This window comes from Phyllostomus hastatus, unplaced genomic scaffold (genome assembly GCF_019186645.2).
Source record: "Phyllostomus hastatus isolate PE091 unplaced genomic scaffold, TTU_PhHast_1.1 phas_contig_80, whole genome shotgun sequence".
Taxonomy (NCBI): Eukaryota; Metazoa; Chordata; class Mammalia; order Chiroptera; family Phyllostomidae; genus Phyllostomus; species Phyllostomus hastatus.
Window position 1 is genome coordinate 18,974,777 of NW_025333960.1, and position 71,916 is coordinate 19,046,692.

At 42.6% G+C, this 71,916-nt stretch overlaps 1 protein-coding gene across 4 annotated transcripts; it reads left to right on the forward strand.

The window, feature by feature from the left end:
* The first annotated feature begins 21,555 nt into the window (after positions 1-21,555).
* GATA6 (GATA binding protein 6) lies at positions 21,556-52,310 on the forward strand. Of its 4 annotated transcripts, none has more exons than XM_045849871.1 (7): positions 21,556-21,646; positions 23,190-24,349; positions 28,715-28,881; positions 32,444-32,569; positions 33,531-33,618; positions 33,714-33,817; positions 50,850-52,310. In XM_045849871.1, exons 2-7 carry the CDS (start codon positions 23,227-23,229, stop codon positions 51,018-51,020), a joined length of 1,779 nt encoding a protein of 592 aa, XP_045705827.1. In that variant the 5' UTR covers positions 21,556-21,646; positions 23,190-23,226; the 3' UTR covers positions 51,021-52,310. The 4 variants fall into 4 exon arrangements, with proteins under 4 accessions (XP_045705827.1, XP_045705826.1, XP_045705828.1 ...); XM_045849870.1 differs by lacking the exon at positions 21,556-21,646 and adding an exon at positions 21,656-21,838; XM_045849872.1 differs by lacking the exon at positions 21,556-21,646 and adding an exon at positions 22,376-22,475.
* The last annotated feature ends 19,606 nt before the right edge of the window (positions 52,311-71,916 follow it).

Genomic DNA, 71,916 nt, shown 5'->3' on the forward strand with positions numbered 1-71,916 from the left:
GAGACTATATAAAAATCTTGTTTCTTATACTTTCACTGGTAATTTTGTTGATGATTCTTTCCTGAACCAGTTATTACTGTGCTGTTTTCTAGAGGATAGTTTTCTATTTTCATTAGTCCTATGGTTATTAGTTATAATTTACTTTGGATACACTTTATAGATTTCCTTGACCTATACAGACCATGATCATCCTTACTTAAAACAAAAGAACAGAATGTTTGACTACTATTTATTGTGTGTTCTTGAGATCAGAACACATGGAGACACCAAAGGTGGAGGTACCCTGACAATGGCTTGGAGATGAGGGAGCATGTTCATGTATCTGCACTGACTTGGTTTTCTGAGTCTACCTCAGCTAATTACAGCTCATTCTGACAAGGAATAGAGGAACTTTTCAATATGTCACTTATCCTTAAAAACTTAATGTTCATTCTATAGATGAGAAAAATGAAACCGAGGAATGTAGATACAGTGCCCCAAATCAGACAGTGGCCTGACTGGGACTGGTTTCTAGTGTCTGCAGGTTTTTAGTTCCTATCTAGGATTACTCTAAAAATTATACTATTTCTATTTGTGTATGGATAATATGATATTTCTTCATGAAAAGATGTTGCATTTGAATAAAATCATTATCAACAGGACTATCCTTTTGACTAATTATGTACTTTTCACCCATTACCCAATTATTTTCACCCAATTATTTGCAAACAAGTGATAGTTATTAAAACAGTAGCTTCTTTTTTTTAAAAGAAAATTACTTTATTTAAACAACTGCAATAAGAAAACATTTATTAATGAGGAACCCTCAAAGAAAGGGGAGCGACCTGTAATTTTATAGAGGCAGATAAATAATGAAGTCACAGCCATAGGAGAGTTATGAGGAAGGATGGAGGGAGGCCTCTTGGAATGTGGAAAGGCCAGAGCAGTCTAGAGCTACATGAGGGGAGTCTGACACTGGTGGCTCTGGAGAGAGAGCTGAAGGGTCAGCTGCCAGGATCCCTGTTCTGAGTCACTCTCCATACTGCAGACGCCATCTTTCTCAGGCAGAGCACTCCCCGTTGGGGGGAAGCAACATCTCACCGTCAGGAATCCCTCTTGCCCTGCCCTGTGGAGGAGCTTAAGCCCACCTGCTAAGTAGTTAACAGAAGCTTCTTGAAGTCATAAATTGCTTTTTTCTTTTTTTTTTACCTGAATTCTAGATGACATTCTTAAATTCTAAATATGGAATCTTCCATTCATCAGAATGGTTAAGAATGGCTGGTTAACTGAACATTACCATATGTAGCAGGGTCACTCCTCCTCAATGAATCCATAAGATAAAGCAGAAGCAGTTGCATCTTTAAAATCGCACAATATTTCACATTAGGATGAACAGCAACTCTCATTACCTAGTACCATGACAAAAGGGAAGGAGGTGAGCTGATTTTTTAAAGAAAATAATTTCTTTTGTTACCTTGGTTTTTTGTTACCTAACTTTTTCTCCTAAAAATAGCACATTGGAGAAAGAAATTTTAGATTAGGTGGACTTTCTGGTGAGGGTATCTTGAATTTTAAAAAGTTAATCAATATATCTGTCATTTAACTTCTTTTCCTTAAGTTACCAATAGGTATATTCCACTACTAGGAGAGCAAACATCTGCACTTACACACAGAATCAAGACCCACTGTGAACTCCGAGTGCCTCAGCATAGGCACTCCTCTTGGTTGTTGTTTTATTTTATTTGTAACATTTGTGTCCCCTATGCGTTTGTCCCCATACCTGGCACAAAGTAGGCACTGGATAAATATTTGCTAGCTGATGTACTGACCCACTGACAGCCAGAATTTACACCCAGGGGGAGACCCAGCCTAGGTCTTCCTGAATTCCTGGAATTTTTTTCTTACTTCAAAAAACAATACATGCTCATTATAGAAATTTGTAAAATAAACAAATACACACATACAAAAGAGAAAATGAAGCTCTCTTTATCTTACCAGCCATAGAGATGATTATGCCATATGATGAACATTTTCCTATTTATGAAATATTCTTCAAAAACATGTTTTTAATGACAATAAAATGATCCATTGTGTGGATGTACCGTATCTAATCATTTCCTTCTTGTGGGTCATATAAATTCTTTATAGTTCGCCACTATTGGAGATGACATTGTAATGTTATACATTAAACTCTCTATTACAGCTGATTATCAAGTTACTTTCAAAAGGATTATATCCATTTAAGACCCCAAGCCTCAGATACTTTAAATGCTGACAGTTAAGAAATAAGGGTCTTGAGGCAAGTCCTTTCCTTTTAAAACAGCCTCCAGTATGAGAGTGAACTAACATTTTCCACCAGACCTAACTCTGGGCCCCTATGAAGAGTATAGTAAACCACAGGGGAATGACTAATTTGAAAAACATGCCTGAAAACCTCAACCTAAATTGAGGAGAGAATATTAGCCTTTCAAAAAAAGTTTGTGAGATAAAGTAAAGGAGAAGTGATCCCCAAATCGTGTGATTAGTCACACAAAACAACTACTATCATTATGCTGATGTCACTTTATTCATGGCCTCAGATTAAAAACTATTTTCTCTTTACAAAGATAAAATCATACTAATTAAAAGGGGGAAATATTGGGGAAGGGAATTAGTCAAAGGGGAGAGAACTTTAAAAAAAATTAATATTTACCTCTAAGGAATATGTAACATTTGTTTCATTCTGAAACAAAAATATTATTTTCAAAAATAATATACAGTGAAAGCCAAAACTTTCCCAAATTATTTGCCATTACCATTAAGAAAATTCCATTCTGGTGCTTGTTTTTTCTGCTGGTGCATATTCCACCTCAGACTGGTAGACCAGTTGTTGGACCAAAAGCTTTGCTCAGCGCCTACAGTGGGTATCCATCAGCTCCTAACTACAGCACGTACACATCTCTTTATTAATTCAGTGTTCAAAATGACTGTGAGCCATTATTAACATCTAAAGTATTATTATTATTATTATTATTGCAACAGACTAGCTTAACTATTTTAAATTTAACCCTTAATAGGACAGTTTATTTCCAGGTTTCCAGTGAAGCAAAGGCTACACTACTTGGAATTCTGTGGAAAGCTCTAGAGATAGAGTCCTGGGCTTTGAGCCAGTCGTTCATTGGAAAACCACCATTTTAGAAAGTGGGATATTTGGAGTATGTGGGAGTGAGATGGAAATCAATCCTTATGTGGGACAGTTTTGATGAAAAGCCTGAGTAATTGACCCATTCTTTATTTTACTTTTGTGTTTTCATTGATTGTCATGAATCCAATTCCAGCTTACTTTCCAATCATAAGCCTATTTATTATATTTTACTGCTTGATGGCTCATGAATGAACCATTAGTAAAAACAAAGATATTCTGTAGAGGTACATAAATGTACTTTTATTAATATGAGGGTAGTTGGGAAAGAAGCATTGCTCCCATTTTCTTTGTACATTTCTTTAGATAGGCTCATAGTTAACCTTGCAATTCTTAGTGTGTGATTAAAGACAGACCATCAAAAGTGGATTTGAAGCCACCATAGTTTCATCCCAAAGCATACTGGGAAGACAGTGGTACCAAAGCCCTGTTGTCAGGGGATAAGGAATGAGTCGTATTTCTAGGGCCCTTATTCTTCCCATTGACAAGGAAATGAGATGGAGAAGAAGATGTAAGATGTGTAGCCACTTCTAAATGATGCAAAGATGTATTTTTTCTATTGATATTTTCCTTTCTAGTAGTGGTAGTAGATCTGAAAGTCCTAATCTGGAGTAAAGATCTAAGTAGCTGGGATTTGAGACAGAGACTAGAGATCTATAGTCTGGGGCTTCTAGAAGATACTTTAGTGTACTCTAGAATGGAGAAAACAGAAGGAGTATATTTTCATTTTCTTCTTCTGATCCCCACACTTGTGTGCCTGGCCAGGCCATTCTAGCTTCCTTAGTTTCACTGTGTCAGTGGCTGGGGCTGGGGTTAATGGGAAGAGATGATTTAGAGAAGACTGTTGGTTACTTATCCATTTATCCCCTTCCCCCTCTCAGTAGACCTTCCCCCTCTCAGTAGACCCACATTTTCATTTCCATTTACATCATCACCCATGTACATTGAAGGGAGACTATCTCAACCACAACTCTTGGTTGGCTTAACCCAATCAGCCCATTCCCTTCCTAGGCTAAGGTCATTTTGTTCAGGCATGGGCATGTGATTTACTAACCAAGGTCAATTTCAGGACTCCTGCTTGGAATCCTGTGACTGGCGTTTTCTCCTTCTTCTTCTGGATACCAGGATATATAGGAATCACCATGGTCCTTTTGCCACCTGAGAAAAATTACGTAAAGATGAAGTTAAATGGGACAAACACATGCAAAGGAGTGGCAGAGAAATAAGCAGGAGCTCATGGGTTCAAATAACTGTGAACTTCTAGTTACATGTACACATGAACATCTTCATTGTTCAGTTCAGTGAGAGAAGAGTTTCTGTGTCTTGGAACCAAAAATAAAGCAACCTTTAGAGAAGGTTGGGAGTCTAATTTTGAGGCATCATAGGCCTCATCTCTAGGGTCTGTTTCTTTCTTCTGACTTGTTATGAGTTGTCGATGAGTCACATTAACCTAGAATATAGATTAAATGTTGCACACCCACAGTGAATGGTACTTAAAAACAAAACTGTTTAAAATATTTGCCATCTTTAGATGGTTTCAATACAAAGATGTAGCAAAGAGAGGAAAGGCTGTATTTTGGAATCTACCCATTATTTATCACTTATTTCTCTAAGAAAATCTGCTCCAACTTCTAAACAAACAATTTATAAATGACTTTGGGGGCCCTCTAGGTCTTAGGATTCTTATGAGGGTATAATACTAATTAGACAAAGTTTAAGGCATCTTCTAGCTTTAACATTCTATAATTCTATGTTACTAATTCATTTTAAGTAAGTACAAATGAATCCCAGCAATAAGGCAGCATTCTTGAATAATATTACATTGAAGATTGTTCATTTCTTGTTCAGCAAGCTGTATCTTGTTTGTTTTCATAGCAGTTGAGAATTTGTCATCATTTTAGCCATTTTTGAAATTCTAGCATAGTGCTCACATCTTGCCTCTAAATATTTATACACAGAATACCTTGTTTCCTATAGCAAACTCAGTTTTTTGATTTGTCATTTTTATGGAAACCTGAGAGATCCACATGGGTTCATATTTCCAAGCAAAAGTAAATAGTAATTTCCTTCTTCTCCACACATGGGTTAGTCAAAGCAGAGACTTTTTATAAAAGAGTTGAGATATTTGCCATCTTTAGATGGTTTCAATGCAAAGATGTAATGGCTTATAATACTTGTGGTTCAACACCTAAGTTACAGATTGAAAAGCAAATGATCAACTATTCCAGTCAAGATGGAGGCATAGGAAGACACACTTTGCCTCCTTACACAACCAAAAGAAGGACAAAAACAAATTTAAAAACAAAAATAACCAGAACTGCCAGAAAATCAAACTGTAAAGAAGTCCAACAACCAAGGAGTTAAAGAAGAAACATTCATCCAGACCAGTAGGAGAAGTGGAGATGGGCAGCAGGGGTGGAGAGGACTCATGGCAAGGTGGTGGCTAGAGGACCAGGGTGGGTAAGACAGCAACTGGTGGATCTGGGGGTTCCAAATTTGCATGTGGATAAACTGTGAAGAACAACTGGGGAGTGAGACAGACCACGCAACCCAGGGATCCAGTGCAGGGAAATAAAGCCTTACAACCTCTGACTGAGAAAACCTGTGGGGGTTGCAGTGGTGGGAGAAACTCCCAGCCTCACAGAAGAGTTTGTTGGAGAGACCCATAGGGTCCTAGGATGTACACAAACCCATCCACCAGGGAATCAGCACCAGAAGGGCCCAATTCGCTTGTAGGTAGTGGGGGAAGTGACTGAAAGCCAGCCAAGAGCTGAGCAAGTGACATTGTTCCCTCTCTGACCCCTACCCCCGCAAGACAGTGCCACAGTGCAACAGCATGGGTTGCCCCACCCTGGTGAATACCTAAGGCTCTGCTCCTTACTGTGTAATAGCTGTGCCAAGACAAAATAATATGGCCCAAATGAAAGAACAGGTCAAAGCTCCAAAAACAGAACTAAGTGATAAAGAGCTAGCCAACCTATCAGATGCACAGTTCAAAACACTGGTAATCAGGAGGCTCACAGAAATGGTTGAGTATGGTTGCAAAATAAAGGAAGAAGTGAAGGCTATGCAAAGTGAATAAAGGAAAATGTACAGGGAACCAACAGTGACAGGAAGGAGACTGGGACTCAAATCAATGGTTTGGAGCAGAAGGAAGAAATAAACATTCAACCAGAACATAATGAAGAAATAAGAATTCAAAAAAACAAAGAGAGGCTTAGGAACTTCCAGGACAACTTTAAACATTCCAACAGCCAAATAATAGAGGTACCAGAAGGAGAAGAGAAAGAGCAAGAAATTGAAAACTTAGTTGAAAACATAATGATGGAAAACTTCCCCAATCTAGTGAAGGAAATAGACTTCTGGGAAGTCCAGGAAGTTCAGAGAGCCCCAAAGAAGCTGGACCCAGGGAAGCACATACCAAGGCACATCATAATCACATCACCCAAGATTAAAAAGAAGGAGAGAATGTTAAAAGCAGCAAGAGGAAAGAAGACAGTAACCTACAAAGGAGTTCCCATAAGACTGTCAGCTGATTTCTCAAAAGAGACCTTATAGGCAAGAAGGGGCTGGAAAGAAATATCCCAAGTCATGAAAGGCAAGGACCTACATCCAAGATTACTCTATCCAGAAAAGCTTTCATTTAGAATGGAAGGGCAGATAAAGTGCTTCCCAGATAAGGTCAAGTTAAAGGAGTTCATCATCACCAAGCCCTTATTTGAAATGTTACAGGGACTTATCTAAAAAGAAGAAGATGATCAAAACTATGAACAGTAAAATGACAACAAACTCACAACTATCACAACTGAACCTAAAAAAAAAGAAAAAAGGAAAACAAATTAAGGAAACAACTAGAACAGAATCAGAATCACAGAAATGGAGATCACATGGAGGATTATCAGTAGGGAGGGGTGTGGGGAGGGGTGAGAATGGGGGAAAAGGTACAAGCATAAATGGTAGGTACAAAATAGAGAGGGTTAAGTTAAGAATAGTACAGGAAATAGAGAAGCCAAAGAACTTATATGTACAACCCAAGGACATGAACTAAGGTGGGGGAATACTGGCAGGAGGGGGTCGCAGGGTAGGGGGGAATAAAGGGGAGAATAAAACAGGATGACTTTAAAAGCATAATCAATAAGTTATATTAAAAAAATGATCAAGTCAGCACAAAGAGTGCCTTGAGAAAAAGATCCACGCTTAGAATCATGACAAGGCAAAACCTGCCTTACCTATAGGTGTGGCAGGTAATCTACTTGGTAGGAATTAAATGTTCCTTGGAGACTTCCCCTATTCCCTCTTGCCAAATCTCTCCCACTAGGCTGCTAAGGAGTCTGAAATTCCACCAGTTGCTCCTCTGAGAAACTATACTACACAAAGTCCCCAGTGAAACAGTAATATATTACCCTGAAGGGCTGGTTATTAGTCCATTAACTCCCAGCAGCACACTAGTTTAGATCAGTCCCTGTGGCCACCTATTTGGGGTGGGTTGCTGGGAAAGGAGAGAAGGGAAGGACTGAGTGTGGGGTAGCCTGATAAGAGTGCCTGTTGGTTACACATCATTGGGTATGGGAACAAGGGACCAAAGATGATTTGTTGCCTTGGGCTTTCTCTACATATCTTGATTCAAAAGAAGTCAGCAGATCTCATTTCTTGTTATCGAGTCTCAGAGGGTACCAATTGAAATAGATATTCCTTACATATCACTTCCATTCTCTGCCCTGTTTTTCTTCATTGCATGGTCACCTACAAAGAAGTCTCCTTGGGACACTTGTGATATGGCCAGGTGGTTGCTTTGTAAGTAAAAGAACAGCTGTTTGGGTGTTGCTTGTCTCTGCTGAAGGATTTACTTAGGGTTATATCCAGAAATAATGACTTTTCTGTGAGTCCGAGTTGGTACATGGAGGAAGGAAATGACAGACAGTTATTTTACCTCTTCCTCATCTGTGGCCCAAAGTCCCTGTATCAGTGTGAGAGATGAAGCAATCAAGAGAAAATGTAATAGGCATCTGCTCTTGGTGTTGTGGAGCAGAAGGAGTGCAGTTGAACTGATACGGGTCTGGGACTTTGCTATGAATCTGTTTGAGGTGCATTTAATTAGGTAGGATATTTTATGGTTGCTATCCATTAGAAAAGGATTCTGTAGGGCAGAAACTTTATATACAGTATTCTTGTATGGTATTGTGTTAGAGTGTTTAAACTTAATTTCCTTAGCAGTTCTCACCCTTTTTCTCTTATATTTGAGGGCTTCCAGGGAGGGTGGACCCGTGGAGTGAAGGATGGCTGGTTATCTTCAGATAGGATACCATTTTTCATATGAGGCATGTCCCCACCAATAAAAATCAATTTGAACTATCCTGAACAACTCAATGGAAATGATAGTATTCTCAATGAAGTGATAGTATTCTTAAATTGAGCTCAGTAAAAATGAAGGGAATTTGACATTTTATTTGAATGACTCCTTCAGAAGTGATGCTCTTTCTCTCATTTGGTATGACCTATCCTATTTTATTTTATTTTTGGTAGGTGACAGTGATAAATCTATTCTTTTGCCATAATTAATGGCAAAAGGCAGTTGCTCTGAAGACTGAAATCTGTTCCTTAATGTTAGAATGATGGAAATAAAAGAGGTTCATGCATCCAGCACTGAAAATGGAAGTTACCCCTGTTCTTCTTGTTCATGGTGCTGGAGATGATGTTGATATTTAATAAATTCTTGCTGATTTGTACTTTTAGCTATTCTTCTTTTAAAGTGCTATTTCCAGTACATTTAAAAAGTATTCTCTAAAACAGAATTCTGAATACATATAATATAATATTCTTAAGTGGCTGAATTAGGAGAAAAAATGTAGAAAGCATTTTGAAGTTGGAGGTAGTAGAACTCAGTGAAATATATAAAGTCCATAAAAAAATGAGACAAAGTCTGGGAATTAAAGAAACAATGCCTGCTGCAACAATAGCCTCACGATATCTCCTTTAAGGAGTAAGGATACAAGGACCACAAGCTACCATCTGTATTTTTTTTTGTATTAGGATTATTGATTACAAAATCCCTTATAAAGATATTATTTCATTACTAGCTCTGTTCAATATACAGGGTCTGGCCAAAGTAAGGCTTGTTTGAACATGGTTGGTAGGGTAATAATATGGGTGTAATAATTTTATAGTTTTAATTTAAACATTTCACCTAAAATAGTGGGACTCATATGGTACGCTTGAGTGTGCTATTGTTATATTTAGAATTATGTGCTTATGCTTTTGCAATAAAAAGTTTTGTGATTAAATGAGGCATTATTTGTGTCAGACCCTGTAGAATCCCCACCTCCAAAGTTGATGTTTAAACCTTCTGGTTGACAAGATGGAGGCATAGGTAAACATGGCTTGCCTCCTTGCACAACCACAGCAGAAATTACAACTAGACTACAAAACAAATATAACCCAGGATTGTCAGAAAATTGAGCTGTATGGAAGTCTGACAAAAAGGAATTAAAGAAGCCATATTCATCCAGACAGATGGGTAGGAGGGATGGAGATGCAGAGAGATGTGGAGAGGCATGCAGAGTCCCAGAGATGTGGAATGGGTGGTCCCATGCCCATGTTTGGTGGATAAAATCTGGAGGGATACTTTGGGAGCAAGGGACCCTAGCCCCACACCAGACCAGCAAGCCCAGGGTCCCAGCATGAGGAAGATAAGTCCCCATAACTTCTGGCTATAAAAACCAGTGGTGGTTGGGGTGGCAGAAGAAACTGTGGGATTCTCAGGTGTCTCTTCTTAAAGGTTCCTCAATAGACTTAGGACTTACATAGACTCACTGTGATTCAGCACCAGGACAACAGCTGGAAGGACACCAGTGGCATATGGGGAGAAATTGAAGTGACTGGCATCAGGGTGAATGCTGAGAGACAACTTTCCCTGAATAAAACCCCAGAGGCCAGGAAGCAGTATTATCCCCTCTCTGTGCCCCCGCCCCCGCCACACAGAGCAACAGAGTGGTAACTCTAGTTGTCCCACCCTCACAATTACCTAAAATTCTGCCCCATCTAACTTAGTGGTGCCCTTTTCCACAATAGACCATGCTACTAAGACAGGGAGTCAAAGCAGCTCTACCTAATACACAGAAACAAACACAGAGAGACTGCCAAAATGAGGAGACAAAGAAATATGGTCCAAGTGAAGGAACAGAAGAAAACTCCAGAAAAAAAGAACTAAAAAAAAATGGAGATAAGCAATATATCAGATGCAGAGTTCAAAATACTGTTGATCAGGATGCTCAAGGAATTCACTTGGTACTTCAACAGCATAAAAAAGATTCAGGCAGAAATGAAGGTTACACTAAATGAAATAAAGAAAAATTTATAGAGAACCAACAGTTGAGGGGATGAAGCTGAGAATCAAATCAATGATCTGAAACATAAGAAAGGAAAAAACATTCAATCAGAACAGCAAGAAGAAAAAAGAATCCAAAAATATGGGGATTGGCTGAGGAGCCTCTGAGACATCATCAAAAGTACCAACATTCAAATCATAGGGGTGCCAGAAGGGGAATAGAAAGAGCAATAAATTGAAAATGTATCTGAAAAAAATAATGAAAGAAAACGTCTCTAATTTGATGGAGGAAATAGACATACAAGTCCAGGAGACACAGAGAGTCCCAAACAAGATGGCCCCAAAGAGAACCAAACAAAGACACATCATAATTAAAATGCCAAAGGTCAAATCTTAAAATCTTAAAAGTAGCAAGAGGAAAGCAGATAGTTACCTACAAAGGAGTTCCCAAAAGACTGTCAGCTGATTTCTAGAAACTTTGCAGGCTAGGAGGATATTTGAATACTAGCAAGAAGTATTCAAAGCAATGAAAAGCAAGGACCTACAGCCTAGGTTACTTGATCCAGCAAAGCTATCATTTAGAATGGAAGGAGAGATAAAGTACTTACCAGACAAAGTAAAGCTAAAGGAGTTCATTATCAGCAAGCCATTATTATATGAAATGTTAAAGGGACTTTTTTAAGAAAAAGAAGATCAACACTATGAACATTAAAAAGGCAATAAATTTACAACTATCAACAACTGAATCTAAAAAAACAAGCTAAGCAAAGAAGCAGAACAAGAACAGAATCGTAGATATGGAGATCATTTGGAGGGTTATCAGTTAGGAGGAGCAAAGGGGAGAATGAGGGAAAAGGACAAGGGATTAAGAAGTATAAATTGGTAGTCACAAAATAGGCAAGAGGATGTTCATAACAGTATAGGAAATGGAGAAGCCAAAGAAATGATCTGCATGCCTCATGATGTGAACTAAGGGGGGCCTTGCTGGAGGGAGTGTGGATTACCAGATGGTGGAGGCAAAGGGGAACAAATTGAGACAACTGTAATAGCATAATCAATAAGATATATTAAAACATCTGGTTGAGTATTCTATTGAGGAGAATGTAGAAGAATTTTGATTTTAAAAAGTAGATATAAGGAGATCATTGTCTTTAATGTAGAATGGTGTGATATTGATGGAATTCATGCTTCAGGCTGGGTGCATTGTATCTTAAAAATTTTAATATTATCACACTCAACAAGCATTTGGTGTATGCTATATGCTAGACATGGTATGTATCAATGGGGACCCAAAGATGAATGAGATCAGAAGGACACAGTAAAGATGAGTCATCTGTGATTCACCACATGTCACAATGACAACAATGCTACATGAGCATAAAGAGGGCAGCTGTAATTGTGCTAGTGTGGTGCAATGGGTGGAGAAAGAAGGCCATTAAGGCCATCGTGTGATAGAGACACATATGACAGCCTTCACTAATTACATGATGGGTTTCATTGTCATTAGAGTCACACAGTTGTGACTGTGGATGCAACTTGGGGTGCTCATGAGGACAATTCTGTGTCACAACCCCAGGTCAAGTTCTAGCCATCATATTGTGCCTCCTCAAGGGAGAAGTTGTGCCAGTTCTGTCAGGAAGAACCTTTTATATTTATTAGACATTAAAATATCTGTGCCCTGAAAGTGTTTTATTGCCTCTGCAACCTCCACTTTTACCTCTATGTAAACATGATATGCTGGGTGAAAGCCCACAATTCTACTCACAGATCAAATTATTGGCACATTTGTCATTATGAAGACAGCACATTGGAAGGTGCTATATTCAGAAAGGGTGCGTTTATGTTGATAAATAGTTCCCAGTAGGAAATGTCTTATATCCTCAAAGGTTTTTTCCTGTATCATTTTTTTAATGCCTTTGATCACTTCCTACCTAACTTTTTTGGGGCTGTGGTATATTCTCTCTTCCCTCTCATCTCTCTTCCCCTTAGGATGTAGACCTAAGTAGAAGTTCATGTTTTTATTTATCAAACAGTTCAAATAGCTTGTTTTTTGAGGTAGGCATTCTTCTAAGTACTTTGTAAATATTAACTTGCTTAGTTTTTATAACTATTCTTTGAGGTGTCTACTGTTATTATTAGTTCCTTTTTACAGATGAGGAAATGGCAAGTAGAGATAGTAAGAAACTTGCATAAGGACACACAGCCAGAGAGACAGCAAGCTGCAGAGCTTAGATTTGAACCCCAACCCCCATGCGCTTAATCTCACTGCAGTGTTGAGGTATAGACAGATCCTACTATGGGCCTACCAGCTCAAACCTTGGTAGGCTTTTCCCCATTCACTTAGCCTTTTTCACTTCTGCCCAAAGTATGCTGAGCTCTTGAAATGCAAGGTTGATGGCTTTAATTGTGGATCCACACTGTGGTTTTTGGCTAGAGTCTGCTGGTCACTGGCTTTGTGGTAGTCAGTCTTTAAAAGTGGTTTTTGTTAGATAATTGCATGTCTTTAATTTGTGGTATTATAAACAGAGCAGTAATCTGGCTCAGGAGTAGCTAAATAAAATTATTTGATATCCATTAAGTCAAGTTTCTATTTTTATTCACCTCTATTAGAATTGAATATAGCTATGGTCAGGAAAAAGCAACATCATGGACTATCTTGTAGTGGGTATCTCCTGACTGAATAGATTTTTTAAAAAATGCCTTCTGAAGAAGGTAGTCTTCCTTCTGCTTCCTTCCTTCCCTAACAGAACAGATAACTACAATTTTCCTCTTAGTTATTGCCTTTAGGTATTATGACAGTTTAGCTTTCTTTAGAAGATGAATTTTAGAGGGGAAAATAGAAGCACACTTTTTGAAATTTAAAGACTTGGAACATGACTATTTTTTAAGGCCTATTTAAACCTTTCCTACCTAAAATATTTTCCTTACTCAGAAAATTCTTGATAGTTCAAGATAAATAAAAATATTAAATCACATAAAGTAATTACTTATTTAGTAAATATGAAGTCCCCAGATAGTAACTATATTTGAAATAAGGGCATCCATTGTCAGTGACTGCTTTTCATTGGTGTTTTGTGATTTAGTTGACTAATTATGTATTTATAGGTAAAGAATAGATTATTTCAATAGCATTTTCTATCAGAAGTTTTCAGGTTTGAAAACTGGAGCCTAAGCTAACTATTCAGTCTTTGGAGATAAATCATTCCTTTTGGTTAGCCCATTGGTGCATATTTCTGTTCAACCTGACAGAGTCCAAAGAGCCAGATGAGACACATTTGAGTGGTCTTCCTGGGGCCCTGACAGAGCCACACACAAGTCAGTAGTCTGTGATTAATGTAGAAAGTAATACTTTTACCATTTTACAGATGGGGAAACTGAGGCACTGAGAGGTTAAGTGGCTTGCCCCCCATCACAAGGCTGTTTAGTAGATCCAGGAAACCAGGCACTCATGCCAGCTAACCATGCTTTTGCATCCAATTCTCACCAATTCTAAACTTTGCAAGTTACAGTTCTTGTACCTGTCCATAGGTAGGTTACAAACTGGAAGTTGGATTTAATGTTGCCATTCACTTTCTAGCAGAAGGAAGCTACCAAGGTTGCTTTGGCTAAAAGAGCCGGTTCCCCATGGACACGACCCTCTTAGACCAGCTGCCTCTCTGCTGATCCCCCAAGGCTTCAGTCCATGAGGATTCAATCAGGCCCAGACCGCTGGCTGGGATGGGGGGCAGGAGGACTGTAAATCTGGGAAAGCTACAAGTATTCAGGGTCTTGAACTTTATCAGGTTTAAATGTGTGATTGTGAAAGTAAAGAGCAAAGAAATGACAGCACTCAGTAAATCAAATGTAGAGAAGATCAGGACTGTCAGAGACCAGAGAAAAACAGGCTCTGGGCGCAAGCACTGCTGAAAACCTGCAGGGAGGGGACGACTTTTATGTTCTCTCCAGACTTTGCCTTTTGAAAAGCAAATCTCTTTCCCTGTCATTTTATCTAGAGAACAGTATTCTTTGTTAGGTCCCATGGATTTCTTCTTTTTTTTTTTTAAGTTTTCCTGATTGAGGTTTAGATCTTGTTAGAGAAGACAGGACACTGTAAGAAAAAAAAATCGGGTGGAAAATGTCTGGAATGGCCTAGATTTTCCTCTGTCAGTAATGGGTTCCATTTTCAGTAAAACTGGGCAAAAAATAGTGTGTTCCATAGCTCCTCAGAGATATATTTTTATTCAATAACAAAAATATAATTAAAGTAAAATAAGTCTCCTAATATATTTTGATAACAAATTGAAAGGCAAAAAGCATGAAAGAAGTGTAGTTAGCTGACCAGGTCAGTTTAATTAATTCTTTTTTTCTCCCTGATACCCAGTGCCAGTCCTCACAGCTGCCCTCCTTCGTGGCCCCATCTGTTAATTCACTGCTATCTACTGCCAAAAAGGAGTTCCAGGGAGAGGGTGCTGCTAAGATTGGGATTCTTTTCCTGGAGCAGAGGACAAGCCTTAAGATTACTATCTTTGTCCTGTAGAAGATACTGGTCTGTTGGCGGCATTTGCAAGGGGAACAAGGAACTGCTTCCTCTTCAAAGGAATCAAAAGTAAGTAAAGGACCTTTTCGTCTCAACTCCCTCCTCCCCCCTTTCTTACCACAATGCAATAAATAAAGTCCTCACTGCTGGTGCATAGGAAAAGCTTGAGATCTCTGGTGAATGGCAGTCTCAGAGAAGCTCTTTCCTGAGAATTAATTTAGCTTCAGAGGACAGTTAAGTCACCCAAGGAATTAAAATTTGGTGTAGTATATGTGAATTTATTACAATATAGATATTGGTAATAACAGTTCACACATATACAGTGCTTACTATGTGCCAGGTACTACCAGTATTAGCACTTTACATATCATCCTCATTTTATAGATGAGGAAAATGAGGCACAGAGAAGTTAGACAATTTGTCCTGCTCACATAGCTAGTAAGTGGTTGCGACAGGATCCAAACCCAAGCAGGCTGGCCCAGGATTTGGGCTTCCAGAAAGTCCTTGGTTTGTGAGCTAGAGCAACTCCCTTTTTTTCAAATTAATCATGAAGCCTAGAGGAAAATCTGAGCCTAGGTATTCACTAGAGAAGAAAAAAGGCTGTCATCTCCCTCTGTCTTGAAAGGTATCTGTGGTTCTTTGCCTGACCAGCTCTACAGAAGTGCCAACTTTGTAGACTGTAAACACTTCAAAACTAGAGGCCAGCTTTTCTAGTTCTTTTTGTGCAGTGGTACTCAGTACTGCTGGGTAAGTACAGGGCACTGGAGGATTGCATGTGGGTAGACAACCCTTTGGTTCTAATTCTCTGCATATTTGCAACATAGCTAAATGGAAAGGTCATGTTTCTTGGTAGCAAATGCAGTAATTTTTTATTTCTTGGGCACTTTTTAAAAATTGATTCAAGGAGGAACATTTAGTTATTTAGCAAATCCCCAAAAGCCTATCACCTCCTTTTTCTGCTGCCTCTTTACACCCTCCCCACAGGGGGAAAAAACCCAGTCAGAAAGGCCTCTGATCTGTGATGGCCCTGGGGCAGTGGCGTCTGGACCCTGACCCTAGAACTGGCATTGCCTGCACACTTAAGGATACAAGTAAAATTCAAGGAAAGCCTAGGATTTTGGTCTTTAGAACTTCCTGCATCTCTTTGACCTTCTTGGGTGTGGAAATGATCCCTTATTCTCTGATGATCTGTTTTTTCCCTTTCCAGGAGCTGGGTGAGGAGAAAGGATTGTTTTGGAGTTCACCTTATTTGGATGAGGAGAGGAGAAAAGAGAGGCATCTTTAACTTCTGAGGCCCAGCGTGAGGTGACAGACAGAAGCTAAAGATACTGGATTGACTTTTGGAATTCAGAGCAGTCTCCAACTTTGACAGAGAAGAACAGATAGTGGAAGGCAGAAGATGTGAGAAGAAGCCCCACTGCGGGGAAGCCAAGAGAGTCTCATATGCCAGCCCAGCTTTTCATCCTGCCATAGTCAAAGTGGTAGAAAAGGCTTATTTGGGCCTTGGGGGAAACTCCAAAAGATAGCATCATACTCCCCAAACCCACTTTACAGTCCTGGATCAGGAAACTGAATACTCCTCTGTTCACCTTTGGTGAAAGGGAAGGGATCACCCCGGGGGCAGGGCCCGGGCCCAGCTGGCAGCCCTAGGCTTTATGTAGTGATGCCAGTAGTAATTAATAATGATAATAAATACCACACTTCATAACCAAACCCAACCTGAGGATGACTGAATGATTGGACCTCTGCCTCCCACCTGCACGCTGTTAGTCTATGAGTCCACACCCTCCTGTTATCTTGGGTCGAATCCAGCTTCCAGGTTCCAGCCACCACGTTCAACGGGTTCAAAAGAAGGTCTGCTCCCGGCAGCCGCGGATGCGAAGTAACAGCGCCCCTCAGCAAAGCCGCAGGCAGTGAGGGGGGCGGGGGCGGGGGCGGGGAGGAGAGGTGGTTTGGCTTTACCGTATTACTCAGCGTCAGACTACAGTTAAAGTGGGATGGTAATTTAGGCCCAACCGTGCTCGGTTTAATTTTCCTGCGAACTTCTGGGGACTGCTTTGGGGGCCCAGCTCCCGCCTGGAGTTGCCCGGGTCCTGGACCCCACGGTCTGGCCGTCGCGGTTCGGCGGCCCGGGCACCTCTGCGTCCCCGCGCCCAGCCTCTGGTCCAGCTCACCCACCGCGGCCGGCCGTGGAGGTGCGACCTCAGGGCGTCGGCGCGCACCCCAGCCGTGGGGAGGGCGGACGGCGCCGCTGTGGAATGTCTTTATCGGGATCCCAGAGCCACCCGCTTCTCCTTCGCTACTTGAGGCGATCACGGAAAGACACCTTTCGATCTTTTGTCAGGCATCTTGGCCCTTAATAGCTAAATTTATTTGGTTTAAAGCGGCCTTGGGAGAAGCAGTGAGGGAGAAATCTTTCGTCGGTCATTGGGTGGCCCAGATAACAAGCTTTAAAAGAGAGAGGGGAGAAGAAAGTAGAAAGGTTAATGGACGAGGGGAGGGCGGGAAGGCGCCCAGCGTGGGGCTTTTACAGCGGCCCTCCCCCGGCCGCCCCTTATCGCGGCCCTGACTTACCCTCGGAGCATGAAGCACATTAAGTCACGTAAACAGCTCGCGGAGAGGAATGCCACCGCGGTGACCTTTCGCGCGCCGCCGCCTCGAGCCCACCTCCGCGGCGCAGGCGGCTGCCGGGGCTGCGGGGCGCGCCCGGGGCTGCAGGGCGAGGGGCGGCCGCCGGACCTGCGGCCACGGAGCTCGGGGAGCCGGATTCCCGCGCCCGGGGCGTGGCGCTGCCTGCTCCGCGCCCAAAATGACCGCCTGCAGGGGCGAGGGGGTTGGGGCGACCTCTAGGCCGCGCGGTATTCGCCGCCGGCACCACCTGACATTTCTAAAGAGTGTTTGGGAGTTTTTGAGAATTAAAAAATAAAACACCCTCCCTCCCTCCTAAGAAACCACCTTCAAGACTCGGGCGACCGCCCGTGTGGACCGACAGACGCTGGGGGCGGGGGACACGCCGTCCAGACCCAGCTAGGGGGCGCGGAAGCCAGCGGGGCTGGGGACCCGGAGGTGACCCGTGCCCTTCGGCAAGAGCGTCTAGGGAGCAGGAATAAATATGGTATTAGCGAGAAGATACCATAAATCTGGTTCAAAAACACTCTCAACTTAAAAATGTGGTTTAAGTCAGACGTTGTGCTCCTTTTCCTTCTGAAATGTCCCTTGAGCAGCTAGGAGCTTGGAAAACGACAGCACAGTGAGCGTGAGTTTGCGGGAGTAAAGGCGGGTGGTGATGTGGATCCCGGGGTCTCACCGCTCCCCCGCCACCAACCTGTAGCGGGACTGAGTCCCCGAACACCTACTCTCGTTTGGTAGCAGGGCCCCCGCCCCCTGCCCCATTGGCTGCTGTTTTCTGGCTGAATTCGAATCTCGATGAGTAGTGTGGCGCGGCCCAAATAAATCAGTCCCGGGGACACGCTGCGCCCCAGCCTGCGCCCCGGAGCCAGCCTCTCTCCGAAGGTGGGGAGGGCTGCTGGGGAGGGACGGCTCACTTCGGAGGGGACACCCCTTGGGTCTAAATAGTCCGGAGAGAAATGATTCCGTTTCAGATGAGCAAACCCCAGAAGAAGAGACAGGCGGAAGGAAAAAGAAAAGTAAGGAAAGGAAAGGGGAGAAAAGTTAAGGAAAGAAGTCACGAATAAAACAGAACAACTTCGAAGAGCCTGCCTGTTTACCTGGAACACTATGGGGGTCTTCTACAGCCCTTGGATTTCTAATTTGGGGCACACTTTTTCTGCATCCCTTATTCTCCCCACCTTCTGAGACCCGCAGGGGTGCTCAGAGAAAACTCAGAGGGCTTGGGGCCAGTGGAGGCTGGCTTTGGAAATGTGCTGCTCCGCCGGGGTGTTGTCCCCAGGGCCAAAGTCGATGCATTGGGAAAACTGCAAACTGGAAGGGTCAGGCAACCTGACTTTCGGTATGAATCAACTCTACCGGTCAAATAGTTTGTTTTATTTTTAAATTAACTGGCTAGGAAAGCGCTTCACTACCGATTCCCTCCTTTGGTTGGAAAATCAATCATAAAAAACCAAAAAACAATTTGTGACCCAACAAAGGAGCAATGACTTTTCCCCTCCCCCTCTTTGTTTTAGGCAATGTTACAAAGAGGTTGGGAACCTGGAGGATAAAATGCCGAGTCCCTTCTCGGGCCCTTAGAACCCTCACATTGGGGACTTTACCTCAGTGTCTGTCCTTCCGCTCCCCTCTGTCCCAGTGGTGCCGAGCCAGCTCACCCTCACTGCTGCTGTGGAGCTGTGGGACAAGCAGGTCCCTGGGGGTGAGCTATTGTCCAAGGAAATTCACATGCACACCCCAGTACTTGAAAATAAAAAAGAAACACCATGGGCATTAGATTTGCCCAGGGTTGGGTCTCCTTGGGGCTCAGGCTTGGAGGCCCCTCAGAACCTGGACTCTAATTGGCCAAAATATGTGTAAACCCATCTTCATTAGAAATCAACTCGCCAAAATTTGAATTAAAATAACACTTTCCTTTTAAAAGCAAACCTGAGAAACATTTAAAAACAGTTGGCCTCAAGGAAGATCAACTGTCCATAACATTTCTGTAACTGCTTACAAAGGAGATTCTGCAAAGGTCAGTCTATTTAAAAATTTGGTCGGGACTCACATAAAAACCAAAAGAAAGACATTGGAAGCCCTGGCCCGAGTTAAGTGCTCGGCGGACCGACGTAGGGCGGTCCTTCCTGGTAGTCTCATTGGATGGAACTCAGGTTCACATTGAAAGCCCCTGGATCCTGCTCCTGCCTCCAGTCTCCGTTTCAGAGTTTTCTACCTTCGGTCCTTCCGAAACGTGGCCACAGCTGAAACTGGGAGCCACCACAGTGGTTCAGGGAGGCTGACAGGAATGTAGTAAAAGTGACTAAATTAGATGAGGGCGGTTTATGGACCTTCTCAGTAGCAATTTAAAATTCAGAAGTGTTTAGCAGCAATTTACAACGAAGAATGAAAAAAAAAAGAATGAGTCTCGAACTCTCGATTCTGCGCCTGTTCCACCGTGCTGCCAGGCCCTGTGCACGTCTCTCTGCTCCCCCCACTACCGCACCCCCCGCCCCCCGCCACACACAGGTTCACAGCCCACAGTTATACTGAGAGACTAGGTCTCACAATCTTTCGAAACCATATTTTACGATTCCCCTACCTACCCTGGTTTAACCATGCTTAGGTTCCTCTCCTTTCCCCCAGCTGAAAAACACAAAAACAAACAAACAAAAACAGCCGAAACACTTTCAGGGAGACTGACCTTTAGAAAATCATTTACTTCGATTTACCTGTAAAAAAAAAAAAAGTGTAAAAATCCATTCCCACACAACTCCTGCCCTGGTTAGAGTTCTCGCAAGCCTTTTGAGGTCATGGCTGTCGGAAGAAATCCTTTTTGTGAGCAAAAGGAGCGAGACCTAGTATCAGAGCTCCTGCCGCTGACGAACCTGTGGCCGCTCGACTCCCTGATGACAGATCGGCGCTGATAACCCCGCGACGTTTATTTCCAGTCCCTTTGCCGGCTAAGGACCGTATCAGTTTGTACACAGTTGTGATAACCATTTGGAGGGAGTGTAGAAGGGGTGTGTATGTGGGGGTGTGTGGGAAGCGGTATGTCACGCTGGGTTCAGGGAAGGTGACCCCCCTCTTTCCAATGACTTATCTGAGACTTACCTGAAGTTCTCCAGAGAAAGCTCAGAGCAAAGGAGACACCCAAACTCGGAGAGCATCTGCGGGCGCTAATGGCACAGAAGCCCTTTTGCAGCCTGTGCACCCCACGGACTAACCTAGCACGGCATTTACTAGTGTAAGTGCACCACGACCCCTAATTAAAAGTCCTATTGGTTAGTTAAGGAGTACTGACATGAACCTCCCAGAAATTCAGCGTGTTTCTGTAAAGAAGGGCACAGAGAGGGAGCTGAGCATTCGGGTTCCTTCTTTCCATGTCGTGGAAGCCTTAACTTCGATGGCCACCACGACCCTCTGAGCTCCAGAGTCTTGAGCAGAGGTCGGGAAAAGTTTAAGGTCGATCACACACAAACGCAGGGCAAAAAATTCATTTAATGTGGAGGGAGGAGCAGGGAAGGCCAGCGGAGCAAAGCATTTCCCCCCATTCTGGGGGAGCGTTGACCCAGCAGCTGGCGCGTCCCTCCCAAAGTGGTGGCAGCGCCGGGCTGTACAGAGCCGATTTTTCCTGTGCCAACCTCCCCCACCCCCCGTGAGTGCGTGTGTAACTAGTGGCGGAGGAAAGTTCTTCGCCGAAGGTTGGCTGTGGGTCGCCTGTCAGGTCTGGCGTTCGGCCACCTCCGCCCCTCCCCCGGCGTCCTCGCGGTCGGCGCCCCCTGGATGCACCAGTCCGCACTCCCAGGACCGCTCGGCTCACACCCGCAGGCAGCGCAGCGCTCATTGTCTGCCCTGGCCGCGCGCTCCCCTCCCCCTGCAGCCCGCCGTCCCCTCCCCACCCTTTATTTTCTCCTCCCCTCGCTCCCTCCTCCTCTTCTTCCTCCTCCTCTTCACCTCCTGCACCTAGTTGCTCGCCGAGAGCAGTTCAGAACCACAGCCTGGCACCCTTCGGCGAGCGCTGTTTGTTTAGGGCTCGGTAAGTCCAATCAGGAGCGCAGGCTGCAGTTTTCCGGCAGAGCAGTAAGAGGCGCCTCCTCTCTCCTTTTTATTCACCAGCAGCGCGGCGCAGACCTCGGACTCGCGTTCGCTGGCCGGCGCCCTGGGCCTCTCTCCGCGCTCGGGAGCACCCTTCACCGCTGCGGTTCTCCATGCGCAGCGCCCACCCGAGGTTCGGCTGCTTCCTCTCTTGCTCGTGCTTCGCTCTTTCCTTGATTCTACCCCTGCCCATCGCGGGCCGCCTGGTTCTGCGCTCCGGGCCGCAGTCGGCTCCGAGGGTGTTTCGCTTCTCCACTGCTGTCAGGCTGTAGAGGCTTCCAGGTTCCCGGGACACCCGCGTGCCAACTTCTGGTGTGGTTTCCTCTCCCCGAAGTGCTTATCTGCGCGCAGGCTTATCTCCGAGTTATCTGGGCGCAAAGGGGCGGGAGTCGCAGCTCAGCGGGCAGAGAGACTTCTTTCTTGCTATCTAGCCCGGGTCTGTGTGTGAGCATTCATTTTAGCGCGGTTATCTCCAATGAGTCTAAGCGATTTGGAAAGGCAGCCTGGAAGAGGCCTGCCGGGCTGCATTTCCCTCCGTGCTTAAAACCCGAGTCTCCCTGTCATTCTTCCTGCTCTCTCCTTTGGGGTGGCTTCGGCTCCGGGGCGGTCTCACGTCCCCCCTCCTCTTCTCTGCACTCCGCTCCACCCCGTACGTCCGATTCCGGAACGGTCTGGCCTTTTCACTGCTGGGGATGACCGTGGGGTGGGCTGGGGTGGCCCGGCGGGCGAGAGCGCACGCGCTGGTAGCTGCGACGGGAGCCGCGATTAAGGTGTGCGGCGCCGCCTCGGGAACGCGGGTTGGGCGTGAATCTCGGCTCTGCGGGCACCCCTCGCTGCCTGTGCCCGGAAGGTCCAAGACTGCCGTCCCCGCCCCAGGCCCCACCTTCCCAGGGCTGAGTTGTATTTTTTCTCTGGGGCTTGCGTTCCGTTTTGTCAGCTCAGTCCGGGAAGCTCTGGGAGAGCCCGTGTGAGAGAACGCGGCGGTTTCGTTTTCGGGACAGGTTGTCTTACTTGAGCCAACGATTTCCACGAGGGCAACCTTAATAGTGGGTGAGGGGCCCCTGCGGGGTGGGGAATAAGGCAACGCGGACACGCAACGCTACTTAAAAAGTTCTTTTGTGTGTGAACCGCCTGGAGGGAGCCGCTTTGAGGAGGAAGGGAAACCTCGGCCAGCCTTGCAGTCACCCCCTGGGATCAGGCACGCACGTGGATGAAGGATGCTGAGGAGGGAGAGGGTGGGGAGGGCGACGGTACCAGGGAGGTGGGGGTGTGGGAGGGCGGTTAAACCCTGTCTTTGGAGGATCCGGTGGCTGCTGCGCACGTCACAGCCCCTCTTATCATCCAACTCTCACTCCCAGGCGGAAATGGGATCTTTGAGGAACCTCATCAGCTAGGAAAAGGGAGTGCAAGTGCGATGTCGTGGGGCCTGCGCTCTTGGTAACCCCTTTTTCATTTCTCCTCCCGTCCCCGTTTCCTCGCCGCAGGAGCTAGAAGTCAGCTTGCAGCAGCGCCGGACTGTGGATGGCCTTGACTGAAGACAGCTGGTGCCTCTCCAAGCGCTTTGAGCCCGCGGGTGAGGACGCGAGTGACTCCGGAGCCTTTCCAGCGCGGGAGTCCTCCACGCCTCCTTCCCCCAGATCCTCTTCTTCCTCCTCCTGCTGTTCTCGGGGTGCGGAGCGCGGCCCCGGCAGCGCCAGCAACTGCAGGACGCCGCAGCTCGACACGGAGACGGCGGCGGGACCCCCGGCCCGCTCGCTGCTGCTCAGCCCCTACGCCTCGCATCCCTTTGGGGCTCCCCACGGACCTTCGGCGCCCGGGGTCGCTGGCCCCGGGAGCGCCCTGTCGAGCTGGGAGGACCTAGTGCTCTTCACCGACCTCGATCAGGCCGCGACCGCCAGCAAACTGCTGTGGTCTAGCCGCGGCGCCAAGCTGAGTCCCTTCGCACCCGAGCAGCCTGAGGAGATGTACCAGACCCTCGCCGCCCTCTCCAGCCAGGGGCCGGCCGCTTACGACGGCGCGCCAGGCGGCTTCGTGCACTCGGCGGCCGCTGCGGCAGCGGCAGCAGCGGCGGCCAGCTCCCCAGTCTACGTGCCCACCACCCGCGTGGGCTCCATGCTGCCAGGCCTGCCGTACCTGCAGGGGGCGGGCAGCGGGCCCGCCAACCACGCTGGAGGAGCGGGCGCACACCCAGGCTGGCCCCAGGCCTCCGCCGACAGTCCCCCGTACGGCAGCGGAGGCGGCGCGGCCGGCGGAGCCGCAGCTGGGCCCGGCGGCGCGGGCTCGGCCGCAGCGCACGTCTCGGCGCGCTTCCCCTACTCTTCCAGCCCGCCCATGGCCAACGGCGCGGCTCGGGACCCTGGGGGCTACCCCGCAGCGGGCGGTGGGGGCGCGGGCGGTGTGAGCGGCGGCGGCGGCCTGGCGGCCATGGGCGGCCGAGAGCACCAGTACAGCTCGCTGTCGGCCGCGCGGCAGCTAAACGGAACGTATCACCACCATCACCACCACCACCCGAGTCCCTACTCTCCTTACGTGGGTGCGCCGCTGACACCGGCCTGGCCCGCCGGCCCCTTCGAGACCCCGGTGCTGCACAGCCTGCAGAGCCGCGCCGGAGCCCCGCTCCCGATGCCGCGGGGCCCCAGCACGGGTAAGGATGGAGCCGCCGCGTAGGGGTGGGACCCGTGGCCTCGGGGCGAAAACGGGCGTGGAGCAGCTACTTGACCTGGGCCCTGTTTTCTGGACTTTCCGGTCGGGGTGCCCAGAAGTCGGTCTGGCCCAAGGCAGCGTTTGCCGACCTGTGTCTGGACGACCCAGAGTCTGGCAGCGTTGATGTGGCGCTTCTATTTTTCGGACTGTCTCACTTCCTTTCCACGGAAGAGACTGAACGCGCATGTATACCTCAGTGCCCAGGAGAAGCTGAAAGGACTTGACGAGTAGTGAGTGGGATGGGCAGTAAGAAGGAACGAGCTCGGGAAGGAACCGATAGGTTCTGAGTCCTGTGGAAGACTCTAGTTTTGCGTGAGTGGAAGAGTGAAATTCCTTTGGGGGTAAGTTTAGGAGAGTGTTGGACACTTAATTCATCTTGTTCTTAAATACACACACAGTCTGCTCAATCCACCTCTCTAAAGGTGAGGAATTGTGTGTATTTTCCTTAGGGAGAGTATTAAAAAAAAAAAAAAACTCGACAGTGGAAATAGACCTGAGGACCTAGTTGGCATCCCCACCTCCCCCTCAGTGAGAGGGGAGAGGACAGAGAGGACGCCTGGACTGGAAAGCTGGCGGGAGGGGGGGGGGCCCTTTGGCTTGGCATCGTTTGGTCAGGTGCCTGGGCCTCCCACACCTATCCTTCCTCTAGCGTTCAGCCCGCCAATTTTTCAGGTTTTAGGCCCACTGGTACTATCATTCCGGTGTTTAGGGCAACTCAGTGGGTGAACTGGGAAAAAACAATTTTCAGAATACCTGGAAACAGCCCATTTTGAAGTGTTTTGTTCACAGATGCAGGGGAGGGTGCGAATTGTGTTGTCTGGCCCAACAGAGGCCTTTTGGCTTCTTAGCCACAGCATCCTGGTGCTTTCACAGGTCTCCCTTACTTTATATTTAATCTGTTTCATAAGCTGGCAGACTCCTAAGACAAAGCTGTTTCTTTTTTATCTTTTGTTTGAGGTGATCTGTGGGAGTCGCAGGGGTGGCAATAATGAAGGAGGAGCCTTGGCCTAAATTATTTCACCTGGTGCTTTTACACCACAGGTCTGAGAGCTTCAGCCTTCCATTTTGGGACAAGAAGTCCTTTAGGGGCCCTGATTAGTTAGGATATATGAGGCGTTGCCAACCTTGTGTTCAGAAGACATGCTGGAAACTCAAGTGGCCTGAAAGTGAAGTATCTGATCTGAAAAGCATTGGTAACGGTGGGAGAGGGCAACAAGCTCTTCCTCTTTTTCTCCTCCCACTCTATAGATTTTGGTCTCCAAATTTCCTCCTCTTTCCTTTGCAAAGCTGGCTCTGGACTCCATTTTCACAATGAGGGGGTGACGGGTCCTGCAGGTTTGCTAAACTTTGGAGTAGAGGCTTGAGAGCAGAGCGCTGTCACCCTTCCTGCTGCATAGGGACCCATGTCTGGCTTCCAGGGACAGAGAGAAGCGAGATGTGGGATCTTCAAAGGATGGAAAGGGGGTGGGTGTTAGGGATGTGAGGCCTTTGTCACACTGGAGTCTAGCGGGGAAGCTGAAAGGGTTTGTGAGTTGGGTCGGGGGCTGCTGCAGCTGGAGCGAGGTGTAGCTAGCTCTGCCTGTTCCTGACACACCTTAATGTGATCTACTAGTTCCTTTCCCCTAGTCTTCAGCATTTCACAGGAGAGAGAAAGAGAAGTAGTCCAAAAGACAAAGTACTTGGTCCTGTGTGGAAAATCCTTTTAGAGGCAGGGTGCAATTGCAGGCAAGTTGTTCATTTTAAACTTAACCGATCCTTTCACCAATGTTTTCACTTTCTGGATAGGACACTGCAAAACCAGAAAAATCTTCCGTAGACTCAGAGTATATTTGAAAAAAAAAACAAAAAACAAAAACCAAACAACTAACCAAAAATGGGAAGGGGTTTGGGAACACCCAGGCTTTTTGCGTAGAGTCAGGAAGGCAGGAAGCTACTGAGAATAAGTCAGTCTGGGGCCAGGGGAGGCGAATAACTCTTAACTTGGCTCGTCCTCACAGGTGCTCTTTTGCTAGAGAGACCTGGACTGCCGAAGCCTCTCTCCCTCCCAGCTTCCTAGCCAGAGTCCCTGCTTCTCCACTTCCAATTTTTTTTTTAAACAAACCATTTCTGGAGACACTCTTTAATTGATTGGAGCAAGCAGCAGGACTAAAACCTGTGCGGAGCTTTCTCAACCTGCCCAGTGTGGAGGCTTCTGGGAACCAGCTCCATACATCTCTCCCTGGTTCTGGTGGTAGGTGGCTGGGGAGTCGTGGGGGAGCTCAGTGTCCTCACAGCCCTTCAGCCCAGGAGCCCAGGCCTCTCTTAAGCTGCCACTAACTGTTCTCCTCTTTGGGTCCTGGGGAGACACTTGCTGGCTGAGCCCTTCTCTCCTGAGTCTCTCATTCCCCAGGGGCCCCCAAAGCAGCCATGTTAGGAGAGATGATGATGAGTAGGGGGAAACTGAGGAAGGAAGGGGCTTCCAGCACTGTCAGATTGTATAATTTTAGTTTAAAAATAATTTTCTTGTTTTAATTATAGAATTGTAGCTGCTGAGTGAGGGGTGGGGAGACGTAGGGAGGGAATGGTAGCTATAGATTTTATTTAACTAAAAATAAGCAAACTTCCTACATTTCATTTATCCACAGCAGACTTTAAGTTTTCAGATGACCGAATAAGATACCTGGAGAGTTCACACTGTTTTCTTCTTATTGTTCTCCTCTCGGGGCAGGCGGCCAGGCACAGGTCTGGTTTCTCCAGGGAATGCCCCACTCCTCTATTGAGAGAGGCTCTGATAGGTAACATTTTAAAGTCAACAACAAAGACAAATACCTTGTTTAACTTCAGTGTCCTTGAAGTCCTGAGCATTTTACTGATTACCGTAGTCAATAGTGGCTTTTAGGGCGGAGAAGAATAAATCTTTGTGATGTTGTAAGTTGCAGTATCCCCATGACAACTTTGAACTCAAATTATGTAGGATGCTAGTTTCTTTTAAACTTATTTCTCGAGAAAGGAGACTTGTGTTGCAGGGTAAATAGTAAATGAAATTAAAGAGTATTTATGCCAAAGACACATTTAAATATCTTTACAACAAACAGTTAAGTGTGCAGGAATGAAAAGGAATAGAAAGGCTCGATAGCACACAATCTTCAAATAAAACTCTAAAGTGTTTATTTACTTTAAAAATTGATTCAGAAATTCTTAAAGAAAGCAAACTGGGACATTTAAGTCCTTTATAATGTTCATAACTCAAACAGGAAATATATAATTTTTAAAAGTCTATTTAAAAAGTACTTAATAAGTGCATATCTCATTAGATAATATTCATATTTAACCAATTTAGGGTAATATATTTTACAACCACTTATTCTTAAGATTGTTTTTAAGTAACAGGTTTTGATTAGTTGTGAACTCCAAAGACTAACCAAGTAGAAACAACACACACACACTTTTTAGAAAGATTGCATAAGTTGACATTTTAGTGTAGGAAAATGGGAAGTAGTTGTATTTAGCATTGGATGGTCTTAGTAATTTTCTGGATCAATAAAATATGAGCCATTTGTAGAAATTTTGCAGATAGAAGCAATTATACCCACTTTAAAATCAGAATATATTAGTGTTTGGTTGTTGTGACACGAGAGTAAAACTCGACATTTATCTCTGCTTGTTAATATTAGTGCATTTCTTCCCTGAGGAGATCCGAGGCGTGTTCTAATTAATTGGTATAAATGCTCAAGAACAGTATTTGTAATTTCACCTGTCTTTTTTAGAGGGGGGATAGGAAGGGTGGCGGATATAGTAAATACTTCTCCAAAGAAAAAGAAGATAAAGGAACTGAGGCGGCCTCCCGGTGTCCTGGGGTCCTCGCGGGCGGGAGCAGGGGTCAGTGAGCAGCGTTAACACAGTGTGGTTTGCTCGGGCTTGGCAAGTGGCATACTGTAACAATGATGGATTTCAGTTTTAAAAAGCTTGTGAACAGCCGGAAAGGAGGGGTCAGGGAACCCAAATCGATCTCCCCACAGTTCATCTCAACTCTGAGGTCCTTGTTGGTAGAAGGCAAATGACCTGGGCTCGGCTTCCAGCACTGACTTCTACTTTACTGGGTTTTTACTGGGCGCGCCGTAGGGTGCAGAGAATGGTCAGCGATCAATAGGGACCTCACCAGCCGGCTCCGGGCTTGGCTGCTGAGCAGAAAGATCTGTGGGGAAGGGCGCGGGCAGCACCTCGGCAGCACTAGGGACGTGGAGTGCTGGGGGTCCAGGCGGGAGCCTGGGGGAGGGGCGGGGGCGGCGCGGCCTCACCCGGCCTTCGGTCCCCTTTCTCACCGCAGACCTGCTGGAGGACCTGCCCGAGAGTCGCGAGTGTGTGAACTGCGGCTCCATCCAGACGCCGCTCTGGCGGCGGGACGGCACTGGCCACTACTTGTGCAACGCCTGCGGCCTCTACAGCAAGATGAACGGCCTCAGCCGGCCCCTCATCAAGCCCCAGAAGCGCGTGGTGAGTGAAACCGCCGCCCTCCTTCCCTGAGGGCTGGGCTGGCCCAGCCGGCCCAGTCAGCCCCGGGCGCCCTGGCGGGGACAGGTGCCGCGCTGCCGGGAGCCCCCTGGGCCTGACTCGAGTGCAGGAATGAAGATTCCTGATTTGTTGACGCCGGATTGGAGGTTATCCTGAAATCAGCGTCTGGGGAAGGAAAGCAGCCTTTTCCCCATATTTAAGATAGGAAATGACATTTTATATGAAAGAGAGCAAAAAAGAAAGGTGTAGGGTATTACCTTTTTTTAAAGTAAAAAAATCTGTATTTACATATCTCTTTATGTATTTGTAAATGCACTGAAATAATTCTGGTAGGAGACACAAGACATTTGTAGTGATGGTAACCCCTGGAGAAAAAGACTGAGCATACCGACCCAGGTTAGGTGAAGGGGAGAGATTTTTTTTCCACTATGCATTCTGCTCTGGTCTGGATTTTGTTCTTGAAAAACGATGCTCATTTACCGCACCCCTCTCCACCTCCCAATAGGACATGACAACATACCCACACTCCCTTTCTCTCCACAGCCTCATTGCGGGCTTCTTTGATTCTGCCCCTTCTGTAACACCTCTGGGTCCCTTCTGCCTCTTCCTGGAGAGAAGCAGGTTTTAGCCGCAAATTCCATCCGTCTTTTGGATTGCCCTTGAGTCTGGTGAAAATTTGTTTACTCTAACCTTCGTTATTTTGAAATCTGGTTGTTCAGAACTACACAGAACTTGAGAAAAAATGCAGTCTGTGTGTTGTTCACAAGTTGAGGATTTTCGTCAATATGAACACATTTTACTGTGTTTCAAAGTGTGGGGGTTCTGATTTTTTTTCAGGGATCAACCTCTTATGATCTTATTTTTAAAGGAGAGGGTACTTAGAGAAAATAAAGCTTTCATGAGCCCCACGATAAGGCTAACATTTGTGTAGACAAGTACACATACTCTAATACTTTTTAAAGTAAAATATTTTACAGTTAGATGCCAGACATCTTAAGTGTCCAAGTAATTTATTTGTTATACGCTAATTAGCAGGAATATATGCTACACGTGTTGTTTGTGTTAAACAGATTAGAGTGAAATTGCATCACAATGTAAGTCTGGCACCTTAAGGAGAAGCAATTAGTTTTATGGTTGTTTTGTTTTTAATGCATTTAAAATAAAATGGCCAAGGTTAATTTAATGAGTGTATGTGCCTTAAACTTGTTACAGCCTCCCACAGCCTAAAGTTTTTCTTCAAAGGCCATCCTTAACTTCAGTGCCTGCCTGACTCCCTATGGTTTTCATTTTTCTTACAAGCATGATATTAAAAAAAGTAGCTGGAAAATGTTCCAAGGAAGTTCTTTGTTTTCATGTATTAGGCTATGTATTAACAATGAAACTGATTATTATGATTATTTTTTTAAAAGGTGCATTGAGTGGAGAACTAGCTGAGCTCAGAAGTAACATTTTCTTGAGACTGAGTAAAAAACTGGTAGAATAGTAGCCATTTCGGTTCCAGTTGCATTATAAATTTAATCTAGTAGCATCCATATTTAGATAGTGCCATTAGTTTTGTGCTTTTACAAGTAAAAATAACTTACCAGAAAAACAGTTTTTAACATCTCCGAATCCATTAGTTTCCCTTCTGTGTGGCAGCTGTCTTGGCAGTAACCAAGGTCAGCCAATATGCTTGGTAAATGGGTTATAAATGATACCAATTGAAGGGTGTGTCTATCAATTAGCTCTCCTTGTGGGCTTCTTATTTATGGTTTTGATGGACCTACCTTAGTTATCAGAAGTAGAATGTTGAACCCAAGTTTGTTTAGCCAGCAGTACAGAACCAATCACATTTCAAAATAAGACATTTATGGTTAACTTGAATTCCTTGTCAGTGATGAATATAACTGAGATCACTTGTTATAAGGAGCTTTTATAACCCACTCACCTTCATTTCACATGTTTATGAGGACTGGCTTCACTTATGATCTGCAGTTGACAGTCATAAAGTTCTTTGATATAATGGCACATTCTGATAACAGCTTTGCTTCACATTGGCTCCAAATTCCACTGGAAACTGTCATAAATGGCCTGTTTATAAAATGAACCTTCCTGTCCCTTGTTTTCTGAGTTTACATTTATAAAGAGAAAGGAGTGTTCTGCTAGGAAATTATTTTCTTTTAACCAGAAAGGAAGAAAGAAAAAGAAAGAAACCCTGATGAGTAAGATTTTATGTTTTCATCATTATAGCAAAGCAATTCCCAAATAGTTCTCCTGTCATCCAAGCATATTCATTACTATCAAAAGTCAAATTGATTTTTTTTTTCTTAGCACCAACTTCTTAAAATGTTGCAGTGCTAAGAGGCTTACCAGTGTCCCGTTCTTTTTATGATTTGTCTGTAAAGAGTAATGCTAAAGTAATACACCAGGATGTGAATTTTAAGTGACAAATTCAACTGTATCTTTTAAAATTGCCACCAAAATATGTGGACGTCTCTGTGCTTTAATCTGTGAATTTTCAATATATGCTCAATTTTTGTTTTCATTGTGCATTCTCTACAGCTTCTTCTCTTAAATTAATTAGTGGAGCTAACTTCCCAAATTCTGTAACTTTCAACCTGTTTTGGTTCCTGGATTTTCCCTATAGCTTTTTAAACAGGAGTCCTGGCACCATTTTTTAAGTTACCTGTCTAGGTAATTTATAAACAAATTTAGATTTTTGACATTCTAGAGAGGAAGCTGATACTAGGTTAAAATCTCATTCTTTATCATTCTCTCATAATTTAGGGGAAATAAATTCCCTTTAAGGATGTTACAGGCATAAGGGAACATGGAAATCATAATGACAGTAACAGGGTTGACTTTCTGATATATCACTTAACTCTTTGTGTGAAAAAAAGTTCATTATTATAGTGGCAGGGTAAATAAAATATATTAGTATCATTGTATATAAGACAGTGCCAGCATTAAAATAATGCCAGAAAATTTGCTTACCCTTTGCAAAAATGAGTAATACAAAACATCAGGCAGCATTGGATCATGTTATTTATGGAGTATATTAAAGATATACCTCTTTACAAACATTTTGTACGTTTTCCAAAGTCAATTTTTATTAATATGTAGTTTTTTCAAAAGTTTCCGGTTTGATCCTCTGCACATGAGAGGCAGACCTGACTAACTCCAGTTTTCAGGGGAAACAGACTGCCCAGAGCCACCTGACTGGTTGGCAGTCAGGTGCATTGCATTTCAGTCATCCTACATGTCTGACCTCTGACAACAGTGGGTGCAGTTACTGGCCAACATTGTGACTGGTTCCTGGTTATCCTATAATCTACGTTAATATGCTGGAGCAAATCAAATGTGTTTGGGATCAAGCACACTATGTAAGTTTCTTGGGCCTGGAAGGTCAATCTAATTACACTTAATTTTTTCTCAGTGAACCTCTTATTTATAATAACCAGGTACATGCTTGTTGATGACAGGGACATGATACATTCGTATGTGCAGCATATATACATAAAAATCACTTATAACTGAACACTTACTTTCTTGTGCTGCTTTCTAGCCTTCCTCCCGGCGGCTTGGATTGTCCTGTGCCAACTGTCACACCACAACGACCACTTTGTGGCGCAGAAACGCTGAGGGCGAACCTGTGTGCAATGCTTGTGGACTCTACATGAAGCTCCATGGGGTGCGCCATGAATTCTGCTCATAGTGCATATATGTTTAGTATGGTTTGTAAATGATTTCAGTTAAAAAAGTCAGCAAAGGAGCAGAGGATAAAAATGTAAAAATCTGATTTTTTTATATGCATGTTACTGAATCTAGGATGATATTAATTATATTAAACTATTATCTTAGATGGTAGTAAGAAACAAAAATCTGCCAGTTAAACTGTCATACACATCCACTGTAAGACAATATTAGAAATATTAAAATGTGAAAAGTGTATATTTTAGAATTGATAAAATTGTAGTAACCCTTTAAAAAAGCCTGCACAAAGAGAAAAAAGCATGGGAAGAACTAGAAGGGCACACTATTTTATATCTTAATTTTTGAATGCATTCAAATATATTTATACAAAGGAGTAATATACAGAGTGAGGGAAGAGTAGGTTTGCAGTTGTTTGTATGGAAAATAATACAATAATTAAATAATATAAGAATAAACTGTTTCGCATACAACTGTAAACCTACTTTTGCCACACCCTGTATTTGATAATTGTAGTTAGAAAGATTCTATATTTCATCTTAAGGATAGCACAAAATATTATAAACATCTACTTAGAAAGGAAAATAACCTTGTATATGTACAATTGGAAGAGGAAAGCACATGAGCTCTTTGAAGTAAAAGTATGCATTCAATGGTTTTCCTCTATAATTGAATTGTATAAAACAGTAAGCATTAATTGAAGGAATAATATCTCCCCGGCAAATCACCTCATTTGCTCTGAAGGACTCTGCATTTGATGGGGTAAGTGTAGTCTTTGTGCAGTTGGAATCTACAGACTGTATATAAAAATTGGATTGAGATTTATGCCAAGTTCTTTTAAATGAGGGCTTTCAGTACTGATGTTGGGTCTTTAGCTAAAGTTTGGGTTTTCTTCAACATAATATTTATTAAGCGTATGGCCTATGTGAAATTTTTTTTAGGTGCCTCGACCTCTTGCTATGAAAAAAGAGGGAATTCAAACCAGGAAACGAAAACCTAAGAACATAAATAAGTCAAAGGCTTGCTCTGGTAAATATAATAAAATTCTATTTGATTGTAAAGTATTTGCCAACCTTAACAGTAGAGTATATGTATATTTATGAGGTTAATTTTGACTGTTGCAGGTAGTAGCAATAATTCTGTTCCTATGACTCCATCTTCCACCTCTTCTAATTCAGATGATTGCAGCAAAAATACTTCCCCTACAACACAACCGACAGCCTCAGGGGTAAGTGTTAAAAACAGTATAGACTCTAAACTAGTGGGTAGCTGTCTATTTTATTATCTTAAATTTTATCTTATTGGGTAGCACAATAACCTAAACCAACAGTTCAGTTTTGTTAGCTGATACCTAAGAATAGTTTTTAGAGGAAATTACGTTTAAATGTGAGCAAAGCGACTAACTTAAGTACTTTACAAACCTCTTAATTAAGAGCTATATCATATTTTTATGGTTAAATTAACCTAAATAAGAGCTAGAAGTTTTGGGTTGAAGTGCTTTAAATTGTTTTATTTGCAGGTATATGTGTGCATGTATATTTGTATGTATGTATATATGCACACATGCCTGGAAATATGTATATTTTATATATTAAAATAAATTATAAATATATAAACCTGGTATTATATACATAATATATGTATGTATTTCTAATGTAGATCAAAAAAACTATCAGCTCAGTGGTTTCCTATACCCCAGAGCCCATGACATTTAAATTGCTTTTATCACATCAACTCCTGCTTTTGATTTCCCCTCCCCTCCCCCCTTCCTTCTCCTTCCTTCCTTCTTTCCCTCCTTATCATCTACTCAAAACACAGCTCATCATAATGTGTCAGGTGCTGTATCACTGATCTTTCTTTACCCAATGTCCTCCTGCAAGGAGGGCTTGCCTTCTTCAAATGCACCTTAATTGTACCCAGGCTTCTTTCAGCCTTGCTGCAAACCTGTCAGCAATTTTGTTTGTGAGTGAGGGTCTTTATGAAGATCACACACAAAGTTAGTTTCTGTAAAGTTATGATTGGAATTCAGTTTTTCTTAAGTGAAGAGCACTTTCCCACCCTAGTATTTCCTGAACTTACCTGGATGCTATTTTAAAATGGCCAGGTTTCACCCTAGGTCTCATTGAAATCCAGGGTGGGGCCTGGGCAGAGCCACCCAGATACTGAGACTAGTTTAGGATGAAACACCAGCCTTAAACATCCCTATTCACTTAGTAATTGTTTTCTACATTTGGCTTTGTCCTATTTGGAGTACTTAGAAATACTACACATTCCTGGGCCCCACCCTGGATTTTCTAAGTCAGAGTGGGATGGGGCTTGGAAATTTGTGTTTATCAACAAGTGCTCCAGGTGACATTGAAGCCCTGCCCTCGAGGAGTCTTCCAATCAGGGTTTGGGAACCACATAGCTGGTTTCTTTTGTCATATTCTCACAGACCTAACCAAACAAAAATTAAACCATTAAAACAGTTTTAAACTGTGCTTAAAATTATATTTATTTCCTTTGTCCTCTGACCCAAATTCTTTTGAGTTTTTCCTTTGTTTCCTTGTTTTAATGAAACAAGAATTTTCATAAGAGTATCACAAGGGAAAAAGCCTTTTGTTTTTGTTTGTTACAGACGGGTTAAAGAATGTTTCTAGCCTTTATAAAGCTGGACTCTGATATATGATGTTTTTACAGGAGGGTTACATGTAATTTTAAGGATCTAAAGTGGTAAATAGAAGAGGTCCTTGTGGGGAAATGAAAAGGTCAAAATTATTTAAAAATAATTTTTATTATGCCCTAAATCCAGCTAAATGAGGCCAAACTAAGTTTTGCTTTTCCAAAGCTTTGAGGGAACAGCCTGGTTTTCAGCATTGATATCCACCTTCTTTAACAGAAATGAGGATTGCTGTCAGTTCTAAGTCACTGTTGTTGGTAAAATAGTCCAGTTTAAGCATGGCAAGAGCCAGATTTGAATGATAAATGGCAGAGAAATAGATATTTGCCCAACAATGGGCTTTGGGGACCCCCAACCCTAGTGGGTGGGGTCCACTTGGTTCTTGTGGTTCTGTGATGTAAAAGGTCAAAACTGGCAATTTGCAAGTCCAGTCAGCTGCCCTCCCAGAGAAAGAACAGTGAAGAGTCTGGGATGGTCTGGCCCTGGACTGTCTGGAAGAGGAACCTCGGGAGTTAGGCTGTGGTGTCTTAGCATCTCTCACCTGTGACTCAATGCTCAGTTCCCTCCCTAAGGCCAGCAGGCAAAGCAACAGGATTTTAGAGGTTAGGAGATTTGTGAACAGTTCTACACAAGGTATTTTGCTGTAAGTTCCCATCCTTCCTGTGGCCTGCGCAGCCTCTGAGGAACGGAGGAACAGGCTGTGAGAGCTACAGCCAGCCACAGAAATGCTCCCTGACAGCTTTCCCGGTGCGTGGGCTTTTGTGGGGTAGATAGCCCACCCTCCTTCCCTCACCCAGAGACCCACTCCTGGCCTGCTCCACAGGCACTCCGCTGGCACCTGGGGTATGGGTTTTCTCCAGTTGGTTTGCCCATCACGGATGTGCCCGTCAGCTCCTGCCTGCCATTTCCAAAGCCAATCTGCTGGCTGCCTTTGGAAACTCTGCCCCTCTAAGAAAAGTTGTAGATTCTAGGTGTCTCCCCAAGTCACTACCAAAGAGTGCAGTGTGTGTCTCTTGGTCCCTAAGCACTTTTCAGAGTCTTCTGGGTGTGCATGACCACTGGCAGCTGAGGAGTTGTAAAGAGCATGCTGGGGGAGTTATCTGTGAGCCGAGGGCAGAAGCACTTGTGAAGGGGGACGGTGTTGACAAAGATGTGTCATTTTCCCTTTTTAGTCACGGTTTATGATGTTGGAGGGCAGTTGCTGTTTGTGCTGACCACTTACAGGATTTAGGTGAAGGACTGTAGGTGAGGAAAGTGTTATATCCACATAGCAAGGTTGTATCTGGTACGTACGTAGTATGTAGCACCTTTGTTGGCTCAGTGTGTAATAAGCCTCCTGTGGTGATGGGTACATCCCATTGATCTCCAGTGGCCCCTTTGGTGGAAATTAGAGTTACCCTAGCTTGATAGGCACAACTGAGCTGCAAAACAAAAGGCAGTCTTAGGCATCCAGTGGAAGATAGGAACTGGGGCCACATGTTCTTCCCTGAGAGATATAAAGGGCAATGTAAATGCTCTACCTTTCTTTAGTATTTGTATATTATTTTTGAATATTTGAATATTTCCGTAATATCTTGGACTTACAAGGATGTCAGACCACTGCAGAGGTCTTAACCAAACTTGCTGTTTATTTTCATTCCCACTGAGAAATCAACTCTAGGAGATCACCAGTAGGCATTCCCACCAGGCTTCTTTTCAGTTCTATTGTTCCCACGCTGCCCTGTGGGTGGGCGTGTTCAGGTGGTAGCACTGGTCTCTGGTGTGGCCTGGTTCCTGAGCTAGCCTGGCAGGGGCTGAGTGTTCTGGCTGAGTCTTCTGCCGCTGTGAAGGGGCCTCCAGGCTCCTTCCTGAGCAGGGCGAAGGGGTGGACAGGATTCTTCGTGTATAACATTTGGCATTTTTCTAGGACAAGAAAATGAGGCTCTGAAGCCTCATTTCTTTGACTTTTTTGCATGTCTTAGCTTTATGTTCCATACTTGTTGCTATTTTGTGTTTTAACTAGACCTCTGCCTGGGAAAAAGGAAGACATTCCTTCTGATGGTCATTGGATGAATGTTGTGGGCTATGTGTGGGGTGTGTGTGTATGTGTGGTGGAGGTAGAGAGAGGGTAGTTTGTTTTCTGTGTGAGGTCAGGAAGACCTGCTGCTGTGCAGCCCCAGGATTTAAAAAGTCCATATCATGTTACTTTGGAATCTTTGTTAAGAAATATGTTAAACTTAATTTTTGATAGTTGATTAATTTTTTGTGACTTTTGAACTTATAGATAACTTTCCCCTATGAAGTCTTTAAGGTATTTCTTAATTTCCTTTGGGATGGGAAAGATTAAATTGGGGATGAAAAATGCAGTAAGAAAATGTCTGAGAATAAGAAATCACTGAACATACAGGATGGGGCAAAAATAGGTTTACAGTTGTGAGTATGTGAGACACAGCTTATTCCTGTATTATTAGTTACTGTACACCTTTTGCCCCACACTGTGTATGACTAGGTCTTGCTTTACAGTTGTTGTTCCATTTATACAGCATTGCACTATGGGAGGCCCTGTTTAAAACTGAGTAAAACAGTGTTCCTGACTTCAGATTTTTCCTAAGGTGGTGGTAGTCGGGGGGGGGGGGGCAAATATAGACAGATCTGACTGCTGGTTAGATTCGGAAGTGCTTTAAAGGAGCGACTAATTATGGTAGGAAGCTAAAGCAGGGAGTGGTGAATTCTGAATGCAGAGCTGGAGATGGCTCCACAGAGTCGAGAAAATTCGAGTTAATGGGTTGGATTTTTGTGGGGGAAACAAAGGGATGAAGGTGTTCAGGAAGAAGAGGAGCATGGGTATCTATGGTACTTCAGGGATGATTTTAGGGGTTCAGTGTGTCTGTAGTGCAGGGTGTAAGAAGCCAAAGGCAGATAAGGTTGGTAAAATAGGTGGAAGGTAGAGTCCTCCTTAAGAAGGGCTCAAACCACATTCATTTCTAAATGATGGACTTTCTCTAACCCACACTGCAGTCACAAATGCATTTCTGTGTGCTAGAGCCCAACAATTAAAACATTCTTAGCTGGGAGTATTTTGAAAATTGATCTAAACAAATGCTAGCATGCTCATACTTGTACATTTTACAAGCAGGGTTTCCCCTCACAAATAGTAAGGAAAAAAAAAAAGTCTTCCTCGGAACTGGTGACATGCCCTGACCTCACAGCTTATAATGTTTAGTTTCTCTGTCCCCAGGGTTCATCAGGGTAAGATGGTTTTGGGGTAGCTGGCACGTGACATGAATGGAAACATATTAGGCTTGGTGTGTTAGTGATAGGAAGAAGTTTCTTCACCTTGTGGTTCGTTGTTGGTGATATACTTCCACAAGAGAGGCAGATGACCTTAGACTGAGATAAGGACGGACCTCATCTCATGTTCCTCCCAGGCTGATTCTGTGCCTTTGGGTGGACCTTACCCACTTTGGTCAGTTTCTCCTTGCTGAATAGATTTCTTCATTCCTGTCTCATTTATTCTTCTGAGATGCTATTTTCCTAGCTAGACCTGTTTTCTTATTGTAGTCACCCCTTGATGATAATGTTATTCAAAGGCCTTGTCAGAAGACGTACTTCTTTTTTTTTTTTTTAAGATTTTATCTTTTTTTTAGCGAGGGGAAGAGAGGCAGAAAGAGAAGGAGAGAAACATCAAAGTGTGGTTGCCTCTTGAGCACCCCTTACTGGGGACCTGGCCTGCAATCCAGGCATGTGCCCTGACTGGGAATCAAATTTGCAACCCTTTGGTTCGCAGGCCTCCATTCAATCCACTGAGACACACCAGCCAGGGCAGAAGACATACTTCTCTTGAGCTGCATGGTGCTAAATCTTGTGCTAGAAGTGGTTTGAGAGAGTTAATGCACACCCGTAAGTGCTTGTAGCCTACAGGCAGCGGTTGAGGGACTGATGCTTGTTAAGATATCTGGATGTCTTCATAAGGCCTTCTGAAGGAAGGTTAGGTGCTTTGCAGGATAATATTTAAAATTATTTATATAGATTTTTGATTATTTGCATCCTGTGGTAAAAAATTGGAAAGCGCCCTGGCTGGCGTAGCTCAGTGGATTGAGCGCGGACTGCGAACCAGGCATCGCAGGTTCGATTCCCAGTCAGGGCACATGCCTGGGTTGCAGGCCATGACCCCCAGCAACCGCACATTGATGTTTCTCTTTCTCTCTCTTTCTTCCTCCCTTCTCTCTCTAAAAATAAATAAATAAAATCTTTAAAAAAATTGGAAAGCAACACTTTATTAGTCCTGTAGCTTATTTTTTTATTAGCAAATTTATACTGCATTGTCTTTTTCTCCAGGTAATTGACTTTACTGTGGCATTATGGTTGGCCACAAAATAATAGTTCCTATTATTATTAACTGTTCCTATAATCATTAAACAGCTGAAAGGTCATTTATACAGTGTGAGTTGCTTTTGCTTAGAGGAACTTGGCTATGAAGAGAGGGTCTGATTCCAGAGGCTGCTAGAACAGAGACAAAACAATTCCTGCTGATCCCCTAACTTAACTCTTCCACAAGAGCCTTTAGAGTCCTTGAAAGCCAGACATTGGTGGATTAGCCTTGCACTCTATCAGTTGTGCTCTTGCTTTTGAGAAAATTTCTCCCTTTCTCATACTTTCTCATTTATAAGATAGTGGACATAGGAAGGCAGGAAACTAGCTTCATCAAAACTTTTATGTGCCAGGTGTTTTATGGACATTTTCTCTTCTATTCCTAATTATTACTCTACTATGCAGGTGCTTTTATTACCATTTTGTATTCGCAGGAATGAGACTCATAAGGTAACTAACATGCCCAAGGTTATGTATTAAGGGTTTGGATTTGGACCCAGGTTGTTATCACTATGGTGTACTAGATTAATACATGGTATGTAAGTACATGTGATGCTGAGATGTTTAAAGAGAAGGAATTATATTTTCTTTCTTTTTTTTTTTAGATTTTATTTATTTTTAGAGAGGGAAGGGAGGGAGAGAGAGAGAGAGAGAAACATCAATGTGCGGTTGCTGGGGGTCATGGCCTGCAACCTAGGCATGTGTCCTGACTGGGAATCGAACCTGTGATGCCTGGTTCGCAGCCCGCGCTCAATCCACTGAGCTATGCCAGCCAGGGCAGGAATTATATTTTCTTAATTAAATCTAATTTAATTGGTAATTTTCAGCATTAAATATTGTCCCACTGAAACAGTTGGAAAAATAGTGTCAGAGAAGTGATTTGCTCATGGCCAAACATAAAAGGCACACTGTGCAAATTTTCTTCTTACTATTATACTTATTAATGAAATGTATTATAGTAGTAAGACATTTGGGTAGTATATATAGTACAAATATATTATTTGGGTACTAGAAAAAAGTAGTAAAATTTACTGTTAATGTTTCTAATGTGATTAGAAAGATTCTCATAAAATATTAAAATTCTTTTAATGCTGTGATTTAAATTCATACAGCGAATGCTAAGTTAATTGGAACTCTTCAGAATGTTCAGATTGCCTTCAGTTAATTTTTACAAAACCATTATAAATGCATTTTTTTAATAGGCAAGTGTCAATTTTTTCTCCAAGTGTTTATAGTCCAAGACACTCTCTTCTAAATGAATAGAAAAAGTTACAAAGTCATTAATCTCCCACAGGGTCTGAGAGAGAGTTGCGGAGAGTAGGCCTTATTATTGCCTCATTTATAAACCAGGGCCCAGAGTGACTTCATAAGGTCACAAAACAAGCCCACGTTGAAGCGGGGACTGGAACCGACGTCTCCTGCTCCCAGTCCAGGGCTGTTACCACTCCCAGGAGTTGACCAGCCATCATAGTTATTAATATCCCACTTGCCACTTGCTACAAGCCATGAACATAAATATTTTGTTGGCATTTTATCTTCATGCTCCCTATGTGCCAGGCTCCCTTTCTTACTTCCCTCACAGCCCCTTCTAATAACTCACGTTCCTGTCTGACCACATTGGCCTTCACTGTGAGAGTCACACGTCACCCTGGCAGGGAACCTTGAAGTATGTGGAGTTTGCATACTTTCCTTTTGATCTCAAGGCCTTTTGTGGACTTTCCTGTTTTTTTTCCCCCGCGTGTGTGCGCATGTCACAGGGAGGATGATAAAAAGTAGTTAGAAATATGTGCTACTACATTAATGTCTGATGGCTTTGTTATGTATATTAGGAAACAGTAAAACTGTATTGTGCTTTAAATAGTTTATAATGTATGTGTTCACCTAATTTATCACGAGACTGATTTATTTTAATAAGTGACTATCACAATCTGAAAGCGCTAGAATATGAGGTAAAGAATAAGTGTAGGCAGAATATCATTTGCCTTTTCCTGTGGCCTCAGAACCCAACTTTTCTTTGTAGATGACAGTTTCTTTGCAGTTTTTTCTCCATGCCTCTGTTAGAATATACAAAATTGTCACAAAACTTGAAATAATGTTATGGGAAAATGTGGCCAAATTTAAGAAATTTGGCTTAGAATGCTTTGAAATGTTATTGCTAAATGAATCTTTGAAGAAAATGAATTCCTTTCCTGGAATGAAAGTAATTTATTATGTATTTCATGGGTGTCTGCCAAAAGAGTTACTAGCAATATGAAGATCTAATGAATATGAATTAAATACACGGTGTTAGCTCTGGTCATGTTTAGACCTACCTGTTAATTTTCTCTGAAATTTTAATGATTTTAAAAAAGCATCTCCAAAGACAGGTGGTGGCATATGTTATAACTCGTAATGCTGCTACTTACCATACTAGGCCCAGCAGTCAGAATTTTCGAGACTGGGCACCAAGAGATTATTTTATTTACTTCAGATTTTAAGAAAGATTTGAATAAAGAAACAGCAGGTATTGATTTTGACGTCCTGTTGGAGTCTTGTGAGTAAACAATTCCAAGTCCATATCTGCCCATGTTTAAATGCTTATTTACTTAGCGCACTGCCTCTTTTGTTTGTCCCCAGACTTGGGGCACACCCTCTAGCATCCTTTTCATCTTATTAAGCATAAATACTTTTAATTTAAAGTTCTTATTAAGTTTAGTTGCTTGATTGATGGTGAAGCCTGAATATGGTATGAAGTTTATTCTGGGGGTTCACGGATTAGCAGCTGGAAGGAAACCATTTCGGGCAGCCAGGCGCTGAGCTGCAGCCCTGTGTGACTCCAGTAAGATGCCAAGGTTTTGTAAAGCCTCTGTTTTCCTCTGCTAACGGGGAAAAGTAATTCCTACCATCTGGTTCTTAGGAGTATTGTATAGCGTAAGTGGGAGATGCCTGTGGACCTCTTTGAAGCTCAAGAAGAATAGCACTATTTAAATTTAATCTTGGAAATTAATAGTGATGTACTTTATTTGCCTGGCAGTATTTTTCATCCCAAGACATTAGAAATAAATCCTTACTTTCCTAATAGGGGAATTCAGAGATGGAGAGCTATTGTGTTAGCAAAGTAACCATATTTTAAATACTGCTTTTATTTTTGATAGCAACAGTTTTTCATTCCTCATGATACTTAGTATATTTATACTGCTTTCTTGGATCTTGGGCTATGATATGCTTTCTCTAATTGAGATGGTGAGATAAAGACACTCATCCAATCTCTTGAAAAGCCAGTTTTGTTATAAAAGATCGTAATTCACCAGGTTTTAAATCTTGCCTCAGGGTTCTTTACCAGTTAATTTGAAGGCTAGAATAGAGTCATCTGTTTTGTTTTGATTCATTTCAAAAGAAAAACTTTTTCTGAGTATGCAAATGACTTCAAGTTGTAGAACGAACTCTCCCTCCCCTTTGCAATTTATATTTGTACATTAGTATTTTACTGACAACCCCAGGATACTTATAAATTTTGGGCCATGCTTTTCTTCACCACAACATGCTTTCTCTTTTAGTGTGTACAGATGTGTAAAACAATTTGCTCCTCTGTCCAGAGAATATTGTAAGTACAGAATTTTTCTTCTGTCCTTGCAGCATCCTAGAGTATGGATAAAACCTAGTTTACTCAGGCCTGGAAGGACCAAGAGGGTCATGGGGGCAGCCAGCAAGCTCTCCAGTAAGGAATTTGTTAGATTACAAAAAAATTACCGTTCTGCTGAAAACTGAGTCAGGTTGTCAGCTGAAGTGACCGTGACTCTCCTCTTGTGAGGGAAGGTGCCTGTGTGGTCTTGCTCGATGTGAGCCACTGTGGGAGAATTAGAGGGTTTTGTTGTGATTGACGATTTTTACATCTCCTGATGGAGACAGAGCACTTTGTGAATCTTCCTGTGTTGAAATTTTTGAATTCACTTTTTGTCTGTTTCTATTACTTCCATTTAAACTGAAATGAGCACTGTTTTTAGGGTGGAAGTTTAGATTTATCTAAAAGTGTTTCTTTGTTGGAACTTACATGTAGTTTTTACTTTTTCTTTTGAGGAAGACCGCTATAAAGCACTGCGAGAGTCTAACCCAGAGGTTATAAAAGCAGAGAAGAGAGCTTTGGCAATGAGGGACGGCTGGCTTCCCCTCACACAAGAAAAAGCCGTAACCACAAACTTACTCAGATGTAGAGGAAGGACAGATCAGAGGCCATGGAAGTTGACAGTCTGAATGTGAGCTGAGGAGGCAGTGGTGATCATCATCAAAGTCTCATGCTCTGGAAATGATCACACGCTCACCCCCCAACCTGCCTGGGGTGCAGTGTTTTCTTTCTTCAGATCGGGGCTGCATTAAGAGAGATTACAGCATGGAGGACCGAGTACATCCCTGTCGACTGCTTATTGCTTTTCCTTCTAAAAAATGAAATGCATGTTTATAATTCCCAAGCCAGAGAACTTATGCTGTTCTTCAAGATCGGCTGTGTCCTTGAAGGGGTTCTTTACTCAGATGTGTTGCCTTTCCAGAGCTGCCTCCCTGGGCATCTCCACCAGAGGCTGTCGCTCGGTCTGCCTGTTATGGGGTGTATGCCATAAAGGCAAAGAAAGAGAAGTGGTAATCTTGGTGAGCCAGGCACTGCTGGGCATTTAACTACCTGAGTTTATCAATTCAGACAGCCTTGACTTTTCAGATATCTGTCTGAAAACTAAACAAAGATTTATTCTTACAGGCAAAAAATGTGGTGATTTAAACCTGATCTGTGCCTACTTCACAGGCTAGTGGATGTTTTCCATGTCCCTGTCAGCAGCCGAGTAGCCCCTGAAGTCACTTATTCCTGTAGGAGGGAGTTTTCCAGCCCAGCTGCTGGGCCATCAGTCGTCTCCCACCTCACTTGGCCTGCGCTCAGTGCTAAGCCCAGGCTGGGACTGGTGCTGATAACACATTTTTTTCAACAGGAAGTGCCTCCATTTTCAGTTGTCTGTGGGAGGGTGGAGGGCAGATAAGCTGTGAATGGAAACACAGAACAGATTTCTGCTCCACCCTCAGTGCACTTTGATCAGAGAAAGAGCGAGGACCTCCGCCTGCCTGAGCTCCGCGAAAGGAGGAAGGATGATTCAGCTACAGGCATTCCCGAGTGCTCTTCTGTACTGTTGCTCAGAAACATTTGGTGGAGTAGGCTGGTGAGGTGTCTGCCTTTGCTATGTTGAGGTGTCTGTGATCTGAACTAGAGCCCTTCAAGGGTTTGACTAGATGTGGGAAGACATAGTGATCAGTTGAAATTTATACTTGTATGTTTTTGTGTGTGTGTACTGGGTCCAGGGTCACAATAAGTTTTCTCTGATTTTCTCCCCCAAATTGTACTGATTCTCACTAGGTAGGTCTTGAATATTACCAATGAGGAAAAGGCACTTAGATGAATAATGACATTCCAAGCCAGGTTTCTTAAGGAGGGTTGTGCCAATTAGTCTTCTGCAGGAAGGATACGGGTTAAAGAGCTCAGGTTCCACTGGTGTTTGTTCCACGCAGTGTTTGGTGCTTCAACTTCTATGAAACCATGTTTCTCGTGGGCATGGATGGCAGAGTTCCAGCCTATGCCAGGTGATAGGGAGGTGACTCCTGGGGTACATGAGGCCCCTTCCGACCCACCCTTCTCTCTGGTAGTGCCTCCACTCTGATTCTTCCCTGTATTTTCATGCTACTTTATGACTCCCTCCAGGCTGGCTCATTCCTCAAGTGCGTGTGCCTCATGATTCTGGTGTTAGTATCTTCTATCCTTCCCCCAAGGTACTTATACCATTCAATTAAAATATTCAAAGAGAGGCATAGGTGGCTAATAGGTTGGGCTCTCTCAAATGGTCCCCTCTCAAATGCCCTCCTGGGTTCTCTCAAAATACTCTTGTGTATTCATGGGTAAGTTGTAATTATGACACAGAAATTTTACGTCCTGCTGTTTTTCACCTAACATTGCATTACAGGAGTTTTTCCATTTTGCTACATGATCTTATTATTTTTAATAATTGCATAATAGTTTATTGAGTGAATGTACTTTGCTTTTCCAAATCATTCCCATATTATTAGACATTAGATTATTTCTATGGTTTCCACTACTATAAGTAAACCTGCCATGGATGTCTTCCTGTGCAGAGCCTTTCCCTTCCTTAAAATTCTTTCCTTATAATGCATTTTCAGAAGTGAAATTACAGAGCTAAGCAGGGTGTAAAATTATTGATGTCTCTGCTCACTGCCTTCTAAGGTGTGTATCAGAATTCAGCCCTGCTGGCCATGCGGATGAGGGACCTGGGGTTATCACAATTTTATCAGATCTTATTATGTGTTGTTACATAAAAATCATAATTTATTTTTTACTGAGGTATGACTGGAATACATAAAAGTTTTACATTGTAGTATTTCATGTTTGAATAGTGTATCCCCATTTACAAATATGGTTCTCAAGCTTTAAGCACAAGTACTTGCTCCGTTTTTTTTCTGAGAGACTCAGATGTTGCTTTTGATTCCAAATCAGCTGCATATATATATGTATAAAATATTTTTGCTGAATTTATTGGGGTGACACTGGTTAATAAAATTAGAGGTTTCAGGTGTTTAATACATTATCTGTATATCATGTGTTCACCACTCCAAGTCAAGTCTCCTTCTATCATTGTTTATCCTCCCTTTACCTTCTGCCTCCCCTCACCGGCCTTCCCCTCTGATAATCACCATACTATTCCATGAGTTCTTTTTCCCCTTAATCCTTTCACCTTTCTTAATTAGCCCCCAAACCATCCCCTCTGACAGTTGTCAGTCTGTTCTCTGTACCTATGAGTCTGTTTCTATTTTTGTTGGCTTATTTTGTTCATTAGATTCCACATATAAGTGAAATCATATGGTACTTGTCTTTCTCTGACTGGTTTATTTCACTTAGCATAATGCTCTCCAGGTCCATCCACACTGTTGCAAAAGGTAGATTTCCTTCTTTTTTACAGCTATGTAGTGTTGCTGTGTAAATGAACCATAGCTTTTTTATCCACCCATCTACTGATAGACACTTGGGTTGCTTCCATATCTTGGCGATTGTAAATAACACTGCAGTGAACATAGGGGTGCATATATTCTTTCAAATTAGTGTTTTGGGTTTCTTCAGATACATTCCCAGAAGTGGAATCACTGGGTTGTAAGGCAGTTCCACTTTTTATTTTTTGGAGGAAACTCCTCACTGTTTTCCACAGTGGCTGCACCCGTCTGCCTTCCCACCAACAGTGCACAGGGGTTCCTTTTTTCCACATTCTTGTCAGCATGTGAGGTGATATCTCATTGTGGTTTTAATTTATATTTCTTGATATTTAGTGATGTTGACTATTGTCATATGTCTTTTGGCCATGTGTGTATCCTCTTTGGAGAAGTGTCTGTTCAGGTCCTTTGCCCATTTTTTAATTTGTTTCTTTGTTTTTGCTGGTGAGTTATATAAGTTCTTTATAAATTTTGGATATTAACCCCTTATCAGCTGATTTTTTTTTTTTTTTAAGGAGCTCATCACTAATGTAATTTGTGGTTTGCCTGCCCATTGGCAATAGGACTCTTGGCCTGCTGTATAGCTTAACATTTTTGTCTGAAGGCAATAGGTATTTCACTGGTAGCTTTTGGAATTATTGCTCAGGTGTAAGAATAATAATCAAGGTATTAAGATTTCTATAATGGAGCTTATTTGAAAAAGGGCCAGTGAGCCTTTTGAAGGGCTGTGGAAGCACCTCATTTTTTTTATTGTTTTGTTTTGTTTTTTGTTTTGCTTATAAAGAGCTGTCACTAACAATTAGGATAAGGTCATTGTTGAGGTGGGTTTCACTTATAGCTCCGAATTCCCACTGTTCCCACCCAGTGATGGTGGTAACTCACCTGGTGAAGAATAGAGTTGGGAGATTAAGGTAGTTCTCTACACTCTATCCTCAACAGTAATAATAAACTACTAACAGTAGCCTATACTTATGTAGTCTTTACCATCGCCAGACACTGTTGTAAAAGCTTTATACATATTAACAAATTTAATTCTTGCAACAACCTTACACATAGATGTCTCTGTATCTTTCCATTTTCTAGTGAGGAAACTGAGGCACAGGAAGTGCCAGGTCAGGCCTTCTAGTTTACCTCTCCCACATTGTCTCTTTTGACTCCTTTTCTTAACACTTTGGTCTTGGCTGGTTTCCCTGTGAACAGATTTCTTGTGTCCTGCATGCCTCCCATTCTGAACACCCATTCTTCACCAATAACAATATCTTCTTTTTGTGGAATGTTCCACATGGCAAGGTGTCATGCTGATGCTTTTATGAACATCTCAGTTAATCATCACTACCATACTTGAGGCAGGTAAGACAGAGCCAGTTATGGAGAAAGAGACTCAGGGAGGTGACCACACTTATGGGTGGCAGAACCAGGACACTACTTGAAAGCCCATGCTTGTCCTTAGCACTTGTAGCCGTTTGAGATGGGCTGCTTCCTGGGCCAATACAGGCACCTTCTTCATTTCAGAGAATAGTACTTACTGTGATGAAGTCACATTTAGTCAGATAAATGCAGATGTGCTTTTGTGGGGAATAAGTAGATCAATACAAAGTTAAGTGTGGCATAAATCACTTATAAAACAACTAACTTTTTCTATTAGCTGTATAATAGCTAATGAAGACTCTAAAATGAGGAGTCCTTTTGTAATCTAAGGTCACCCATTTATTTCTTTGGGGTTAAAAATCTGGATCCATATTGGCTTTGCTCACTGTGGGGGTTTTGGATTTAAGAGCTAAAGCTAATCACTATATGTTTTTAAAGATATTTATTTATTTTTAGAGAGATGGGAAGGGTGGGAGAGGGAGAGAAACATCAGTGCAAGAGAGAAACATCAATCGGTTGCCTCTCATATGTGCCCCGACAGTGATTGAACCTCTAACCTAGTCATGTGCCCTGACCTTGAACTGGCAACCTTTTGCTTTATGGGATGACACCCAACCAACTGAGCCACACTGGCCAGGGCTGTCACCATATTCATATGTGTAACCAAATTCATAGCTTTAGTGTGTTTGACAGGATTATTTCAGCTATTTCAAAATTTTCACAAGAACCTATTTAAAATTTTAGGCACATCAATGACTTTTAGAAATTTGCTTTTTTATGCACCCAAAGCTCTCAGTTTAAGTCTTTAGTTTGTGATACTTAAAAAGATGTTTGGGAGTAGGGGTACTATCATTGCTGGATTTCTACAGACACTCATTTTTCCTAGGAAAAAGAAGGATTGGATTCCTGTAAAGGGGCTGGATTTGGGCCTGGCTGGTGTGTAGCTCAGTGGATTGAGCACGGGCTTGTGAAACAAAGGATCACGGTTTGTTCGATTCCTAGTCAGGGCACATGCCTGGGTTGTAGGCCAGTTCCCAGCAGGGGACACATGAGAGACAACCATACATTCATATTTCTCTCCCTCTCTCCTTCCCTTTCCCTCTAAAGATAAATAAATAAAATCTTTAAAAATAAAATAAAATAAAATAAAATATAAAATAAAATAAAATAAAATAAAAATATAAAGGGGCTGGATTTGGTCTGTCCAGCTGGTAGGACGTTGGGGTAGATAAACAGGAAATCACATGGTCAGACCTCCTGAAGCCCCACCTCCTCGCATCATGTGGTTAACTTTTAACTTCTTTTATTATTTATTTTATTACAGTTGTCTCAATTTTCCCTCTGCCCTTCTCCACCTAGCTGCCCCCCTGCACTGCACCATCAATCCCCATTCTGTTGTCCATGTCCATGGGTCATTCATACACGTTCTTTGACTAATTCTTGTGGTTATTTTGAGGATTAGAGAGAAAATCAGATTTTATCCAGGAAAGAGTAGGACCACATTGACTTCCAGGCCTCAGGAGCCAGGGGGGCTCGGCGCACCTTCCGTTCAGTTCAGTCTGTGTCTGGTGCCCTGTGTTTTCTCTGAAGTGAATGTAACATCAGTTCAGCCAGAAATATGTTTTAAGGATTTAATGGGATTATGTGTGTAAAAGAAAGGTATGCTTTGAGAAGTACAAAATATTCTACCTGTGTCAAAAACCAAGTATCCAGTAATTTATGGGGTAGAGCCCTGAAAGCACAGAGGAAATGACAGGCTTCTGAGATCTGAGAAGGCAAAAGGCAGGATTTAAACACATGTGATTATGGCTAGATTTTTAAAAGAGCCAAATGCAACTGCTTTCTCAAACTATAGTCTAAACATGGTTAGTTATTGAGGCTTGATCTTACTAAATTATGTCAAATAAATGATATATTTTCTATATGGCCTTTCTCATTTGGATGGAAGGAAGGAATGAAACAATACAAAGGTAACCTTTTGCTTTGAGAAATAATTGCCACAATCTTGACAGATACAGGATGTTAGCATTTTCTTTTTTTTTTTAATAGTTTTTTTTTAAAGATTTTATTTATTTATTTTCAGAGAGGGAAGGGAGGGAGAAAGAGAGAGAGACAGAAACATCAATTTGCGGTTGCTGGGGTTCATGGCCTGCAACCCAGGCATGTACCCTGACTGGGAATCGAACCTGCGACACTTTGGTTCGCAGCCCACGCTCAATCCACTGAGCTATGCCAGCCAGGGCTAGCATTTTCATTATAATGTGATCTGCTTCAAACATAGCCCATTCTTCTTGGAAAGAATTAAGGTAAATGAGGTAGATATTAAAACCTGTATATGTATGGGTTAATTTTCCATGAAGTCAGTGCTCAAAAATTTCATTTATCAGGCTCTGCTGAGCTGTGTAGCTTTCTCTTTTAGACTTTGACATAACTGCTAAGCCTTGTGGCTCTGCCATGTGTGTGAGTGTGTATATGCAATGCTCTGCATTTTCTCTTGAAATGATTAGATTGTGTGGGCATCATTAGGGTCTGTTTACCTATGTGGTATGGCTTGTTTCACTGTCAGAGATCTCAGGGTTTGGCACTTTTTACAAATAGGCTTCCTCCAGTTCCTTTTCTACTTTTGTCCAGTTGCACATGTTGCTATGTGGTTACTGCCATGAGTTCTCCAGATAACAGGAGAATGTGTCTAAGAGCTTAAATCTCCAGGGTTAGGTCGATGGCCCTGTGCAGCACAGTGAACAGTCCTCACTCTGTCTGCACTGCCCATCTCATTTGTCCCCGAGTGTTGACCTAGCAGGAGCTTGATGCCTGACAGATTTATCAGTAACTCTCTCCCCTTCTCTGTCTCCTCTCTGTACCCATCTTCTGCCAGGCTGGTGCCCCAGTGATGTCTGGTGCAGGAGAGAGCACGAACCCTGAGAACAGCGAGCTCAAGTACTCAGGTCAAGATGGGCTGTACATAGGTGTCAGCCTGGCCTCGCCGGCTGAAGTCACATCCTCCTCGGTGAGACAGGATTCATGGTGTGCGCTCGCCCTGGCCTGAGCCCGCTGCCTGGAGCGGGAGGGCCCTCGGGACCTGCGGCGATTATGCCACGCTGTGCAAACTGGGGCGAGTATGCTGACAGAACATTCCTCTGACGTGTGATTTCCGTGCCTTTATTTTGAAAGAGATGCATTTCCCAAGAGGCTTGCTCTGCCTTACCAGCCAGCCCCTGTCAGTGAAGAGCCAGGGAGAAGATGGAGCGTTTCCTGGGAAGGCCAGTGCAGCCCCACAGCACCGGCCACTTCCAGCCAGCCTACCTGTGGGTCTGCCAGGGCATCCACTAGGCCACCTCCAGAAACCTGGACCAGGACTGGGGCCTTGCCTGCTAAGGAATTTTGAGATTTTTAAAAAAGGTTTTATGTGTGTTGCCCCAAATCATGTGCTTCTTCTGATCGGTTTTGGTTATTCCAGAATTTATTAATGCCTTTCCACACCCAGATTTCACATGTGTTCACGAAGAAGACCATTTGAGGCCATTTGGTACACATCTCTGGAGGCTGAGTCGGTTCATGAGGTCACTTGTCAAAAATATCACTCAGTTTGCAGGACTGCATTATAACTGTAACGTACACTGTGACTGATGTTTCTCAAAGTTCGTATCGTGTGACTGATCTGCAGTCAGTCGAAATTTGTAAACAGGGTAGCAAACAAGATATTTTTCTTCCATGTATACAATAATTTTTTTTTAAAAAAGTGCAATTTGCGTTGCAGCAATCAGTGTTAAATCATTTGCATAAGATTTAACAACATTTTTTATAATGAATGTAAACATTTTAACTTAATGGTACTTAAATAATTTAAAAGAAAAATGTTAACTTAGACATTCTTAATGCTTCTTTTACAACTACATCCCATTTCTGTATTTCCAATTGTTAAAGAAAAGTATTTCAAGAACAAATCTTCTCTCAGGAAAATTGCCTTTATTCATTTGTTAAGAATTCTTATACAAGAACACCAATATCCCCCCTTTATTTTACTGTGGAATATGTGCTGGAAAATTTGCAACAAAACTTTACTACCTAACAGACACCATTTGTAAATACTCTAGGCATCTGTACACACCAAGATGAAGTCTCTATAGTGTGATTGACCCACAGGCAGGTTGGTTTACATTAATTTTTTTAAATGGGATGTCACATGGAAACCTATTTCACCAAAGTTTTAAAAATAAAAAAGGGTATTGTTTTGTTTTCTGTACAGTGAATTTCCTTCCCTTTTAGTTTCATTTTGATAATGTATGTGGCTATAGATATTCATATAAAACAAGCTCATGTGAGGTTTGCAAATTGCCTTACAGTTGTCCTTTCAATGAATTGTCCTTTTGGAGCTGTTTTATAACATGGTTATTTGAAGTTGGCACATGGAGTTAGTTATCACTTTCAATTTGCATTGGGGACAATTTTTGTAAGTGAAAGGGACACCATATTAAACCTTATTTTATGAGATTATAAGCATTCTCTTAGGATCAGCCCTTAAAAACATTGAAAGAGCCCAGAGTTTCTTCCCTCTGAATGAAATATACTTCATAGTCTAGAAACAGTCTCACTTCTGGAACCCTCCTTTTGTGAAGTGCCACTAAGTCTGAAAGCTTATCTGAGGTTGAAGTTTTTTCACTCGCCAGAAGATATGAAATGGTCTGAACAGTCTCTGCTTTTTCTTCACTGTTGGGTGGATTTCAGGAAATCAAGAAGCTATTCCACAACACAGTGGTGTAATTTCATTTTGGCTCCAAAGTGTGGGGCACTTTTGACTTCTTTTCATGATTACAGCCATTCTGTGGGTGTTCCTTTGTAGTGGGGTGGTGTTGGAAGTCAGACTCAGGGGTGGGGTATGTGTGTGTCTGGGGAAGGCACTGAAGCCCACATGCATCCCGAAACCGTAAGGTGGGCTAGAACAATGGTTACGAGTGCTGAGTCTGCAGTCAGATCACTAGGCTTCACGTCCTGCTCCGCATGCATGAGCTTTGTGACCTTGGGCAAGTTATCCAACTCATGTTCCTCATCTGTAAAATGATGCCAGTAACACAGAGCTCACAACTCATAGGAAAGAGTACATGTAAAGTGCTTAGCACAGGACCTGGGGCATAGTAAGCATTGAGTATGAACTTGATTGAAGAAGAGTGGCAGGAACTCCTACCACATGGGTGTTTGGAATGTCTTAGTCCCTGTGCAGAATCAGAGGTTTGTGGTCTGAGAATCTGATGTGTCTCGGCTCACCTGCACTTCTTCAACAATGCTGGGGAGAGTGCTATGGGGGATCCCCCCAGCCCAGGCGGTGGCAGAGATGGATGGGGAGGATGCCTGAGAGATAACAGTGGGAGTTCAGCTGATTGTTTAATAGAACAGGGCTGGTCTGACAGCAAAAGAAAATTATCCCCTCATTTTTGCCCCTCCTTCCTCTTACGGTTTTCATTACTTTGAGTGCTTTCTGGTGGGTTGGCAGTTGTTAGAGTTAATATGCTTTGATTGGGAAATGAATTTTTCTTATTGGGGCTTCCAAATGATCTTTTTTCTCTGGGGATGGTCTCAGATGTTGCTACTTCCAATCCTAAAGTGCCATTAGGTTGCTAAAGCTCCTTTTTCTTTAGAACACAAAGGGGAAAGAATTCCAGCTTTCATGAAATAAATGGCTAAGGCAGAAGTAGAAGGAGAGGGCTTCTTGTAGCCTGTCTTAACACAGCAAACTCCACTGATCAAGGCTTTTTCAATGGGAACTTTCTCACCTGTGATTGTATGAAGTGGAAGTTTGACCATTTCTCCCAAACACGTAACCTCGGCACCCCCTCCCCCAGAATAGGATGTACAAAAGCAAGTCACTTCTCACTAAGGAGTACATTTACCTAGATGGTGCCCCTCGGCTTCAAGCGTCGGCAGGCCCATTGCTATGGGCTACAGAATTTATGTCCTCTGTCACTCTGGGCTGATATTAGGTCTTCTTACATAACTGAAGGCTCTGTCTGGGGTTTCTCTTCAGGGTCACTTTGTGTTGTTTCCTGGTGCTTATGGGAGGGTCAGGAAAGCAAAGGGAGCTATTCATTTCCCCCTGCAAATAAATTAACTTCTTGCTCATGGGAAATGTTTTCCCCAGTCCTTGGAAAATTGATGTAATTTCAGATTATAGATAGGTTAACTGCTGGAAGGGCAATACAACAGTCTTCGGTGGCTATGCCAGATCCCACGCTGCTTTCATTTTGGGGCAGTGTGGTGGCTTTGGTGTGTTGAATTCTCTCTATGCCCTGGCACTGTCCATGGGGTCGACAGGTCCTGGTGACTTTGGGAAGCAAACACTGGGAGGGTGTGTGTGGGTGGGGGGAGGCTGAGAGTGGAGAGCCGGGACCAAATATTCAGAATAAGGCAGCTCTCGCTAATTAAAATGGGTTCTGTTTCTGGGTTGAAATAACAAGTCAACTTGGCAATCTCCTGTTGTTTGGAAACTCTAAAGGGCAGTCAGATATGAGTTTGGTAATTTTAAATGAGAACTATTAATAAATTTGCTAGATCAAATCTTTGAAAACAGGGTTTACAGATAAAAATTCCTTAGAGCTCTGGCCACTTGAGGCCTCTAGTTGGATTCTATGTGGCTGAAACATTAGCTGCAGCTAAAGCAGGCCCATCTCCTAAGGTTTTTGGAGGTAGGGACTGGGTGCTAGCCCTGGTAGGATCTGCAGAGGAGAGGAATCATATGGTGCCTTCAGTTGTTTCAATTATAAGACATTATTAGGCTGGAAGCCTGAGTAAGTACATAGGAACTTTGGATAAATTCTGGTTGATAGTTTCCAAATAGCTTCTAAAAGAGTTAGGATGTTGCATGTGGGTGTCAAACCTCCAGTGTGGTGTCTCCCAGATCTGCATCGGAGGACAGCCGGTATTCACTGTTCTTCCTGCTCAGCAGCTGTCACAGGGATGTGACCATTCTGCAGTTGATATCACTATTTTAAAGAGATTTTTAAAAAGGTGAATATTTAAAAATGGCTAAAATACAGCAATTAAAAATGAAATAATGTTTAATTAGTAGAAGGGCTTACATTTCAGTCATCAGTGGTTCCCTGTGGTAAGATAATTATCTAGACATCCCTTAGCTTTTGAGCAAGTCATTTCCCCTCTGGACCTCAGTCTCTGCAGCAAGCACACAATGGACAAACCAGGAGGTGCAGTCTGAAGGTCCCTTCCATCTGTGTTTGCTGCCCACAGGCCCATGTGCTGATTATAGGTAATGACGAGATGGTGGGTCTGTGGCCTGGTCTGAGTCCCCCGAGTCTGAGGGGCTTCTGCAGGCCACACCATGACTAGGGAAGCTGGTAGGATTGGAATCTCCTCATTTTCTCCTGGTTGGTTGCCTCACCTCCTCAGGTTTTGATCGACTGTTGGCCAAGTTCTTCTATTGCGTAAGGCCACAGAGGGTGCGAGTCTGGTCATATTAATGAACAGAGGGACTTGGTAGGAGGTGCTGCCACCCCCTAACACCAAACCTCTGATAGAAAACTTAAACAGTGATACGGACCCAGACCGGAAAATGGAAATGTCTGCCAGTTGAACAGTCCGTAGAACAAGGAAAAAACAGCTTTGCTTTGCTTGGCCGATTGCTTCAATATCTTGTAGTTGGCTTTTTATTTCTTGGAAACAATCAACTTTTCATTGCTGTTTGCCTTCTGTGTCTTCTCTTTACCCATTACAGGGTTTTCCTCCCTGTCTCTCCACCCCCTCCCTAGCTTTACCCTTATTTTCATGGATTTTGTTCCTTTAGCACTCCAAGACTAGTCTGAAATAATAATAGCAAATATTTTTCCTTACCATGTGCCAGTCTATACAAAGTGCTGCACATATATTGATTTATGTAATCCTCATGCCAAGTGAATGAGGTGTTGCCATTCCATTTTACAGACATTTCTACAGATGCACAGAGAGGTTAAGTAACTTGTCCAAGATTACACAGGGACAGTCTGGTTCCAGAGCACAGGCTCTTAACCACTCTATCATATTGTCTTCTTGATTTAAAGGGGAAGAAATTGAAAAACACAGAGGGGGAAGCAGAACTGTCTGAAGCTTGAGGTTATGTCCTTTCTGTCTCCCCTAGCATCTTAGAAACACACAATTGTGATTTGCAACACAGGTATGCCTAGATTGAGAAACCTCATAAAAGTATACAGTTCTTTGAATTATAGATTTCTTCAGAAAACATAAGGTAGCATGTAGTTGTTAGCTGGAAAGGATTGAGTTTGGAGGTGGTGTGCTGTCTGAGTAAGTCACTTCTTTTACCTGTAACTTCAAGTAAGGCTTGTTATGCTCTTAGCTCAAAAGCATTTTGCAAAGTTTAAAAAGCTGGTGAAATTATTAATATTGATTAAGACTGAACATCAGAGAGAACAAGGAATACTTCATTGTGGGGTAAAAATTTTCAGTAACATTGTGGTTGTGCCAAAGAATTGTTTTCAGGAACACTTGTGCAAGATTTTGGCAGTGGTGTCTTAGGCTTTATCTTTTTAAATAAGTGTTCATTACTGTTTACATCATTGTTGCTATTATTATTTTGATAAGTTTGCATTACTAACGGTGCTCTCTGTCAGGAGTTCTCAAACTTCTAGGTATACAAGAACCCCACACAGTGCCTGTTGCATGGCCCCTGCCTCCTTCCCCAGGGAATCTGGTTCTGCAGGCCCTGTGCAGGGCTGAAAACTGTGGGGTTTTTTGGCCTTTGCATTAGTTAAAATTTCTGGAATAATACATCATTAGAAAAGTTCTAAGTTGGAATACAGTGAAAAACAACAGTCCTTTTCGTCCCTGTTCCCCAGCCACTCAGTTGCTCACCTAGATGTAACTTATTTCTTGTATCGGTTACATGCATTGGCTGTCAATGCACACATAAGCATATACAAGTGTATATATTCAATGTTTTTTACATATGTGGTAGCATACTATACACATTGCTTTTGCCTTTTGCTTTTTTCACTTAGTATTCATTAATTAATTGGTGTCCTGTTGAAGGATATTTGTTTCCAATCTTTTTGTATTCAAGTGATACTGCAGTTATTATCCCATATCTGTGTCTTTTAACTCGTATGCAAATGTACATATGGGGTAAGTTTCAGACGTGGCATTGCTGAGTCAAGGAGTATTTCTACTTTCAATGTTGGTAGATATTGCCAAATTGTTATCATAGAGATTGATTGTTCCAGTTTGCACTCTCCCAGCCAATGTTCCCTTAGTTAAATGTCTGTTATCAAACACTCAGATCTTTGTCATTTAGCATCTCTGAGCTTTGTTTTGCATCTTATTGTGAATAAGGTTGAACATCTTTTCCTATGATTAAGAGCTGTGTGTAGTTACATTTATGTGAACTCTTTGCCCGATTCTGTTCATGTTCTTCACCTATTTTTTCTATGGAGTTGTTGGTTTCATTGATTTGAGAAGTTCTTTGCATATGAAGGAAATTAGCTTTTGTCTGAAATATACTTTAACGATATTTATTCCTGATTTTTCATTTGACTTTGTTTATACAAAAACAATCATGATGATCTGTTTTTTTTTAAGGTAATTCAATTTATCTACCTTCTCTTTTATGGCTTTGGAAGTTTTATATAATATTTAGAAAAGCCTTCTCCACTGTTAAGATTGTTTTTTTAAATCCCATGTTTTCCTCTAGTATTTTTATGGTTTTTGCTTTGGAGGTTTACATTTTGTTTCCATCTGGAATTTTTGGTTTTGGTAGTTGTAACATGAAGAATATATATTTAACCTTATGTCTTTCTAAATGGCAGCCTACTTGTTCCAGCATCATTTCCTGAATAATTCATTTACCTCCCACTGACTCAAATGGGAATTTAAAAGATATGTTGATTCTCATATATGCATTCTTGTATAAATTCTTATGTGGATATATACTTAATATAATTTTTTTGTATATATTTGGGTCTATTTCTGGATTTTTCTATTTTGTACCAATGATCTGTTTATTCATGCCTTGATAACAAATTGCTTTGGCTATTATGCTTTGCAATATATTTAGAAGTTTAGCTTCTCATTAATGTTTAAAAAATAGGAATTTGATCATTATTTTCACTTATTTATTTTTCTATACAAACATTAGAATGAGCTTGTTCAATTTTTAAAAAACCGTGTTGATATTTTTATTGGAATAATATTAAAATTTTAAATTAACTTATGTAGAATTAATACCTTCTTAAGTGTTCCTGTCCAAGATGAAGCATGTCTTTTCATCTGTTTATTTTTTTGTTCCTCACTAGCATTTTAAAGTTTCCTTCCTGTAGGTCTTATGCATGTTTCTAGTTAAGTTTATTCCTAGGTATTTCACACTTTTTGATGTTAGTATATCTCTCGAAGTTGGTTATTTATGCTAAGAGCATGTATTAAGTTTGTTTCCCAGAATCACTCTGAATTTTCATGTCTTTTTTTCCCCAGCCAATTCCCTTGCATTTTCTGGGGGAATATGCAGTTTCTATCTGTACTTCTGGTTGTTTAGATATTGGTGGGAAACCCTGCTCTTGGTGTTGTCTGATTAAGAAAATACATAGCCCCTAATGCACTTATTCACTTAAATATTGGATTCATATAACTTCAGAGATGGAAGGGATCTTGCTGAGGTCTAGCTGAGGAAACTGAGTCTTAGAGGTTAAGTCTTGCGTTTCAGTATGGAACCTGGGTTTCCAGACTCCTGGCTCAGTGACCTTGGCTCTGGGCTAGGCTGAGAGGTCACTGCATGAAACTTGAGAACCAAACTGAGCAAAAGCTTGACCTTTGGCAGAGACTGGTAACTTCTTACTACTCTGAGCATTGCTTCATTAATCAGTTTAGGAATTAACAAGCTACTGAGACTTGCACCAATATGGTTTTTCAAAGATTGCATATGTCCCCACACTCCAGCTTGGAGTTACTACCTCCAGGGAGTAGCACAAATGACTATTGGTCTCCAGTGAATCATCAGGCTGCATTAGCTGGAATAAATGAAAGCATTGTGAGAGCAGGAAATCAGGACAAACACCTACACTTGCTAACCCAAACAGCTTCCCTTTCTGAGCCCCTGGAGATCAGTTATCACCAAATGGACAGATATACTCTGCAAAGTTTTTGCAGGCTTCACAGCTTGTAAATAAGGGACTGCATTCTTCGTGCTCTCCTCTTGTTGAATCTGGCAAAGGGAAGATCTCTGGCTCCAATCAACTGGGCAATGACCAGTAGCTGGGCTGGCTGAGACAGCGATGACTCCAACTAAATGAACTTTATAAACCCACTATTCTTAATTCAGAGCACCCTTTATTTTGATAACACGGGGGGCCTTGTTCATGAAAAATCATTGGGAGCACCTGTTGTGTATTACCTATCATTTATAAAGTCATGCCAAATACCAATTGATCTATGTGGAACACATTGGCATAAATTACACAATTTTTAACATTTTTATAACTCTTATGCCATTTGCTCTTTCTTACACTCTGATTATTCTTTGTAGCTTCCCCAGGGCTTTTTTTTTTGTTTGTTTATTCTACCATTTACATTTTGTTGAGGACTGAGTTTACAACAAACATTTCTGACTCAGATACCACTAGATTTAATAGCAGAATTTCTAGTCGGGTCCTTCCAGGATAAATTCCTGAAGTTGCCTCCTCTGTTTTACAAAGGGGCAAGAGAGTCTTTTATTTTAGGGCTGACCACAGGAAGCCTTAGGGTGGTGGTTATATCTTGGGTCGGGGCAGTGGAGGGAGCTGCTCTCAGTTTAACCTTCTTTTCTTGACCTTTCTGAAGCATTTGATGTTGTGGCCCACTCCATTTTTCTTGAAACCTCCCTTTTTGACATTCATGATGTAGGTAAATCAGGGGTATGGTGAAGTGGAGAGACTGTGGACTTTGAAATCATGCAGGTGTGGGTTTGAATCCTGGCTGCACACACCAGTTCTGGGGCTTGACTAAGTTACTTAACCTCTCCAGGCTTCAGTGTTCAGTGTTCACAAAGGAGAGCAACATTACCACCTCATAACCCTGTCATCAGCCTTGAAGCCTTACTCAACTTCAGCTGTGTGAGGGGTGGAGCAGCATTTGTAACCCTTGGCAGGGTGCTAGCACAGTGCCTTCATGAAACAGACACTCACTAATTTAGTTGCTTTCTAGTTGACATGTGCAGCCTAGAACAATGTCATTCATTCATTCTCTATCAGAGATCTCCAGAGAAACAGAACTATGTATATGTATGTGTGTGTATGTGTATGTGTATGTATATCTCTCTCTGTTGTTATCTTTATATCTATCTACCTATCCATCTGCAGAGAGATACTTATTTTAAGGAATTGGCTCATGATTACTATGGTGGCTGGCAAGTCTGAAATCCATAGGGCTGGCAGGCAAACTGGTGACTCAGGTTAAGAGTTGATGTTGGAGTCTTAAGTCTGAATTCTGCAGGGCAGTAATCTGCAAACTCAGGCATGATTTCCATGTTACATTCTCAAGGAGGATTTTTTTCTTTGGGAAACTTCAGTCTTTGCTCTTAAGGCCTCCCACTGATTGGATGAGGTCCTCATATATCACAGAGGTAAATCTGCCTTACTCATTGTACAGTGTAAATGTCAAGCATATAAAAAACATACCTTCAAAGCAACATCTAGACTGGTGTTTGACCAAAAAACTGGGCGACATTGCCTAGCCAATTTGACATATAATTAACCATCACGTTGCATTAGGTTGGCCATTGATCCTTAGGAATTGGGCCTCAGTTAAAGGGGTCTATTGGAACGCACTCAGGACCAGTGTTCTGTGTTGGTTATTTATTGTTGACTCTTAGGATTCTAATGGCAGGGGTGGTGCTGGCAGTTGAGGGAGTCTTGCAGAAGGGTGCTAACTTGAAGTGCAGAAATGGCTCACTTCTGGGTAGCCCTGGGTTTGGGTCACCATGGTCTAGCTGTGTGATCCTGGCTATATCACTGAGCTATTCTGGGCCTCAGTTAACTTTGTCTAGAAAGGGTGACATTTAGACTTGATGCACTTTAAGTTCCCTTTTCACTCTTGGGTTTCTCTGCTTTTCTTGTTTTGGTACATGATTTGCAGAGACTTGTTAGTAATTCACAGCTTGCAATTGCTTAAGTTTTTTGGAAATGGTTCCATGTGTTCAGACAGCATTCAGAATTGACATCACATGCTTATTGACCAGAAAAGTGATGCCTTTTAATCACTGTGTTGTGATGATGTCATTTATCTAGTGAGTGCTCAATAGGTGATTTTTGATTTAAAAAGATATTTTTAAAAAGCTTATCTAATTATAAAGTCATGTTCAGCACAAGCTCCAGGATGATGATAGATAGACTCACCCTGTGCATTAGCCTTCCCGAAGTTTAGGGAACTTCAGGAGTATAGAGAATATAGAAAAGAACTGAGGCTTTGGAATAATACATCTTGACTTAAATCCTGGCTTTTCCACTTACCAGCTGTGCAAACTTGGTCATAATATTTAACTTTCCTGAGCCTCAGTTTATTCATCTGTAAAATGGGAGTGGTGGGACTCCTCAGAATTGTGAAATTAAATGAAATTCTGCATGTGAACTGCCAAGTGACACAGAATAAACCTGAAATAAAGATGAGTGTCTCCCCGCTCCCCCTAACTTGGATTGTTTATGAAATTCTGGAGTCTTGTAGGGCCACTAGTAAGTTTGAGGCAAGGGGCTTACTTTCAGACATAATCAAGGAATCCATCTGTCACTAAAAAATAAAAAAAAATTAAGGTATGGTCATCTTCCGAGGTTGTTGAACATAAAACGTAATGCTTAGGCAATGTAGTACTTCGCTTTACTTTTAAAACAGACAGTCTGTACTCTAGGAATTGGCATTTCTTCCATTCAAGGAAGAAGTGATGAATCATTACAGGAAATATTTTTTCTCAAGTACCAATGAAAGGAATTAAAAATAGAACTGTAAGTTGAGAACAATTTTGGGAGGAGTCAGAGTAGAGATGGGCATCCCAGGGTTGAAGTCAACATCTTTGAATTAGTTAATCCTGTGTTTTAATTCCTGTTACTACCTCTCCAAGGCCTCAAAAGGCTTGTTTATTGAAAAAATAATTAAAATACATTATATCAGAAAACTTAGAATACCATCAGTGATAGAAATAATGGTAAATAATGTTCTAAACAACAAATAAAAACAGGCCTCTGTGGGCTGCTGGAGAAAAGCCCTTGCCCAACCACAGAAAACATCCTGGAAGGTAGGAGCTGTGGGGGGCACCCCCCACCTCCACTGCCTTCCTCTGGGGATGGGGGTGGGGAGGGCTGAGCACAAGGATATGACCACTCTTTACAGCATCATTTGTGCTGGACCAGGATGTACTCACCCTCTCTCTCCACCTGGTTTCATTCAAGACCTAAATTGCTGTTAATTACCACTAACCAGTTTCTTTCAACTGTTCTGCTCTTCAAAGAAGATAGGTTTTAAATTATTCTTTCCTTTAATTGTGACTGGGGTCACTTTACTACATTCTAAATGTGATTTTAATCGAAACTCCCTAAATAGCTGCAGTTGGGACTTGGTGTCACCTGTGCCCTTCAACTCCTGTCTTCTTGGGTTGGTGACTACAAACCAGCCAGGTCAGCACAGCCACTTGTTTCAACTTCACTTTCACATGGAGTAAACAGAGCTGTTTCCAAACTGGGCTGGTTTTAACCCAGGGCCAACGGCTTGCCGGCTTGCCTCTCCTTGCTCTTCTTTTCCAAAGTGGAAGGGGAGTCCTGTTCCCACATTCTCTTCTTGAAGGTTTACTGCTCACATTCCAGCAGGGTCAGGAAACAGGAAGCCAAACAAAGGAAAGAAGGACAGAGGAAAAGACCTAAAGAGACAGAGGCAAGAAAAGGTATACTCACAATTCTGATCTAATAATTAGCTGATTCTGCAAACTTCAGAGAGAACAGGCAAGAGAAATAGAGAACACTTTTTTAATTAAATATTTTTACTTTAATGAAATCTACAAACGAAAGACCATATATATCAGCTATATTCAGTTTAATGAATAATGATAATGCAAATACCCAGACATCCACCACCCAATTTAAGAAACAGCATTACCAGTATCTTTGAACCCCTTGTGGGGCTGTGGGGCAGTTTTCAGTTACCTGGGGCTACTTAATCCACAGCCAAATGCCTGAATCCACCATGCATTTACATTTAAATATGTCAAATTATCACCTTTTCGGCATTCTCCAGATAGGAATTGGTTTTTAATTCTTTAAAGGGCTCCCTGCCTTCCCAAAGCCTCTCATTAGCCTCTCCCCCTCCCCCCCCTCCCCCAGCCACCATTAGGAATTTCCCCCAACTTTCGTCTGGAAAAAAAAAAAAGGGTTAATAGTCCATATAGGGAGACCTATTTCTGTGAATAACATCAATTTAGCTACCTGATTCTTCCTAAATCCTGCAGATATTAAAGCCAGGAATCCTTATAGACTCAAGTAGGCAGCAAATGCTTCCCTCTGCAGCATAAATAAGGTGTTCTATATTTTCATACTTCTCAGGGAGGGGATAGAAGGGTAAGTTGCAAGTACAATTTGCCTCTGTAATACACAGGCTCTGAGACCTGCAGTAAATATATTTTCTTTCTTTCTGCCCTTTTCCAGAGGGATATAGTGTTGTAGAATGGGTTTGCATGTTCTGTATGGGTAACCTCGGTGGACTACAAACTAGGTGGAGGGATGGTGCAGGTAGGTTTGATCATCTTAAGACAGACACTGCTGAGAAGCCCTTCTGAGTAGTACTGAGTGCCTACCTGCCAGTGAAGGTCAGGGAGCATGTCACCATTGCTCATCAGTGAAAAGCAGACTGTGACGATGCTGCCTCCCCAACCCCGTACATCACGATGTGTGTGTGCCTGCCAACATACATTCTGGGTGTCCCCAAACACTTTTTATGATTGTTAGGTGCTCTCCACCTCATTCCTACACCTTTGCCCACTGGGCTGAACCTGGACCAGCTGTCAACTCTCCTACCTTTTGCTACCTCTGTCACAGGGCTTTGAGAATGATCTGGATGTGAGACCCAGGTGGACCTAACTGTTCATTGGCCTTGTTTCAGAGTGGCTCTTGTTCTTCTCAGTCTATTTCTCAGAGTTCCCATGACCTTACACCACCAGGTGGAGCTTTTTGGTCCTGGACTCAGGTGATCTTCTGGGCTTAGGGCTTTTGGAGGAATCTTTTTGGATTTAGCAGTGTTTATGATGGTGGGGGTCCAGGCTAAAGGAGAAGAAACTCCTTATTTCTCTCATAAAAATTCATGCCACTTTGCAGAAGAAGAGACCTGTGAGCCTCAGTGCCTGAGTGTGAGGCTTTGTCCTGGTTCTCCTACAGCTTGTAGAGGAAGTCAAGAGCCATTAATGAGGGCCAGGGGGTAAAGTCACTAGTGAGTCAGGTGGAGGCTATATTGTCATCCAAGAGCAGGTAATCTTGATCTGGGGCCTCTATATGTTTGGATTTATTTGTGAAGTTTTGTATGTATGCAGACATGTGCATTTTTCTAGGGAAAAGTTCATTACTTTCATCAGATTCTCAAAGGCACTTGTAACTCAAAGTAGATTAAGAACCAGTGGTCACTTCTGATTGCTTGTTTGCAATACAATGAGAAAAATAGAGGATATAATTGAGTTTTTTTATAAGGTTAAAATTATAAGAATGTTCTTTCTCCAGTTACAATTCCTTCCTCACCCCACCCCACCCCTTGGCCTGTGAAATCTCATATTCTGGGAACCGACAGATCTAGAGGATTGTCTTTATATTTGCACATGATTTTGGAGTGTGCTGCTGTGTATCATTCTCCTCCCGCTGTTTCCCATACATGAGAGTTGTCTTTCATTGTGTACAAAGTTCATTTAAAGCAAGTGGTGTTACAAAATAAATAAGGCACGTTAAAATTTTTAAGAATTTATTTGAGCAAAAATTGATTTGAATCAGGCAACACCAAACTGGAAATAGTTAGGAACACTCCAACCACAGGAGCCCAGCGCAAGACTTTTCTAGAGAAGATGGAGAAGCAAAGAGAGTATTTGATTGGCTACAGCTTCCGGTTGCCTTATTTGGGAAAGCTGAGTTGGCTGTTTGTGTTTGGCTATCCTTAGGTTTCAATTTCTTAACCTTGAGGCATTTGCAAGCTTAGGTTTTGGTTGATGTAGGCCACTAAGGTATTAGGACGGCCTCAGTCTAAAGGGCTGCTTTTTAGTCAATTAAGCTCAACTTCTCCTGGTTCCCAGATAAGGTAACTGTCACTTTGGGTAAATCACTTAATCTTTCTGGACCCTAATTTTCTTAAAAAAAAAAAATAAGGCAATTTGGCTGAGACCTCTCAAAGTCCTGTCTAAATTTAATACTATATACTTCAAATGAATACATCCGAGGCCAAGGTGGGAGGGGGAGGTGCAGACCAGAGCCTTGAGGGAGAAGATTGAGGGCAGAGAGGGAACCCTGTTTCTTAATTGTTAGCAAAATCAGAGTGGGAGAAAACATTTTGCAATGTATTTAAAATTTATAAAAATGTCTGGCTCTTGTCTAAAAGTAGTTAATATGCTCTTTATACAGAGATAGGTAAAGGAGAAACAGGTCAAAGTCAGACACAGGTTTCCCCTGTTCTCTGAAAGTTTCATGAACTGAAATGATGTAAAGCAAAGAGTATCCCTGCTTCCCAAAAGTTCACAATCTGCCACTTTGCTTTTACCAAAGACCCACATTAGTACACCTGTTTTCGCTAACCAAAAGACATTCAAAGAGGATTTTTGCTTTTATGAGAAAAAGCTGTTATACCTGTATAATGATCAGGACAACAGTAACAAAAAGAACCATGATGATAGTTACTGCTCAGCTCATTGAGTGCCAGCTCTGAGTTGAACTTTGCATTCATGATCTCATTGAATTCTGAAGGGGAAGTTTGGGTCATCCTATTTTTATAGATACAATCATTGGCAGTTACCTTTTCTGGGAACCAGAAGAAGTTGGGCTTAATTGATGAAAAAACCAGTAGGGGCAAAACTATGATTGGAACCCAAATGTACTAACTTGAAAGTTTCCACCCCTGCAAACACACCTGGAAGCCAGAACTACTACTACTACTACTACTACTACTACTACTACTACTACTACTACTACTACTACTACTACTTCTTCTTCTTCTTCTTCTTCTTCCTCTTCCTCTTCCTCTTCCTCTTCTTCTTCTTCTTCTTCTTCTTCTTCTTCTTCTTCTTCTTCTCCTTCTTCTCCTCCTCCTTCCTTCCTTCCTTCTTCCTTCTTCCTCTTTCTCTTCTTCCTCTTCTCATCCCTCCTCTTCCCCCTTCCTTCTCCCTCCCCTCCCTCCCCTCTCCCTCCTCCTTTTTCTCCTCCCCTCCTCCCCCTCCCCTCCTCCTCCTCCTCCTTCTTCTTCTTCTCCTTTTCCTCCTTTCCCTCCTCCTCCTCCTTTCCCACCTCCTTCTTCTTTTTTCTTCCTCTTCCCCTCCTCCTCCTCCTTCTTCTTCTTTAATTTCATTTATTTATTTTTAAGAGAGAGGGGAAGGGAGGGAGAAAGAGGGAGAGAAACATTCAATGTCTGAAAGATACATTGGTCAGTTGCCTCTTGCACACCCTCAGCTAAGGACCTGGCCCACAACCCAGGCATGTACCCTGACCTGGAATCAAACCCACGACCTTCTGGTTTGCAGGCTGGCACTCAAAGGGCAGAACTCCTTTTCTCAAAATTCAATCTGATGTCCAGCAGCATGGACATTACCTAGGAGTTTCTTGGATCAGATCAGGGCCTATCCCAGACCCAGCCCAGAAAAATCTGGATATAACCTGATTCTCAGGGAATACATACTCATGTGAAAATTTGAAAAGCCCTGGTTTAAATGACTTAAAAAAAAACCCAAAACAAAAAATACCTCATACCACATGTCAATACACATTAACTGTTCCCTGGCTTGATGGTTGAAGAAGAAAAGCCTGGCGCTAAGGATGAAAGAGAGAGACATTCAGGTTGTGGAGAGTGCAGTCCTTGCTTAGTGATTGGTGTGTGCATTTCTGAAACCCTCTTGCCCGTTTCCTTCCTTGAAAACTAAATATGTCATAGGTGCACAACCCCAACAGTGAGCTCCAGTGTAGACTATGGACTTTTAGTGATGAGGAGGTTCATCTATTGTAACAAATGTACTATCCTGGTGGGATAAGCCATAGTAGGGGAGGCTATGCATGTGTGGGGACAAGGGTATATGGGAACTTGCTGCACTTTCCACTCAATTTTGCTGTGAACCTAAAACTGCTCTAAAAATATGTATTAAAACAACAGCAATAATTGAGTATGTGAGGCCATGGGCTTTGCCAAAGATGGCACAGCCAGTAAGATAAAGCCTGTTCGATTCTTTTTTTATCCATTTGGATAAAAGGTGCTTTTGAAAGAGAGGGTTTTGTCAAGTGCCATGATCTCATCATTTGGCAACACCATTGGGAGAGGATCCAAGGGAAACCCAGGGCGTTGACGTGCCAGTGACTCAGGGGCCGGAATGGCTGACAGTGAGCAGCCTGAGGCTTGGAGTTGGTGGGAGGGGGCAGGAACCTGCCAGGCCCTTTCAGGCAGTGCTACCCAGTAATGAGAACCTGAAGGCCCTGGCTCCCGGCTCCTGCCTGCCCAGAAGTGCTGGGCGCTGGCTTTTGCTTCTCTCTGGTTTTCTGAGCTGTGTTTTCTCCTTTGTTCAATAAATACTTGTGGCCTGTGGTGGGCCCGTAAAGGGCTCTGCTAGCACCAAGCTGCCATAGACCTGGGTTAATATACATTCCAGGCCCCCGGGGGCAGTTGGCATGCCTGCAACGTAGCATCTAATGTGTTTTGCTTGGTTTTTCTTTTGGTTTGTTTAATAATATTACTAACATATGTATAAAGCATTTTAAAACTTTTTATTCCTGTACCTCATTTGACTTTCCTGAGAGTCTGATAAATGGATGGGCGAATGATGGTATTAGGGAGTCTGGGTGGGTATCCCTCATCCTATGGATAGTGAAGAAACAGAAATTCAGTGTGTGAAGTGACTTGCTCAGCTACTGCTGGTGGGTGACATGGGTGATGTGGGCTACGGTTCCCAGGGCTCACCCTCGTGCATCCCAAAGTTTCTGGCTTGGGCTGCTTGAAGACTAACTAGTTCAGCTAAATAGGTGATGCATTACTTGTTGGCCTTTGAGGATGACAGTTAACCCTGTGTATATGTGTTTGCATTTGTGAGACTTCCCAAAGTTAGAACTTTCACAGAAGATTTAAGATCAGGGTGGAGAATACTATGGCAAAATGGTTCTTTAAGCGGACTTTTTTTTTTTTTTTTCCATTTGGCTGTGGTCTTGTGGCCAAGCATTTAAATAGACTTTTTAATTTTTTTCCATGGTGCTAACTTTTAAGAAACAAAATGCTGGGGAAAACAAGGCCGAGAGAAGTGGTTAGGTTTGGCTTGGGAGTGTCCCCTCAGGTTTCATCTGAGCAATGAACTGCATGGAAATTGGGTAAAACCAGGATACTCTCAGGGAGTCCTAGGAGTTGCTGACAAGACAGGTTATTGGAATTTGAGGCAAATGGTCCAAGTGGCCGTTTAGCATCTTGGGCTTTCACAACTTCAGTTTCAAGCCAATAACTCACTTTGAGGGGAAGGGGCATGGCCCACGTGATCTGTGTTCCGTACTTCCAGCAGGTATCCGGAGGTGGCTTATTCATTAGCAAATGTGAGAAATTACTAATTAGCACCCTGCTACTGCTACCACTACTGTGTTAAAGCAGTGGTGGTTATAGGTGGGTGTGAGGAGAACCACCCCCCTTCTCCCACCCTTTTCCCTTCTGAGATACTTGGATTAACATTGGAAGAATGTCTCTGTTAACGAAATCACCATAGCCATCAAGACTTTTTAAACTGAAAAGATGGATGTCAAAAAGATGCTGAAAAACTTGGGGAAAAAATAAAAACCCTTAACACTACCTTCCTAATGTGATTGCAGTATTTTTATATTTGCATTTTTTCTGGTCTTTGCCCATATACACATTTATTTGGCATTGTGGTAAGTTCATTGTAACATACCCACTGAGTGTACTTTTTTCCCTCCTGATATTGTACCATATATACTTCTCCAATTTATACATTGTCTCCATAGTGATCATTTTCAGTGTTTGCACAATATTAATCACACTGACACCCTCAATATACTAACCAATCCTTTTGGTGGGCATTTGGTGGTTTCTAGATTTTTTATTATTGAGGTGGCCAGGAGCATTTTGGCATGCAGATACTTTGTCGTCTTTGAAATTGTTTTGTTAAAGAAATACCAGCAATGACAACTGAAAAGAGATCTGGGAAGGTGGTACCACTCTTCTGCTTCTATGGGGTTGGAGGGAGATGCTTGGTGCTTTCAAGCCATCTGCCAGTCTGCTCTATGAAGTGCTTTCTCAGACCCTTTAAAATATCCCTCCTGAGTTCCTACTTAAGCTTCTGCCTGCATTTCCTCCCAGTCTCTCTCTCACTATCTTTCCTCAGTCTACATCTGCTCCTTGGACTCCTCCAGAACATCTGTCTCCCCATCCCTGGAAAGGTCTCACCGGAATGACCCATCTTTTCAGTCCTGGCCCCTTTCTGAAGCTGATCTGCCCTCCAACGGATGGAGAGGGGAGGGAACAACATGTGTTTGCATCTTAGCCTCTGGATCTGATGTCTTATGTAAATATTATTTCTTGTCCTCTTTACATCATTAGCCCACAAGGCAAGGGCCCTGCCTTTACATGTGCTGTGGAGAACAGAGAGTGCTGCTGGCACTTGGCAAATGTGGAGGGTTGTGTTGTAAGGTGTTAATAATTGGAAGGTGTAAGTGGAGGTTCTGGGGAGGTGGAACCTGTGCTGGGAATGAGTGGAACTTCCTAGGAAGACCACCAAGGAGAGGGCCTTCCCAAGAAGAGGGTGGTTACCCATGTTTTCAGGAAGTGTCTGGGGCTCCTGCTACTGGGAGATATTGGCATTCGAGCAGGTGCTTGAATGGGGTGCTGTCCACTTGAACAACATGGCGTGGAGCCTTTCGAGCCCTACCCAGTTGAATTCAGGGCTAGAGACAAGGGAATCACACCCAGACCCCCTGGAGCAACCCTTCAGTGACACTGGGTGATGGGACTGGGACTTCTTGACAGTTTCTACAGTTCAATATTTGCAGTTTCTCAATGGAGGGTAAACTTTAAAAGGATTTCTCAAGCATGAAAACCTCTTGTTGGGTCGAGCAGTTAAGATCATTCACTCTGTGGATGTCAACAAAGAGTATTTATTTATCTAACTTTACCCTAAGATATTAGTGAAATATACCTTACCTCCCTTGAAAATTTTAGGTAAGATCTTTTTGTTACTTAAATAGAAATTACATCAAGTAGGATAGAAATCAAAATCCTCTCTGGTAAGGGCCTTTCACATCGGCTTGAAAACAACTCAGATGAATAGGCTATTTCTACAAATGGGTTCTTTCTAATGCAGAATCTGTTTTTGTTTTTGAAATGTGTTGATGTGTATTAATTTGCTATTATTTTTATACAAATTGCATAGGAGAGATACCTATAACTATTTACATATTCTTCTATAATTCAACAACTTTAATATACATTATCTCCTTATTCTCATAACAACTTGTGAAGTAGATACAGCTCTGCTTCCATTTTACAGAAGTGGACACTGAGGCAAAAGAGGGCAATGGATTCCGGCTGTAAGTTATTGAGTCAGAATTGAAACTCAGCATTATGTATTGTCTAGTGTCATGCTGTTTATCTGACATGGGAAATGGTGGCAATTTCTGGTGTAATCTCACCCTCTTTTTGTTTGTTTTCATGAGTATTCTATGATTTGCTCTCATTGTCTCTTCTTATAGGCTGTCTGTCTCGTGGGTATCATTCCTATGTTGTTAAAATTCCAGGGAATTCATCAGACTTTGTATTGGTGAAATAGTACACGTGGCTCCAAAAAGGCAGCCTCAGGTACTTTCAGGGAAGAGAACTGGAAGATGGGAGAGAAGGAAAGCCCAGTCAGCTGCCAGCGGCCTCATGTGAGACACCACATGAAGCGCACGAGGCACTTAACAGAAATGTTCTGGTGTGTGAGTTGAAAGAGAGTTGGTGCTTCTCAGTCATTTCTGGACTGTTATAACTGCCCCAGAAACGCAGCAAAGCTGCTGGGATAATGCTGATTTGAATGTCCAGTAGATTTAGGCTGTCCTTCATACACACTTAGTGCCCGACCAGGAATGAATATTTTTGTCAATTTCTAACAGATAAACATACTATTTAAATTGCATTTTAAATAAATCACATATATTGCTTATCTATGTCTTTAGAGTGTCTTGGTATATCTACTATTACTTCTGTGTGACTTCAGGTGAGTGTCTTCATCTCTCTGTGCCTCAGTCTCCTTAATTTTGAAATAGTGATAATATTAACCTCTACCACATGGAGTGACTGTATTTAAATGAGACCCCTAATGAGGGTTCAATAAATGTTAGCTATTATTATTATTATAAAGGCTCACTTGTCTCTAATATAGTATAGATGTGAGGTTTGGTCTTCAACTGGTAGTGAGTACATTTCTTTTTACACTTTTTTTAAAAAGGTTTTTAAATTTATTTTAAGAGAGGGAAGAAAGGGAGATAGAAAGAGAGAGAGAAACATCAATGTGCGGTTGCTGGGGGTCATAGCCTGCAACCCAGGCATGTACACTGACTGGGAATTGAACCTGCGACACTTTGGTTCGCAGCCCGTGCTCAATCCACTGAGCTATGCCAGCCAGGGCTTCTTTTTACATTTTAAAAATTGTGGTAAAATATACCTAACACAAAATTTACCATCTTAACCATTGAGAAAAGTTCTCTCCCAAGGACATGCTCATTAATTTTAGAGAGAGGAAGGGGGAGGCA

Bases quoted from the DNA above. Each gene is read 5' to 3' on its own strand.
- GATA6 (XM_045849871.1), top strand. From the start codon at position 23,227: ATGGCCTTGACTGAAGACAGCTGGTGCCTCTCCAAGCGCTTTGAGCCC. The intron at 24,350-28,714 runs GTAAGGATGGAG...TTCTCACCGCAG, and splicing joins GCCGCGGGGCCCCAGCACGG to ACCTGCTGGAGGACCTGCCC. The intron at 33,818-50,849 runs GTAAGTGTTAAA...ATCTTCTGCCAG, and splicing joins CACAACCGACAGCCTCAGGG to GCTGGTGCCCCAGTGATGTC.